Consider the following 70353-nt stretch of genomic DNA (forward strand, 5'->3'; position numbering starts at 1 on the left):
CCCTCTTTCTTCTTTCTTGCTTCACCTGCATCCTCGCGGCACTCCGCTTGTTCGGGGCGGGCTTCATGCGTCAGTCACGGATGGGCCGAGAGCCCCGTGGGAAGGGGAGCCCCGGGCGGGTGCCCAGCGCACGTGCGCGGGCTAAGGTTGGGCGGTTGGCCCCACAGGAGGATCCATGCCTGCCCCACCGTTAACTATTTTCCTTCATCCCATAACCCTGAAATGATCATTTCTGGTCTGAAAGGCTCAAACCCAAACAACAACGCCGTGATTGAACGCGGACATCATATAATGACGGTCCACTCGCTGGCTACACCCGACACAACGCTATGCAAGATCTCTCTTGATGCAGAGCAGGACACTCGTTTTGTGGGACCTTTGCGCCCAAGTTGTCTTGTCCTCTTCCTGCTGCCCGCTATGGGCGAGCGTGATAAGTGCAGGAAGGACGACACCGAAAGGATTCGAACTCGGCCTCCCACATTGAAACGCCTTTGATCACAGGCGACGGAAGTGCCGCCGGCCCCTCTTTGGCCGCCGCTTCACCTGATGACCCTCGGGCGCCCCAGGCCCTTACCATTGGTACGCACACTTCCGCCACGGTGGCTGGACAGCAACCGTCTTTCTGAGATGAATATTTAGATGCAATGAGATAAATATTATGTGTAATGTTATATCATATTTATAAATGGGCAATGATTGCCCATTTATCTTCGTACTGCGTTACCGATTTGGACTGCAATGTGAAAATAACGTAATGTGAGGAGGGCAGGTGCCAAGAATTTCGCTGTTGCTGTGGTACGATCTTCCCAGGCGTTGATTAACTTGCCAATTCAAAATGTCCGATGGGTTAGGTGGAAAAGGCTCGCAGGGGACAAAACCCTACTACCCTAATGTATCCCAGGACTATTCCGAACTGAGATATGAGCCACGGCTCTTTGACTGGCAAAAACTACAAAACTTGCCAGAAATCGTCGTATTCTTACAGGGAAATCTACTATCTTGAAATGAAATGGCGCGCGCTGCATTTACGCCTTCCGGGGCTAGCCAATCACTATCCCCATTAGGGCAGGCCAACCCTGCATTCACCCTGGCAACGCTCCTCCTAAGGCTACAGGATGTGCATTCTAACTTCTCAATGCGTGTCCCAGGATGCTGCAAGCCCGTCTGGCCCGCCGCTTCTCATTCCCACCCCGGCTTGTTGTTGTTATATGTTGTACTCTTTTACCCAACTTCTCAATGCGTGTCCCAGGATGCTGCAGGCCCGTCTGGCCCGCCGCTTTTCATTCCCACCCCGGCTTGTTGTTGTTATATGTTGTACTCTTTTACCCAGACTGTTTCCAAGCACTTCCGGCTAGAGTTCTTCGGAAAAGTTACTGCTGAATGGGTTGTCCTATCTCTCTGTCAACGGTAAGTTGGAAGCACATTCCAGCAATAATTTTGTAGCTCTGGTGCAAACCAACGCCATTTCCCAGCTGAAAATGCTTGTATGAATGTGCTTGGTCGAAAACAAAATCTGGCTTATGGAAATAGTTATGATTAAACTAGCCCTCGAAGAACAGCGTTTTCACGCCGCCGTAGCGTTTGTGACATATGATATAGCCCCACGATGACGTCACAGCATCGCCCGTCCGGAATGCAGTCATGCGGGACTTAGCCCGCCACGAGACTGACGCGCACCATCTCGACCTTCAGGGCTACTTCCGGTTGCCTGCCATGATAGCCTCCGCGCAGCCGACCTCGAGAGCTCCTCCCAGCTGCCTGTCATGGTCTCAACGCAGCTCACACCGCTGGACAATCAGACTGGCGACGCTCACACACCGACTGGCATATCTGCAAGCATCAGATATGATGAAATAAGCAGACTTTTAACCATTGGTTTGCTTTTCAGTGTTAAATACTGCCCTAGACAACTCAACTCGCTATTCAGCAAACACCTCTATCTTCATCACTTTGGGAACGCCACGGGGTAACGCATTGACCCCATCCCCTATTTACGTCCACGCCATGAAAAAATAGCGAATCGGGGCAAGGCAACCCTCAACGCTGCGTCAAGAGGTGACCCCGCCCTGATGGTCAAGTGGTCAAATACGCGTACCATATTTATGGTCACTCCTTAAGCGCGCGTAAATCACGCTGTTGGTCAGCTGACGCGCAGGCCGTGTGGGCTCCTCAACTTGCGTGGAAGGCGCTGGCTAACTTGTTCGCTAGACGTGAGGCCTCCGCTATTTTAAGAAACACGCAGGACTGATGCGCTGGCTTTGCTTTACGCAACAAACCATCGATTGGATCCTCAAGCCGCGGTCACGAACAGTATCCGTGAAGCGTACCTCTGCATGGTGCATATGTTAATGCCGGGCGGAAGATAAACGAGACTTGAAGGTGATATGTTTTAGTGTTATGAAATGCTCGTAGTAAATGAATAGCAGATACAGCCTCATCACATAGCATCCATGGGTCAGCAGTGTCCGGAATGCAAAGAATGCACGCCTCTTACCGATATGCAAGTGTTGGTTTAACCAAAGGTTTGGTACATCGAAGCTTGGATGATTGAACGGGCGGTAACTGGTCTTGTGTTGCGCCAGCTCGCTCGATCCTCTGCCATATAACTTATAAGCAGCAGCATCTGGCACCCAGGACGGTTTAAATGAGAGGATATCGTGCTGTGTTCAATGCCAGAGATTGGCCACTATCGGTCTGCAATCCAATCCAGTTCACAATGCTGTTCACTCTGTTCATCAGGAGTGGTAAAACGGCCCGCTGGCGCAGTAACCGGTGTACTTAACCGGTAACCGGTAAGGTGGCTCAATAACCGGCGCGGGATTATATCTCCATGACCACATGCTCATGGCAATGTTATTGGGTATTCTCATGCTCAGCGTATTGGCCAACGTGGAGCCCGTCTGACTGGTCAAGTACCCGTTTGACGCTTTCGTGGAGAAGGCACGTGTTCACAATAAGGCTTTGCATGCATCATTATGTTGACTTCTGCATGATGTTGCATGCATGATTATGTTGGCTTTTGTTGACGTCGAGCTTGACGAGAAATATATATATATATATATATATATATATATATATATATATATATATATATATATGTTATATGTTAGCTTGGTACTTGGTACTTGGTACATGCAGAGGTACTTCATATGTTAACGTGCTATCACCTTTTGGCAAGTGGCAAGTGGTAGCATCATTAGACGCTATGCGCCTCATGCTGGCATTAGATACCACAATGCATTTCATTGCATTTTCATTCAATTCATTTACATGGTCATGCGAATGAACACAATGTGTACTGTCATCGACGCCGTAAGTCGCACCGATGCAAATTTCTGACGTCCATCTTTGAGCTGAGGTAACGCCCACGTGGCCATTCTCTGTCCTTCGCCGGTTATTAAGGAAGTATTCCACATTTGTGCGGGGTATTAAACTGAAAAAGTCCTCTTGAAAATTATTCGGCGCAGCTCACAGCCCTGCCCTTGTTAAAGGGAGTGTTCCATATTTATGTGGGACTTTTGAACTGAAAAACAATCTTGAAGACCTTTTGGTGCTGTTCTCGACCCTGCCTTTTTTAAGACCTAAGCCTGTCTAGCTTCTGAGGTGCATGCCCGCGAAAACGAGTAAATGTATATCAAGGAGGGTATTTCAAAGCCACCCAGGTATCCACGGCGTCATAATTCGTCATTCAGACCCTGTCATTCCGTTTGTCATGCCGCTATCAAGGTCCCCAAAATATAACTGTCGAGCCGTTCATATCTGGTGTTCGTAAGCACCAGCTCCAGATATAACAGCTGTCAATTGGCTCTCGGTCAAGTTTGTACAAGGTACAATGACTACCAAATAATGACGTAATGTAGAGGGTATGTGCTTAACAGAGAAAGTGTGTTGGCTAGAACAATCTTTTTCACTTGAAGGAATGCTAATAGTTATAACTGCGTTTATTTCGATGCTTAATTCAATATCATCAAACATGGAACATTCCCTTTGAGCCGCCGTTCTGCAAGCCTTCTGCACGTCACTGTCAGCAGCAAGTGGTCGCCCTTACGGACCGCCGAAGGCCCAGAGTCCACCTCTGATCCACAGATGATCCGTCACCACCCCACCAAGAACAGCGGCAGTCCTCCGCGTCACCACCCCATCAAGAACAGCGGCAGTCCTCCGCGTCACCACCCCATCAAGAACGGCGGCAGTCCTCCACGTCACCACCCCATCAACAGCAGCTGTCCTCCCCGTCACCGCCCCGTCAAGAACAGCATCTGTCCTCCCCGTCACCGCCCCATCAAGAACAGCATCTGTCCTCCCCGTCACCGCCCCATCAAGAACAGCATTTTCCTCCCCGTCACCGCCCCATCAAGAACAGCATCTGTCCTCTCCGTCACTGGCCCATCCGGGTACGGTTCGACGATGCAGGACCCGTCTCGGTCCGTCCGTCAGCGGCAGCGGACCGCGCGCCTCGCCGGGTCCAGCTCCGCTCGGGGGCCTTGGATGCACCATACGCCATACCATTTCCCATAACGAGCCCCATGCAGGTGGCAAACGTCGCCGGCGGCACGCTCCGGCGGCGGCGGTCCGCGCGCCTCTCACGGCCGCCGCACTCTGGGGTCAAGGCGTAACAGAGTGTGGCCGCCAGCGGCCGTTTGGCCGCCGGCGCACGGGCCGTGTGACCCGCGGCAGGCGGCGGCACGTCTTCGTACGCCGCTGCACGTGACGGACGGCCGCGACCGGCTCCGCCTCGGCGCGGCGGCGTAGAAGGGCGGTGCGGGCCGTGGGCACGCGGCTACGCTGGTGAGAGCGGCTGCTGCCAGGCTGCGGCTGTGGCGCAGGATTCAGGCAGGGGCTGCTTGTTGGGATTGTTTAGGCAAATACTATACCGATCTAGACAAAATGTTCAGTAATGAAATGGTGGGTGTTTTGAAACACACTGAAGAATGTCACGAGCTGCCCATATAAAGGAAAACAATAAATTAACAATAAATCTGTAACATTACTAAGAATTGATTGCCAAAGCATTGCTATGCTGTGGTAAATGCGGTAAGATTACCAAAAACGTTTTTCTTGCTCAAGATTATCTATGCAATCACTAGTATAAATTCAGGAGGCAGTGGGCAGTTGTTTTTCAATATTGGCTGGAAGCCTGTTAACATTTATCAGAGACCGGGATGTACGCAAGATTGTACCACTCGTTTTTCACCTAAAGCCCAGTTGAGCGTGTGAAATTCGTTCCTCGAAATCATAAATGTGTCTAGGTATGCCACATTTGATCTTTTATGTTAAACAGTGCCGGAATATAATGAATTATTACCGGTGGCGATAAAATGCGCTTTCCTTCGTTAGATCGCACCAGATCAGTTTTGGGTCTTTTGAGGGCGTGAACTGGTCGGTAGACTGAAATTAAAGCCAATGGACTACATTGGATTGCATTTTGAAATGGGCCTGCGTGAAGAGCAGCATCACGCGGCGGGGGAAGCTAATGAGACAACATGTTCGTCTCACTTGGAGTGTGGAGAGATCACCCAGGCTCATACGCCCTGTCTTCAGTTACCTGTCACATGGCAGCCTTGCTGAGGAGCGGCCACCCGATGCGGTGATCGGGTGGTCTTCGGACCACGTGCCGCCGCTGAGGTCGTGTCGTTACCTCACAGGTCGTCTGCAGACCGCCTGCTGACGTGGTGATCGGGTGGTCTTCGGACCACCTGCCGCCGCTGAGGTCGTGTCGTTACCTCACAGGCCGTCTGCAGACCGCCTGCTGACGTGGTGATCGGAGGGTCTTCGGACCACCTGCCGCCGCTGAGGTCGTGTCGTTACCTCACAGGCCGTCTGCAGACCGCCTGCTGACGTGGTGATCGGATGGTCTTCGGACCACCTGCCGCCGCTGAGGTCGTGTCGTTACCTCACAGGCCGTCTGCAGACCGCCTGCTGATGTCCCTAGCAGCCATGGACCGCCCATGACTGCTAGTGCTGTCTAGATGTCTCACTGACAAGTGAGGTACCTTGATCATTTTCGAAGTCATTGCTGTCTGAACGTAGCCAGCCCACAAGAAAACAACATGTAAGCCCGCTGGAGCACAATGTTAATTTAACAGCTTCAGGTAAGTTTGTTTCTGCTAGCCCTCAGCCCTGCTTACGGCCAAGGGTGTCCGGCCGGTCTTCTGGTCGGGGCAACCAGACTGCTCCACACAGGTGCTTCAACCGCCACGACTGCTCCCTCACAGGCCCAGCAGAGCTACAGTGAGCGCCACGTCACAGGCTCAGCAGAGCTACAGTGAGCGCCGCGTCGCAGATCCAGCAGAGCTACAGTGAGCGCCGCGTCACAGACCCAGTAGAGCTACAGTGAGCGCCATGCCACAGATCTGGCAGAGCTACAGTGAGCGCCACAGCGGGACGTCACAGAACCACCAGAGCTATAGTGAGCGCCACGTCACAGGTCCGGCAGAGCTACAGTGAGCGCCACAGCGGGACGTCACAGAACCACCAGAGCTACAGTGAGCGCCACGTCACAGACCCAGCAGAGCTACAGTGAGCGCCACGTCACAGACCCAGCAGAGCTACAGTGAGCTCACGGGCTGACATGATGTTGGAAAAGTACATCATCCCACTCAATCAAAGTCTTTGAGGTGGTTGGGACTCACGACCCAGGCGGGCAACACGTCCGGCTGGCCTATGCAACTGCACTGGACGTACGCTGCGCTATCGTCGCCGCCACCGCGCTGAAGACCATCAGCATCTCGAGAGGTCAGAGGTGGTGGTCCCGCTCGACGGCGCCCACTCCCGCCGCATGGGTACACGGACGATGTCAGCGCACAGAAGACGGGAAAGGCCAGTCAAGACAAACTGGCTGCCAGCCATCATGTTGTGAAGGATGCCATATACACCAAAGCAAGTTATAAACGACATTAGATGAGAGGCGAGACCATGCTAGCCAATGAAGCTCCCTGCCCATTCACTCAAGAACGACTACGACCTCGTTTACCAAAAGCTTGATTAGCCAGCTCTGACTAACTCAACATCAAGCCTAATTAATGCCTTAGGGTTCCAGCAATAGGCCGCTGAACACCTTTATCAGAGCCATCAAGCCCATTCCTGATCGGGCTTCCCTCGCGTTGGTTCATACGCAGACATTTAATCCTGGTGAGTGCTAACGGCGCCATGTCGAGCCCCTTCTGATTGACTTTGCTGCACAGAGCATCACTGGGATGGCCAAATGTGACCGATTGACCGTGGATTAGGATAACCAAGACGTACTGACCACGCCCCTGATGAAATCTCACCTGCCCGGGGCCCACTGACCGCGCCCCGGGTCAAATTTCACCTGCCCGGGCTCATGCGCGCGCGCGCCCGCAGATCACGCGCCAGCGGTCGTGATGGTCTGCCCGACGAAACTCTACCGGGTTCAATTCCAAGGTTATGGTACGCACGCACGCTCAAGGACCTCATCGAAATGGCTGACGCGCTCCGGCAATTGATTTCGCCACGTTATCGTGATCGTCTTGTAAAGTTGCAATAATGTCGAATTGTCAGACAGGCACTATTGCAAGCTCAATATGTTGTAGGACAGTTCGGGTGGCATCTAGATGTCAGTTGAGTGCGCACAAGAACTCTCGGACGCATGCGACATTTCATTTACCTACTGACGTAAAAACAGTCCGGTATGCCGAGGCCCCTCCGCAGCATGGTGATGGTAAGTTGCATGGTACGGATCCCCAGGAAAAATTGTCTGCTGGGGTCTTCCATTCGGGCCCCGGAAATCTTTTTCACTTCCATGTTGCCCAGAAACTGAGTGATTTTGCCTTCCTGTACTGCTGTTTTTGTTACCTCGGTGTGATAAGAGACCGTCCGTAAATTGCGTAACGCGTGGGGCAGGCGAGGGGTCGTTAAAAGGAGAGAAACGGAAACGTGATAAGCGATGGGGGAGGATGCTGACAACGCAACTTTACGTTTAGGCGTTGCTGCAAGTCATGCAATATATTTTATGTAGGTCTTAAGGCATTGATCCCATACTCTGCTGTATTCCTGTCATGGCAATGTACCCATCCGTAATTTGTTTCGCATCTCTAGCTCAGTGAAGATTCAAATGGATGTCACGTTTTGGGAACTTTTAACTTACTTACATACTCACTTTAAACACCGCGTCACCATGGAAGGGGGAGTTTCATCTAGTGTAACCTTTGCGTAACCAGGAGGAGGGCGAGTGGACAAATTGCAAAAAAAAACTTGACGTTATTCATGGATGCCTTTACTGCTCTACCAGACTTGTGCTCTGACTGGTTAATCTTTCGTCTCCTACCATTGATGATGGTATAACTTTAGTTACGTATTCCCTTCCATTCTGAACTGAGAAAACAAGATGCAGATTTTTGGTGGGGCCCGTACCAATTAGCGATGGATTATGCAATTAATAACTTTACTGGCCGTTTGTGTATTCGTTTCAGCTATATCACCGTTTCAACTTTACCAACCATAGCAAAGTTTCAACTGTATTGGCTATACTGATGTTTCAACAACATCAATTGCATCAGTCTCAACTATATGAACTTCGTGAACTATATCAACGTTTCTCTTTCCTAGCTTCTATGATAGGCTCGGTGGCTTATTTCATCACTGTCTGGGCTTAAAGGCACGGCAGGAGTTCCTAGCGCCAAGCACCAGTGATGCACCTGCGCAACACTGGCTTCAGCGCTCCACAGCTGAACAGGTTTATTGTCAATGATAACTGTTCACTTGTATTCCTCGAAACCAGACATGCCTATGAGAAGAGGGTAGACTATTCAGTTACAGTAACACATTTTGTTCGGAACAGGCCATACCAACTCCCTGCGCAGCCATAGTTTATGCTTCATAAGTGTGATGTAAAAACTCGCTGTGAAATTAGACAACCTTCCAAATATGTTTCACATGAACTAACATTTCAGTTCGCTGCATCATATACAGGCCACCTAAGAGCGATTTTGGGTGGAGTGTTGTGACAAATGTTGTGATAGGGCCTTGGGAGAAATCGTAGGCTGTTCGGAGCGGATGGATCTTCCAGCGGTTCTTTGGCTGCCCCGGGGACATTGGACTGGAGCGTGTTATGGCGACGCAGTCTTCTGAATGAGGGCTGGCGACATTTCGGTAATGTGTCATGCATATGAGCCATGACCGCCTGATGCACCAAGAATAGTGGAGCGAATCTTCAACACATTACTTTCCAAGCGAACTAGGCTAGACGACTTGTTGAACCATTATTATATGGCCAGTTGAAGTTGTTAGAAGCCACCAACAACAAAGTGCATGCAAGTAATACATATAGCGCACACATATGGGCAAATCGGACGCAAAGAGCGACGCAAACAGCTAGAGTAATGTTTTGAGATGAGTCACTGAGCAATGTTTTTTTCATTATTTGGTTCCCTTCTGAGAAAGCAGATAAAAATATCAACCTCTACACGATGTCACGATGACTACAGAAACACTTAATTCTAGACGTATTTTGCCAGCTTTTACTACTAGATCGGTGTAAACTCTGCTAATGAGGTCATGCCATTCCTTCGGCCCTATGGTTTCTGGAAAGTCATTTTACATCCTTCAAAAAAAAAAACTTAACGAATCGCTTCATGACGACCCAAGAACCCTCATAAAGCAGCCCTATGATGCCGCTGAAGGGTGACAATGGAGTCATTTAGCATGACACTGTCAAGACTCCTGGTTACTTCCTGACATGGAGTTTGAAGGGTCACGCCAAAAGCCTCTGAAACCCCCATGAACGTGCCTTACATTCTATTATTAGCATCGATAAGGAACCGAAAGAGGATTTTTACGGGCTGACCACTACACTGACTGACACGAGGCTGCCCGCTAAGCGGGATTCAGAGGGTTGAGTCACTGCACTGGCTCTAGCCACTAGCCAGGCCGGCCGCTGTCCACGGACTCCAGCAGCAAGCAACACCACGGAGCTTTACGTGGGGTGTGCGATTACGCTGGTTCGAGTGAGGTGGTGAACTGCACAGGTGCTGATGGCATCGGTCGCTGCGTCGATATAGTAAGGCGGCCGCAACGAGGTCTGGAAGCACTTCGAGTAGAGATCTGAAGTTTGACCTTGTTCAACCTTATTGTAGATGAGTGGCATAACCTTGATACCTAAAATATCAATTTTCTGATCTCTTACTTACACTGGCCACGACTATCCATGCTGCTACAAATTTGCCAAGGACGACACCTCTGACCCTAGCCGGTCACGGCTGGGGGTTAATGGCACCAAGTGCTGCTGGGTTAATAGCGCTATGCGCCGTACATTCAGATCTACATTAAGGCATTCGGTGGCGTTCGTTGACTCAAAAAAGACTGTTATGACAACTTTCCCATCAGTTTCGGGAGACAACTGACACATCTGCGTACTGCGCTCGACAGCACATGGGCAACTGAGCACAGGAATGGATGTATGCGGCCGAACAATGGCGCGCTGGTGCCTCAGTCGAATGAGGCTGCCGAGTGCCCACTCACACGTCCGTACACGAGGATCAGCTACGCGGAGGACCGCAGGCGACATACGACTACAGCTGATCCATAGTGGTTTTGCGTGGGTTCTTACGCCGACGAAATCGTGGAATTTGAAACAGTTCACATTTGAAGCTGTTGTGACTTAGTACTGCAAAACACGCAAATTTCCCCGTACGTAACAATCGCCGTGAGCTCTTTCATATCTTCAACTTTATATTGGATTGGGTTCCAATTTATTGTTCTCGCATAACCAATATCAGAATAACCGATATTATAATCCACTTCCACGATTCTGGTATTTAACGCATATCTCGTTTGCATGTCTCTGTGCCTTTGCATACTGTGTTCCCGCAGAAGGAAAAAACGGGAGACATTTGACGGCAGCGTTATACTGGGCATAGCTGTCATAAAAGATCGAACAGGACTTCCGCACTTCACGTCGCGACGTAAAACATGAAACTGATGCCCCTTCCATTTGGGCTTAAGGTGTCTTTAATGTTGACATTCATCTTATGGTCATTTGTCGCGTCGTCATGTTCCCATGTCAGTATTTATTCAAACATGATCATTAAACAGGTCATAATTTAGCTGTTCGCCGATTTGGTATGTCCGCCTTGTTACATATCGCCATTTTTGCAGTAATTTAGCCGCTCGCCATTTCGGCACGTCGACTATTTTGTGTGTCGGCTTTTTGCAATTCGCCATTTAGCAGTTAGTCATGTTGGCATGTCGTCATTCTTCCATGTGTCCGTTTTGGAGTTCGCCCTTCAGCTGATTCGACTCATTAGCACGTCATTTTTAAATTTCCCCCTTATGAAAGCCATCATACAGCAGTAGACAGAAAGCATTCGTTTTGCGAGTGCTCTTGCGGGTAACTGCGAGTCAACTTTTCGTCCGGACACCCCTCGCATTATCTCAAATAAGACCCAATGGACAGCACACTGGCATCGATATCTGGGCAGCATACTGGTATCAATATCTGGGCAGCACACTGGTATCAATATCTGGGCAGCACGCTGGTATCAATGTCTAGGCAACACACTGGTCGGGTGGCCAAGGGTCACTGTTATACTTAAGTCTAATACTTGTACTTAGTAAGTTATACTTAAGTCTCTGGCTAACGATTCAAAACAAATGATGATGCTTCTGAAAAAACTGCCTTTGATCACTTCACCCAATTAGTGATGCACATTCTTCAAAAGATTCTACAAAAGAATGTGAGTTCTCAGGCCAACATGGACGGCCTTGCTCGTTTTTAACTCATTTTAACCCAGTCTATTCAACAATAAGGAGGTTCCTTGTTTCCTTCCGGGCAAGGGGCCACTTGAGTAATACACTAGGGGCACATTATTGCTCCCGGTCAAGAGCTGAAGGGTCATTCCGTCCCATCGCAAGGTGTCTTCCGGCTGCCATTCTGGCGACGTGGGACGGGATCCCCTGATCGATCGGGAGGCCTTTAGAGGAACACATCAAGCCACCTTATTCTCCTCCCTGACGTGAGAAGTCTTCCGATCTGCGCAGTTGATCTGGAGGCCTTTAGAGGGATGCATCAAACCACCTTATTCTCCTCCCTGACGTGAGAGGCCTTCTGATATGCGCAGTTGGCCCCGGATTAACGTAGGAGAACCTTGCTTGACGCAAGAACTTCCCTGATCGCCGCAGAGGTCCAATAATTGGCACGTAGCCATATCTTCTCTGTTCTTTAGAGATATGGGGAGCTCCTGAGCGTAGATGGTGGATCAAAATGGGATCCCAAACTTGTACTGACCTGACTGACCCATGTTCGTCTTAAGATGTTTTGCATTCAGTCAGGACTAATTACTGAGAAAAGTCATGTAACATGAGTCTGAACATGCGCGCTCGCAAATTTCCACAACAGCCTCGACACCCGGCGTTGCAGTCTCTATAGACCGCGCGGCGTTGGTCCCGCGGCTGTGACACCAAGTGATGGCCAATGGACAAACGAAGAAATGCCTCATCTTTAGGAAGATAGCTGGTGAACTAGGTAAATCGACATGCATATTTATGACAGTGCAAAAGTAAGCTAAGCGCAACTTAAACCTTAAAAAGTGACAGGGCAGTTAACATTGCTGCCCCCCCCCCCCCACCTTGAAAAGTAGGAGCGGGCCACTGTCCCCTGACCCATCCCTTCCTACACCCATGAGACAAAGAACTCTTCCAGTGCATTTTTATATTTCCTTTTTCCTTGCAGATGGCACCGCTGTCAAGTTGACAAAATGAGCAACGTCGAAAAACAGTCATTCCAATCCAAACTTAGCATTATTAAGTTAGTACTCTTTTTAAGATATTACCTGAATGGGAGCGGTCCCGCATTTGCACAAATTATCCCACATTTAGTTAGATACATCCCAAACTCATAGCTGTTCCAGCCCGGCTTAGGCTCGATTTAGGCCCGTCATACAATGCACTTGCATACTGCAGCTAATTCACTGCATGCTTTTGCCATTTTTATCTGAATGCAAAACTTAGATTAGTTAAATCTGAGGAAAATTGAAAATTTTGTTGTTAGTTTCATGAATCTATATTTGGATCGGTCATATCGTTGGGATTTCCTTCACACACCCGCTTGTACTTTAAAATGAGCATAACTCGAGCTCTGAAGTAGTGAGATCTTTGCAGCAGATTGAGATATCAGAGGAAAATGGGCTCCCTGAACATAGCAATACAATTGAGGAATTTCACCACACGAAAATGAGGCGTGCGGAACTGCTGCCACCTATTGGTGAAAGAGTGCAATACCCGCATAGAATGCATAGATGCCACTAGCTGCAACGAGCAGAAGAGACGGCACCACGGTCGCCAGAGAGCCTCTTGCCTTGGCTTGGGCCCTCAGATAGTGAAAGGAAGCATGAGAAATTATGACGAGTGTTCACGTTGAGACAATGGTTTGTCCATTGGCTAAGCTGGTTAGAGTGCCTGTCTTTCGATCCATCCGTCTGTGGCCGTGGGGAGGTGGGTTCGATCCGCTTAAGGCGCTCACTTGTTTAGTATTTGCCTTTGACAGATATGGTCTGTGGCAGGTGGCAGCGGCCGCGCTTCAGGTCAGGTGACGTCAAAGGGCAGGGCAGATCGAACCGAGCAATAGACGGCATGTTAAGCTTTCACCACCAAATTCTGCCGTTAGACTGAAATTGTGCGATCGCATAGTAGGGGCCAGTGCTCACATAATAAGCACTGCTAAGCGTGAGTTCTGAGTCATGAAATCCATCCATTCAAAATATCGGGATAAAATCCTTGAAAAAGAGAGGATTCGTGTGCTAGCCAGGTTCCGAGTACAGAACGATGGGATCTCCAACCAAACTCCATCATGGACCCATTAAGCCGAACTGGTGTCCACGTGACAATTTTTGAACCATATTCGGCAAGCAGGGATCCTGTTGCGTCGATGACGGTTCTTGTGTCGATCCGGGGCCAACTGTGCGGATCATGAGGCCTTCCACTTCAGAGAGGGAACTAACTTGACATAAGGTATCCCTCTAGAGGCCTCCAAATATACCAGGGGATCCCGTCCCGTGTCGCCAGAATGACAGTCGGAAGACTTGGGACGGAATGATCAAGAATAGTGATGCTCTTGATCAAGAACAGATATGTGTTCTCTAGTGGTCTAATCAAAGGGGCTCTTTCCCGTAACGGGTAGGGGCGGTGTAAAGGAAATCACTAGTGTTAAATAGAGTTGGTCAAGATGAGTTCAAAATTGATCGAGGTCATCCCATGCTTGTCTGAGATGCTCATCCTTTTGCATGATCGACTAGCTGAACAAATTGTTTCAAAAAGCTTTGGCCTGCGCGCCCGCAATCTTGGGAGCAAAGACAGCGATAACCAAGGTTGCAGTTTCCGTAGAACTAAGTGGCGTTGGCCACTGCAAGTAACATCAGGTGGCGGGCGCTGTGCACGCGAGGACGACCGCTGTGAAATAATGCTTTCGAATGCTTGCGAATGCGAAATGCTTCGCGTTGCTGTGGAGGTCAACCCATTCTCATCATCAATCTTAAAATCGCACAGGTGTAATATATGCTCGGACTACGTTCTAGATAAACGTTTTGGATGTCCTTAAGCTTTCATAAGTACTTCTTTCAGATGCAGCATTATTTTGGCCAACCCGTTGGCCACGGCCCGAAGATGTCCAATTTTGCTGCGTTTTGTGTTAAGAAACTGCGTCTGTTCGGCCAACTACGGCCCCTTCAGAGTCTTTGAATCCCTTGGGAGCATATGGCCCCTTCGGGCTCCAAGGGGAAGCATAGCCTGATACCCCCCCCCCCCCCCTCCTTCTCTGGACCTGCCCCTGCTGTTGGTACCCGCTTGCGTGGAAATGCAAACAGATGCATGTTTGCGTAAATTGTGTATTTACCTTGCCCATCTCTATCACAGCTGACTAATGCAACAATGCCGAGGCAGGTGTATGGGGAAGCTGATGTCGTTCCATGCAAGGCTACTATTCCATGCAGGTGGATGATTCCATGCAAAACCTCACGTGTTGCGCAATTCGCCCAAACATTATTGGAGATTCAGCGCTGGGAAACCACTCATGCCACAATACTTTCTGACGTCGAGTCCATCGGCTTCGCCCTTGGTACGCTGATAGTTCCAATATGCTTGAGCAAGTGTGTCAACTGTGCTGTGAGCAAATGCGTCATTGCAATGTATGTATGAAATCCCACATAAGTGTTATGTTGGGAGAGAGGAATATAACTATTGAGCGCTGAGGAGAAAATCTGGAACAATTGCGTTACTTCGTTTATTTTCCCAAACTGTTCTGCAGGAAAGCGGCAGCGATTCATGTACTACCACATACTGAACTGTGGCTTAATATAATGCCGTTTTTTGAGAGGTAGGCATATTTATCGTTCATGAATGTTTTTCGCATCCACAAATGGCTGATTTAACCAAGTGCGCTAAGGTATTAGCAAAGCATCGTGCCAGAAGAGTCTCGGGTAGTTGGGCTCGAATCCTACAGCTCTACACTGTGCTCAAGCGACGATCGATCCGCGTCTAATCGCACCCAATCGCTGCAGGGCGCTGTGTTGCGGTCGTGCATTCGCGATTGTTGACGTTTGTGTTGGTTGCGCGGGGGTGGTGATTGGAATACAATTACTCCCTTTACTTGCATCACATGACGACGTTCAGCGCGTTCTCAAGAGAGAGTACTCGCCACCTATCGTTTCCTTCACGTTTGCCGCGGGGCGTTCCCGTACGCGAACGAAAATGAAAGTGGTTCACTTGCGCTCAGTCTAGCTGCGAGTCTGTACGGGGGAGGACCCGTCTCGTTAGGTTAGGCAGGAAGGTGAGTGCCTGCTGGGCTGGGATTCCAGACATGTTGAAGTGACAGGGGTTTCGCTAGGGTGGTCTTGAACGCATACACCCTTGCTGTTCTCAAATTCCCTAGATTTTTGTCCGCATACTCACGTCCGTACGGTCGTGGACGCGCTTTGATGGCAGGTTTGTGGCTTGATCGGCAGGTGCTTACTAACATGCTTCTTTATTTGACATCAGTGTTGGGGTAGCAAAAAGGCAGGTAGCTGTTAGGTTGAAGGGTCTGTTGTTAGGTCCTGAGGTGCTGAGTTTCTGGTGATATATTTTCAGTTTACACTCTTGTTTAACAGAAGACTTGATCTTTTTCACTAGCAAGTCTGATGATTACTTCATTTCAAATCATGGAGGCAAGTGTGGGTGTAAAATGACATATGTTGTTTGTGCACCTTAGCATGTCAGTAGGTACAGAATGAATGGTGTAATTGAACTGGGGACAAATGTTTAGGAGCACTGCCTAGATTTGGGTCCATTTGGAAAAATAACCATTTTTATAAGAAGTGGAATATATTTTTGATAGATCTGTACAAGAAACATTTTATTTTTCTGTCTTTTCAGTACACCTTTATTTATGAGCCAGCTATGATGAGAAGAAGTTGATTACAGTGCAGTGGCATTACCACTTATGTTCTATCAAAACCATCAGTGTCTGTAGAGAGTTTGTCATAATTTGACATTCTGTTGCTGACCATGGGCTCTGTGTGCATTTTTCTGCCTGGTCATGCCAACTTCTAGTGCAGAAAATGACTGCTGTTCAGGATGTTCTTGTCTTTTGTTGCAGGGAGCAGTTGAGTGAGAGAGATATCCCTTTGGAAACTGATGTGATAGAGGTCATCTCAGACTTCCACTGTGAAAATTGTGATTATTGTGAACGCAAGCCACATTGACAATCATGCCTGCTGCAGATGCTGATTACCAGTGAGTCTTTATTTCTGCTGATTGTATTTCAAGAATTGTTGTCTCCTTACTGCATCATGTTGGAACCCTACTGGAAGGAACATGTCGAGGATAAACCACTTTATGTTAGATTCAGGTTTTTCATGCAGCTCTTTTCAGCCCTATGGCCATATATCAAATCCACATTTATGCTGTATCAGCGGCATCCTGCACCCCGCCCTGGCATCATGGCTTCATCTGACCAGCCTCCTGATCCACAGGACATTCTCTGTGGTGGACTCATCTCGTGTCTCCACCTTTGTCATCTCCATCCTGCTCATCGTATATGGCTCATTCAGGTAAGCAAACTACACACAAGTGCATGGGTTGCAGCAAGTTGGTGTTCCCAAACATCTTTGCTGGAAGGCATGGGAAGCCCTGTAAGGCATGGAAGCCAGCAGGGCCCCACACAGATACCGACTGGGCTAGGAATGTTGATTCCTGTGAACGAGTGGTTTATTTCTAGTCTCATTATGACTAATTTTAGAGGGGTTGCACAGTTTGTTGATCATGTGGCTTCAACTGCCTACCTTGACCTACATCACTGACCTAAAATGACCCAGGTCAACATTTTGTTTGAGGAACATGCTGCCTAGCTTAATCCTTGATGTTTAGTCAAATGCCAAAATGGAAGCAATCTGCTAGCAATTTTGTCACCATGACATTAAGGCCAACAAATAGGTCCTGAATTTAAGTGAAAACTGGTGAATTTTGGCTTAGAACAGGTTTCCAGGCTCAGTGTGGTTACATGAGATCTGACTGCACTTTGGACACAAATATAAATTTTGACTTTGTTTGACCAGAAGCCCATGACCTAGGAATCTCAAATTTTTACACCAGTTATCTCACATACAGTTCAACCCGCCCTGTAAAATTGGTATTTCTAGCTCTCTTGGTTTTCAAGATCTCAGGGTGTTCAATTGACTACCCACCCAAGTGAAGGGTATTCAACCGGCCACCCGGGCGCGTGGTAAACAGAGCAGCATTTTACACGGTAGACTCCGGGACCTGAATCCGAGGAAACATATATGATTGGAGCAGATTGTGCAATTTGACCAAACGGCTTGATCCCGAAACCCCGTAACCGGATCTGTAGGTGTAGCCGGATGTTTACCGCCCCATACAAACAAAACAGATGTGTTTACCGTGTAGGGCAGTGCACATACGAACATTACTGCACCCCGTTACCTCGTCACGTAAAGTTGTGTTGGCTCACCCCGCTAGCTAACACATAACAACTGAGTACACAGTCGATGCAGTCAACTTAACATAGCTAGGGCCATAAGAGACGCAAAGGTCTGAGGGGTTAAGCTGAAAAGCTCAGGAGTACGGGAATGACAGATGGCCTTCATACCTAACCCTCTCTCCGCCCCGCAACTTAAAATACGCGCCGTCGCCCATGGCCGCCGTGGAAGTGTGCGTTCGACGCCCTAAGGCGGTCTCCAGGGGGCCGTCTTTATTTTTCATATCAGAAGGGGCACGTGCCGCCAGTGCCCCCTCACCCTCGGGTCCATCCCTGCAGGACTGCCATCTGCTTAAACCAAATACTTTTTTAGATGCCACAAAAATGTACAATGTAACTTGCCTTTCGCCAAAACAAAGTGCCACGCGGGTATACATCCGTCGATAAAAAATTGGGGGGAGGGGGAGAGGCTTAAGTCGTCGGATCTTCGGCTCACTCTTTCCCCAGTCATTTTTAAAAAAATGGCGACCCTGGATATTGTGCTGTAGATGCTCGGTCTTCGGGGTACTGCCTGTTTCCGGCGCGCTGCTTCTAAAGATGGATGGTGTCAGCGCAGGTTCCAATGCCGCGTGAACTCGACCAGCGTTCCGGGCCTTCCCTAGCTTCTGCACCTGCGGTTAATAAAATCCCCAACAACTTCAGTCACGAATCAGTAGCCCACTTGAAGAGAACACCACTTATGTTCAGCTCCACGCGCACAAAGCGGACAGCGTCCTCTGTTCATGCTGATGTGAGACGGTAAAGTGAGAAGCACGTCTGTGATTGACCATGCGCACACGGTTTTATGCTATTCCGCTCCGATGCGTAACGCTTATTCATCAATGCGTTCGCGGGGCTACTTTTTGTAGTATTAATGTAATTATGGTTTTTAAGTAGCTCGCCGACTAACACATTGGCTCGACGACACGATAGACACACCTTGACCCTCTGGCCGTTAAGGTGCACGGCCTCGCCTACCGTGCGCTCAACAGATGTCCGTTACGCGACAGATCGTGTTGCCAGGCACAGCGCCCTCCGATGTTTGCGACCCCGGCGGTTAGCCCATTGTTTTGCGTCAGTGGTCACATCCATGAAGCGTGACCCACGCGCGAAGACTGGGCGCGCAGCGCGTGCCAGCTGGGGCGGCGGCGCGGCGCCCGGTCACTCGCGTGTTGCAGAGAGCACACCAGCGCGGCTGGCAACGGGGTGGTGGCGCCGGGCGTGCGCGCGGACCGACCCCTCCGTGGGCCCCGGCTGGCGGCCGTCGCGCGTCAGGGCGGCTGGTGCTGTTGACGGCTGGCTCCACTCGGGCTTCGCGCCTCAGCTCAGCCCCGCCCCGCCCCGACCCGCCCTCGCCGTCATCTCGGCTGTTTTGCTTGGCCGGCAGTGACCACGAGCCCGTCGATGACCTCTGGTTTCGCCGCGGACCGGCCAGGTCACGCTCCGCACTGCGTCGGGTCGGCGGGGAGAAGGGTGTGATGCTCGTGACGCGTGGTCGCGCGCTGTTTGGCCGTCCTGGGGGAGGGGGAGGGGCCGCCGTTGCGGGCCGGGCGGCACCGCCTCACCTTGAACTCGCCATCTTGGACACGCCATGCTGGCCCCGACCGGCCGCACGACACAGGCCATCGAGCAGTGATGGCAGCAGGCGGGCTGGCCGGCTGACGGCCGCTGGCCCGACGGGCTGGGTGGCGGCGATGTTGGGAGCCGACGGACGATCGCTGGCCCGCGGGCTGGATGGCTGGCGATGGTGGGGGCTGACAGACGATCGCTGGCCCCGCGGGCTGGATGGCTGGCGACGGTGGGGGCTGACGGATGATCGCTGGCCCCGCGGGCTGGATGGCTGGCGATGGTGGGGGCTGACGGACGATCGCTGGCCCCGCGGGCTGGATGGCTGGCGATGGTGTGGGCTGACGGACGGCTGCTGGTCCGACACCGTGGGTGGCGGCGATGGTGTGAAACCTACCTGGTAATTGCGATTTCTGTCTCCCCGGGTCGGTCCTGGCGGTCACGAACCTTGCTTCTGCTCATGTAAAGCTAAATCGCTTATGCGGCGAGATAGAACCGGGACCAATGCGCAAGTCTACATGGCATTAGCAGATTTGTAAAGCAACACTTCGGAGCTAGTGGACATTTAAGTCTTCCTGAACTCTTCGGTACGGCTGATATCTGTAGATTTCAATAAAGAATTAGAAAGATTTTGTGAATTAGCTGTCGCCGACGTGGTGACCGCCAGCTATGGCGTTAAAAATTTAGCGAATGGCAGGAAAACCTGTTCCGGTGATGGGGTGCCCTTGGTCACGTTTGTATGGAAACAGACGCGGCTGTATGTCCACAAACACACCAGTCGAGTATCCGCGTGATGGCAAAAGCCCGAGCTGGTTGACGATGTCTTTTTAATCCCTGGTCGTTAGTTAAGTGTTCCCCGTGGTGGCGTTGCAAAATGCTCACGTTCACGGCTGGGAAATGGATAGGTGGGCCAGTTAGCAAATGACTGGCATAACTTGTAGCGTAAGTAATGCTCGTCGGCTGGGGACGACTTGCCCTATCACATTATGACATGCAGTGCATCTGTCTGTTTGTTGTTGCCGTCATGACAGATGGCTAGCCCTCGTCAGCGACAGGACGGGGGTGCAGACCCTGCCCTGTCCCGTCCTCCGGGTTGCCTGGTGTGTCCCCAGGGACGTTCGATGAATCATGATGGCTTTTGGCCATCGGGATGAGGAAGCTTTCTTCGCGTCACATAAGACTTTCAGCCACCACCTGCTATGTTGTCACCAAATTATCAAGTCCGGCCTGTAGCTTCATCGGTTGGGGCGCCTGACTCGCAGCACATGTGCGGCGGGGTGAGGAGCTTGGTCGCTGCACGCGCTCGCTAGCCCCTGACTAGGATGGCCTGCGGTCGGTGGCGACGGCCGCTCAGGGTCAAATAACGTGTCGTAACGTTCGGTACCGCTAGAGCGCCGGGCGCGCGGCGCCGAGCGCTCAACTTTCGCCGCAAAATTGTGTCGTTGAAATGAAATTTCACGATCGGATCGTGGAGTCAGGGTTCAAGTAATCACTGATTAACGTCAGCTCTGATCGCAGAAATATATCCAAGCAAGGACTGAATGTATTAAGAAGTATCAGTAAATCACCACTATACATAAAGTTCTGAGTGCAGGGTCAAGAAAGGTCGGTCTTGGAAAATCATGTCGTGGCCTGGGGTGACCTCACATTTTCCAATTGGAGTTAGAAGTGTTCCGACTTAGCCAGCGTCAAGGCACGGTGGCCCCCTTTCGTTGCGTAGCGTCACACTGAGGTGCGAAGGGCAGCGGAGCTCTTGTGTAGCACAACAACCAAAATCACGCGCACCTTGATATCAACAAATCACTGGCGATAAACCTCATCCAGCCACGATACCAGACAATGGTGTGTTCCGCAGTAATCCCCCGCGATGAGCGGATATAGATGATTGACGTTCCATTTTGCATCTGCGGAAAGGCAGCGTTCCGCTCCGTCTCACACAAAGGTGGCGGTGTGGAGCGCGTTGCGAGATCCTATTGGTCGCGACGTTATCGTAATTGTGAGTTCTGTTCCGCCTCTCGCCACGTGACAACGCGACGCTGCGCAGCGAAGAGTGGCCGGCGCGGGGCATCCTGCACCCAGTGGACATGCGAAAAGCTACGCTACGGATAACACAACACAAACTGAACTGGTTTGCCCCTTTCTGACATAAGTCATACAATAAAACTTGAAAGGACGTTGGCAGAAGTGGTTTGTAATGTGCGGACAACGGCCCAATTTTGCTCCTAAAGTAAATCTTCCATATTTGAAGATATTGAAGCAAACATCAAATACGATGAGATAACCTCATTGTAACCATTGGTTACCTTTTAAGGGGAGAAATCTGCTTTAAACAGTACAATTTTTCTGTTACGTAAACATTCTTCTCAATATGTCATTGTTCGATTGCGTCATCATGCCATGCAAACATGGAATGAGAACCAAGTAACTGCCGTTGTATCCGAAAGTTATCTTACGAACGCCGGCTTTGAACGGCCTATGACGTTAATTTGACATAGATGCTTGGACGACCTTGTAATAATCTCCCCGTAAAAGTCTGCGCATCTTTGCTGGCATGTGGCTTAAAAACTAGAAGGGTCTTGAAAGGGAAGGGGAAAACATAGGTCTTGAGAAGGGCAGTGCTGTGAACTGCACCGAATGATCTTCGAGATGTCTATTTCAGTTCGAAGCCCCATACAAATGTGGAGCATTTCTTTTAATTCGGTCTAGCACATCGCAAATGGGGTGAGCAATCGGCAGAGGTCGTACCGACATCATCCCTACTCGACAGAAGGTGGTGTAATATGCACAGCTGGCCCTAGTTACAGCTGTGTGGTTTATTCGCATTGGGTGGCTCATCGCAGGGCCACGCTGTTCTCAAGGGCGATTGGTGTCGTGTTTCCCAGATCGTCAACTCCACAGTGAGGGAGGAATCGGTGACGCGCTTCATGTCGATAGCACTGCGCGCTCCGTGCAAGCCTGTCTGGAGGGCGGTCGGGATTACCGCCGCCTGCTGTGTTGTTCCGTCCCGGTCTGGTGCTCTCGTATGGTCTAGTAGCGGTGGCCGGTCCCGCTCGTGGAGACGGGTCGGGTGTCTCTATCGCCGGAGGTAGGTCCTCACACACGCGGTCCGTCTCTGACCGAGTCAGGTCAGGTTAGGTCAGGTCAGGTGGGGTGGGGTGGTGTGGCCGGTCAGCGGCGGGAGCTGTCGCCGGGGCCGCGGACGGCGCCGAGTGTCCGTCTCTGACCGTCTCAGGTCAGGTCAGGTGGGTTGGGGTGGGGTGAGGTGGCCGGTAAGCGGCGGGAGCTGTCGCCGGGGCCGCGGACGGCGCCGAGTGTCCGTCTCTGACCGTCTCAGGTCAGGTCAGGTTGGTTGGGGTGGGGTGGGGTGGCCGGTCAGCGACGGGAGCTGTCGCCGGGGCCGCGGACGGCGCCGGGTGTCCGCCTCTGACCTCTCAGGTCAGGTCAGGTCAGGTCGGGTGGGGTGGGGTGGCCGGTCAGCGACGGGAGCTGTCGCCGGGGCCGCGGACGGCGCCGAGTGTCCGTCTCTGACCTCTCAGGTCAGGTCAGGTGGGGTAGTGTGGTGTGGCCGGTCAGCGGCGGGAGCTGTCACCGGGGCCGCGGACGGCGCCGGGTGTCCGTCTCTGACAGTTTCAGGTCAGGTCAGATCAGGTGGGGTGGGGTGGCCGGTCAGCGGCGGGGCTGTCGCCGGGGCCGTGGACGGCGCCGGGTCAGGCCATTGATCGGGCTCGCTCGCGGTGAGCCGGGCCGTGCGCAGGAGGCGCCTGGCACGCCCCGCCCCGACCACCGGCTGACGACCGGCCGAGCCGGGCCGACCCGGGCCGACCCGACACGCTGGGGCGCCGGGTCGGCGCGTGGTGCGCCCCGCCCCGACCACCGGCTGACGACCGGCCGAGCCGGGCCGACCCGACACGCTGGGGCGCCGGGTCGGCGCGTGGTGCGCTCCGCTCCGCCTGAGGCTGGGCACGGGGTTGATGTGGGCCGCGGCGACCGGCGCCGCCGGTCGGGCCATTGGACCTCAGCAGCGAGCACCGAGCGCATTTGACAGTCTTCCCGCGGCGGAAGCTGATGTGGTGTCGACTGGCGAGCGTGGGTTCTTCTGCTGAAATCTGCGCGCACTAAATGCATTTAGCTGGATGTCTTGTCTGTCTGCATTTGCACATCTGGGGGCATTTCGTGTCCCAGAAGTTTACACGATGTGTGATTTTTTAAATTTAGTCTGGTCCGCCATTTAGATCTATGTTGGTCGGCGATGGTCGAAGCCCGAAGACATATGTTTTTTGTTGTTTTGGATTGAACACAAAGGGTATGGCGCTGTTGGGGCCTTCGCCGCCATGCTGCTAACTACTCACACGACACCGTCCATGGGTGGTGAGATCCGGACACGAAACATCCCTCATATCTGTCTTTTCATCCCTCATATCTGTCTGTCTCATCCCTCATGTCTTATCTTTATCTGTCCCTCATATCTGTCTCAGTCTGTTTTGACTGCCTTTCATGCGGCCCCAAAATAATCGCTGATTGGTTGATTGATGCCGCACTGCTGATTGACTGGCTGGTGCCCCAGCCCGGCGCTGTGCATCTGACACTGCACGCCTGTCCTGAGCCGATGGCTGCTGAACTGGTGTTCGTCGACTCGCTTGTGTTGTTGACGGTTCGACCAACAGGCTGCCGTGTATTACAATATCTAGGCCGGCCTCGTGGAGCGGATACAAACGACGGCTGTGCCTGGCATGATCGCTGGCTTAATTAACTGTTGACCCGGCGGGTGGGCAGTTCATGCCTGGCGAAGCTAACGCGGCGGGTCTCGAGCGTGTCAGTCACAGTGACGACGCCAGAGCTTGATCCAATACACTCTGTGCCAGGTGGGGGTATTAGGGGGTGCGTCGATGTGAAGTTCATTCGGCGTTGCACCGTGTACTTGGCATGAGGATTGGTGTTGCGCCCGGTGCCTTGTGTGAAGCGGCAGGGCCTAGCGCTTACGTGGACGTGAGGCGCATTGTTAATGGCGACTATTGCATCGCGCTGATGCTTATATGACTCCTCCGAGACTCCCCCTTCAGGTGGCGGTAGTACTGGAGCTGTAGCCCCTTTCACAACCATCGTGCTGCGAGTTATTTGCATCTGTGTCTGGTCGACCATCCGTACTCCTATCAACTATATGAGCTTTTCTGCTTATTGAACTCAGGTAACGCAGCGTTGCCAGGCCCGGTAGCTGCAGGTGTGGTGTCGACTCGGCGCCGTGCTGGCCTCAGGTAACGCAGCGTTGCCAGGCCTGGTAGCTGCAGGTGTAGTGTCGACCCGGCGCCGTGACGGCCTCAGGTAACGCAGCGTTGCCAGGCCTGGTAGCTGCAGGTGTAGTGTCGACTCGGCGCCGTGATGGCCTCGGGTAACGCAGCGTTGCCAGGCCCGGTAACTGCAGGTGTAGTGTCGACTGGGCGCCGTGATGGCCTCAGGTAACGCAGCGTTGCCAGGCCCGGTAGCTCCAGGTGTAGCGTCGACTCGGCGCCGCGATGGCCTCAGCACGCCGTGCCGGCTATGGGCCCGATGCGTCAACCGGCGGCGCACCATGCTGTGGGGCCCGCGGAACAGTGCGGTGACTCGAGCTGGTGGCGTCCCGCTTCAGCTGCTGGGGACCGCCGGCGGACCGTACTGTCTGGCCCACGGAGCAGTGCCGTAACCCGGGCTGGTGGCGTCCCGCCTCAGCTGCTGGGGACCGCCGGCGGACCGTACTGTCTGGCCCACGGAACAGTGCCGTAACCCGGGCTGGTGGCGTCCCGCCTCAGCTGCTGGGGACCGCTGGCGGACCGTACTGTCTGGCCCACGGAACAGTGCCGTAACCCGGGCTGGTGGCGTCCCGCCTCAGCTGCTGGGGACCGCTGGCGGACCGTACTGTCTGGCCCACGGAGCAGTGCCGTAAGTCTGGCGGCGTCCCGCCTCAGCTGCTGGGGACCGGTGGACGGTGGTCGGGTGGTCGCGTCACTCCGCGGGATAGCTGGCGCCGGAACAGCTTCTCAATAACAGAGAGACGCAGTGTGTCGTTACGATAGCCCTGGCAGCCGGCGGTGCGTCAGTATCGGCCGGACCGGAGCGGTGCCTCAGCCGGATAGGTGGGCGCTGCCCCCGTGCCAGGCCAGGCTGCTCTGTCAGTATCGGCCGGACCGGAGCGGTGCCTTAGCCGGATAGGTCGGCACTGACCCCATGCCAGGCCAGGCTGCTCTGTCAGTATCGGCCGGACCGGAGCGGTGCCTCAGCCGGATAGGTCGGCACTGACCCCATGCCAGGCCAGGCTGCTCTGTCAGTATCGGTCGGACCGGAGCGGTGCCTCAGCCGGATAGGTGGGCGCTGCCCCCGTGCCAGGCCAGGCTGCTCTGTCAGTATCGGCCGGACCGGAGCAGTGCCTCAGCCGGATAGGTCGGCACTGACCCCATGCCAGGCCAGGCTGCTCTGTCAGTATCGGCCGGACCGGAGCGGTGCCTCAGCCGGATAGGTCGGCCTGACCCCATGCCAGGCCAGGCTGCTCTGTCAGTATCGGCCGGACCGGAGCGGTGCCTCAGCCGGATAGGTCGGCACTGACCCCGTGCCAGGCTGCTCTGTGATGAATGTGTCTCAAGCTGCACCAGCGCCGAGGCCGGCCCAAATGTCCTCGCCACACTGGGACTCATGTGTCTGCAGTGACACGAGCACCGCCGGGTGTGTAGCAGGACATCTGGCGTCTGTTCCGTACCCGAAGTGCGACCAGCTTCAGCTGCATCCAATCGCGAACCCGACGACCAACTACGTCGTGTTGGCCGCCTGCCTTCTGTACTTGCAGACAGCTTTTCCATTTTCTTTTTTTATTGACACTTGTTGCTCTTTTCTTGCGGCACACCAGGGACGTGTGGTGCGTCAGTTCTCCAAGAAAGTTAACGAGGATTACATCGAGCGCTGGCGGCCGGGGCCCGTGATAAGAATGATAGAACAGTGTGCTTCGGCACACTCGAAGCGGTGGGGCGTTTTTGTAATAGGGGCGGGGTCTGGAGGGTATTTGGGCGTCTGCAAGGCCGCGAGTCGGCTGTTTGCCCGGCTGACGTACCCAGCCCACTGCTGTGTTTACCGTATCACGGAGGGCGTGCGTGTTTAATGTGCCGGTGATACGGACCTCGCACTGTCCCGACATCTGTTTCCCTTTGAAGACGGATGGGAGCTGGCTTGCGCCGTGGCGTTAGTTAAAATCTGTCTTGCGGCTTTATCTGCAGGCCGCTGTGTCTCGAACGTGGCCGTGTGAGGCCCGCGGCCGCTGCTGTCCGTGCTGCTGCCAGGTCTGGCGGGCGGCCGCTCGTGCCGGCGCCTGCGCTCTCCGCCTGTTTACGGCGGCGACCGGGGATCAGACGTGCCGCGGAGAGCGGCTCGGCCCGGCGAACCGCGGCCATGGCCGCGCCGCACAGAGACCGCAACAGGGGCCGGCCGGCCGCCGAGCCGGTTGTGACAGCACGAAACTTTGTACGGCTCTTCTACTCTAACGTCGATGTTCGATGCCATGATTGTGCCCCTGTGATAAACAGGGCGAACATTTTGTCCATGGATGCTGGCGGTGGAGTCTGGCTTTTTGCTCCTGGGAGTCATAGCTGCAGAGCGCAGTGCAGGAAAGAGGTTATATGCATGCAGCGGCCGTCCGGCGTCGGTGTCGCCGGCGCACATCGCCGCCGACGCCGACGCACCCGTCTGGGACTGGACGGGCGGAAGCTTCTGCATTCACGGCGCGTATGACTGCCTCGGAGCGGGAGACCCTGATAGCGGCTGTTGGCCGCCAGCCGTCCCGGGACTCATTGGCATCGATGTTTTGCTACCGTTGTTATGAGACTACGTGCATGTCTGGCGCCTGTAGTAACAAGGGTCATGCACTGCGCTGTATCAGTGGCCGCGCACCATAGCAAATCCAGGTAGGCTCACAAGCGGCGCTGCTCCCGGGTGACGGGACCGATGCGTGAGCCAGTGTCTTTGGCGGCCGGCCCGAGCGGAGGACCGAGCTGTGCGCTGATGTGCGGCGGCCTGTCTGACGGCGCCGCAGCTGGCCTCAGCCCCGGCCGCTGGGCGCCGGGCGCCAGCCGGCCGGCGGCGTCCGCTCCTGGGCGGCGCGTCGCGGACCCAGCCACCGCCCTCCTGCCAACCCCCAACCGGGTGGGGCTAATGCTACCACCTCTCTCTGCAGGTCGCTCAACATGGAGAAGGAGGCACAGGAGCAGGAGGTGAAGGACAAGGAGAAGGCCAAGAGCCTCGGTGCGGAGTACAACTGCACCGGCACCCAGGAGCAAAGTGAGTGTCTGTCTGTCTCGACTTGTGCATGGAAAGGGTTGCTGCCTCATGGCCAAATATAACGGCGGTTAGCGAGGCTGGAAGTATTTTTCGCCCTGCACTGGGTCAGCGTGGCTGGCATAGGAAGCGTGGGTAGCCCTGTACCCGCTCAGCGTAGCTGGCATGGGAAGTGTTCGTTGCCCTGTACTGGGTCAGTGTGGCTGGCATAGGAAGTGTTCGTAGCCCTTAACTGGGTCGTCACGGCAGCGAGCCTTCAGGGAAAGACGTGCTTTATGACATGCGATATGATAGCGCGAGGGGAAACTTGCTCAGCCGGCGCCAACTCCGTTAGCGCCGTGCCTGGCGATGCGCTTCTTTTAGATAAAACGAAGGGACACTCTTGTGGGGAAGCATGAACCCTTACGAAGGTGAACGGGGCGGCCACGCGCTCGTGCACTGTACGTGGATTGTCCCTGTTCTGAGAAGCAGCAGTCAGTTTAAGGAAAAATACCTGCTGCATTGCATAAGATGGCTTCCACTGCACAAACCAGCGCGGTGACCGTGCATTTTGAAATCACGCCAACGCGGTGCCGCGCTGCAGCAGCTGGCGCGATCGCAACGCTCCGACTCCAGCTGGGCCGTACTCAGGCACGCGAGCGTGCGTCACCCCGCGGGGCCGTCGGCGGCGGCTGGGAGCCGGGCGAGGGCAGCGGGCGGCGCTCTGCTGACTGCAGAGCCCCTGGGAGGGATGGGGGCCGGACAGTGGGGCCGTCCTGCCCCAGCCCTGGGCGCGTGCCGGGCTTGGGAGGAGGAGCTGCGGCGGCGGACGCCAGACCGCCAGCGTCCGGTGCCGACCGGTCGGCCCCCGCGGTGGGCGGCGGACACGGCCTGGTCACGGTCGGCCCCCTTGGGGCGGCGTCAGTGGCGGTCCTTTGTCAGATGTGACCGTTGTGTCTGATGGGTGGTGTTGCGCTGATAAGGCAGGGGATTGTGGTCGTATAATTGGATGTGTCATTAGGCGGGAGGCGACTATGATGGGCAGTGTGGGCGGGGGGGGGGGGGAGAGGGGGCTATTAAATGTGCGTAAATCAGCGTTCGTCGACTGCCAACGTCCGCTGGTGCCAACTATTAGCCCCTACAATGGCTGCTCGTGATAGCAGAGTGGCCATGCATTTTGACGGCCAGTGTGGTGGTAAGTGACGAGGTCTGACCTCACTGACATCAAGCGTCACATGTAGCGGAACGTGATGCCAGCCGGTGTGAGGACGCCAGAGCATCGCTGACCGACACCTGCCGTTTCAAACCTCCTCCGCTCTGTGAAAAAGGAAACAAAGACGTTTAGTAAATAGTAAAAAAAAAACTCCTGCTTAAGGATGCACGTTCGTTGCTGCTATACACAAGCGTGTACAGCTGACATAATTCAATTACTTAAAATTGAAGTGAAACGACGTTAGTGAACTTAGTGTAACATATTTACAGGTTTTAACTAGCAAAAGTGCGTTCGGTTGAGATCTGCGGGCTGTGCCCGGGTTGAGATCGGTGCACCGGTTGAGGTCGGGTGCGCGGGTGTGGTCTCAGAAATTAAAGTGCATGGGTTGAAATGCACAGGCGGAGATCGGCGTGTCGTCCCTGCACCAAACAGGCCAGCGTTGGCGCCGTCCGACCCCCTTTGCTGCAGTGCTCCCGGGTTACCAGGGCTGATGTGGCCGCACCGCCGACGCGCCGGCCGCTCCCGCTCCCGGGCCGCCTCAGCTCTCGGTGGGGAGCACTGGAGCCAGTGCCTGCAGGCAAGAGGCTGTCTGGAGCCAGTGCCTGCAGGCAAGAGGCTGTCTGGAGCCAGTGCCTGCAGGCAAGAGGCTGTCTGGAGCCAGTGCCTGCAGGTAAGAGGCTGTCTGGAGCCAGTGCCTGCAGGCAAGAGGCTGTCTGGAGCCAGTGCCTGCAGGCTGGAGGCTGTCGAGCCAGTGCCTGCAGGCAGGAGGCTGTCTGGAGCCAGTGCCTGCAGGCTGGAGGCCGTCGAGCCAGTGCCTGCAGGCTGGAGGCTGTCTGGGGCCAGTGCCTGCAGGCTGGAGGCTGTCTGGAGCCGGTGCTCGCAGGCTGGGGGCTGTCTGGAGCCAGTGCCTGCAGGCTGGAGGCTGTCTGGAGGCAGTGTCTGGAGGCTGGAGTCTGTCTGGAAGCAGTTCCTGCAGACTGGAGGGTGCACTGCCTCGAGTCTCGATAGGAAGGCCTGTAGCCAGTGCCTACATGCTGGAGGCTGTGTGGACTCTACGAGGGAAAAGGATTGCTTGCTAAATGGGTCACGAACTATAGCATGTCGGGCGCAGGCATTGTCGGTGCGTGTGGGTACGTGGTTATGTGAACTTTACATTCGTTATTTCAACGGATCGTTTGACGAGATAATTGCATATAGTCTGTCATCCGTATCCGGCGACTGAGTCATTTGTCACAGTGACAGAGAGGAGGGTGGAACAAGACGACATGCTTCCACCCCATTATTTGGTTGTTTACATTCATTAAAAGACACGTGATAAAAAGCAGCAATTGAAAAATGCAGTTGGACCCGCCATGATAAGTAGCTTGAAAACATGCCATATGGTGATACGCCATGCAGGGTGCTTGGCATTGTTGCTCCGCGCTGTTTTTATCATTTTTTTTTCTAGTTAGGCCCCCTCTTGTGAGATTCTGCAAACGCACCCGATTTTTCGAGACATCGCGGTTCAGTAGCGCATTTCATTTGAATTTACATGACATATTTGTGTGTTGAATTACATTGATGGCGTTGCAATGATTTCACCTCGATATTAATCAACCTGACTGCTACTAGAGTAGGTGCAGTGGCTGGTTTTTGTCCATGATTGTAAAGATGCCACTCCTCACGTCTCTCTCTCTCGTCGTCGTGTCATCCATTGTCATGTTATGAAAATGTTGACCTATCTTCTGCATCCGGGGATCAGTCGGTCACCGGCCATGACCGGTCCTGGTGGGTTTGTCGCATCCCTTCCTGTCAGAGTGCCGCCTACCCGTGGCCTCCATAATAAGCGGCTATCGGCCGGCATAATCGGTTGAGCCGCGGGCGTGGTGGCGTTTAGATCCGGGGCGTGCTAACGAGCCAACACCGACCTCATTGCCACAGCTTCCTCTTCCCCGACGTCGGCCAGGCCGCACTTTCTGTCCTGTGAGGGGCGATGGCGAACAGACGCGGCAGAGATCTACCGTGGCATCGACCTTGCGGCTAGCTGTCCTTGGGCGCCACCCCGGCGGCGGCGAGCGTTGCCCTGGCTTTCACCGACGGCCGGCGGCGGTGGCGCGAGTGGCGGCACCAGCGGTGCGTGACGCTGCTCGTGACGGCCGCGGCACGCTCGGCACGAGAGCGGGCTCGGCCGCCGCCGGACGGGGCCTGGGCTCGCGCCTGCCGCTGCTCCGCCGCCGTCGCCCGAGGGCGGCGTCAGCCAGGCCGCGCCGGGCCCGGCCGGTTGGGGTCGCAGCGCGTCGCCCGGTGAAAGGAGCGCCGGCATCACCGAAATCGAAAGGCGCACCAGGAGAAAGAGAAAGTGCTCAGGCTGAACCTGTCCCGCATCCGCGGCGGACGTGACCCGAATGCGAGGCAGTGGTCACGCGCGCGCCGCCGCCGCCGCCGCCGCCGGCCAGCCGGCTCTGGAGACGGCCCTGACCCCGTCTCCGATGCATAGCCGTTTTATGATTAGAATGTTTCTTATTGTTGCATATCACGCTGCAATTCTTAACTTCTTATTTCGTTTGTGGGCCGGCGAAATGCCCAAAGTTCGGAAATCGGACTGCACGATCACAAGCATCGTGAGCTGCCCCCGGCGTCACCCACGCATGAGTGACGGGAGGGCTGCTGACTTCCACAGTGCTCATGCGGTCTTCGACCGCCAACCAGCACGTTTCGATTCATCCCGTTGCAATTAAGGCGCATGGGTCGGCGCCCTGCGGAACGACAACAAACCCTTTTGCCTCTTGCGTGCTTGCCAAACATCAACGTCAGCATTGCTATCGGAGATTTCTCATTGTGCCTAAGCGTCTCCTTCACGCACAAGGTGCACACGTTAAGTGCCATTCCAGTTGATCTGAGCTGCGGGTAGGGCTCGGACGCTGGCGATCTGTGACACTGTGAGGGGCGGCGTCGGACGCCCGAGCTGAACTCTGCACAGGGCTTAGCTGCTGACGCTCGGCGGCTGGGGTGGCGCTGGCGCTCAATCTCTGTGGCGTGGGTCATGAGTCTCGGATGCAGCCATGCATGGTGCGGCCCTCTTGTGGTCCGCAGAACCCCGTTACGATGGACGCGTAATTCTCGTCCACGTGGCGCTCCCCCCCCCCCTTTTTGCCTGGCCAAAAGCAGTGTGATTGAATGTAACGTGATAGGAAGGGTGCGATAGAAGGCAATATCAGCTGTGCTGGCGACTGGAACACCGAGAATAACAAGGACTTGTCACTGCGATACGACGCTGTGGGCGTACCGCACCAACCCTCAAATCGCCAGTTTGACTGAGTGCCAGGGAAAGGCTGTGTCGGCGAGATTGCCTCAAAATGTTAAGTGGTCTAAATAAAACGACTGCCCGCCAGCCCTCAGAGCCCCCTTCGTTAGACGTTCTGAGATGTTCCAGAGGGGAAACGAGGGTGAACGGCATCTGGAGAGATGTCGCTTGGTAGCAACAAGGATCAATCTCCTATAGACCGCGCGTGCGGGGCACCATTCCCTCCTGACTGCGATCACCGAGGCGCGGAGTGGCGGAACGTTCCTCGTACCACGGGGCGGTCAACAGAAATGACAATGGCATGTCCGTGCTGTTTTTGCATGTATCGCCACCATCACGCTGTTATTGCCATTGTGTGAATGGTTGTCGCTTTTACCCACAAATGGGCGACATATGACCAGGGTAGTCGGCGTGCCCTGAACTCCAAATAATCATCACTTTTGCCTTCAGTGTGCACCTGACTAGATTAATGATACCCACCATGGGGAAGAGTCATAAATAAACAAATATGCCCGTGCTGCTGGCGGATGACAACGGCGCAAACATTCGCCATGGTCGAGTTGGTTTCAGCGTCATTCCCAGGTATTGTAGGACGGTCAGAGAGCTTAAGGACACGGTAATAGTGACACGACATTCGCCGGTTGTACGAGAATGCTCTGGAATGTAGTTAAACAGGATGTTCCACATTTGAAGATGTTGGAGCAAGCATCAGATATGACCAAATGAGCTCATTCATTACTTCTGCTATACCTTTAAAACACATTTTTTTGTTCAATAAACATGCTCCTCAGTACGTCAGTGTTTGATGACGTTATCATACCTCGTACAACATTGATCTGGAGTCAGTTGACGGCCATTATATTTACAAATCGTGCTCACGAACGCCAAATATGAAGTGCTCGACGATTATATTTTTATCTGCCTTGATCGGCACATGACTACTGGAATGGCGGGATTTCCCGAAATGGTGTGCGCATCTTCGCGGGCGTACAGTCCAGAAACCAGAAGTTTTAAGTCTTGAGAAAGACAGGGCTGTGAACGGCAACGAATGATTTTCGAGATGGCCTTTTCAGTTCCATACAAATGTAGAGCACTCCCTTTAAAGGCCGCGTTTGTTTATGTAGTATACAACCAGAACATTTCATGCGGCCACACGGTCTCCTTTAATTCAAGTCGCAATATGTGCAGAACCAAATCGGAATTATGCGGTCCGCCTTGTGTGCGGTGGGCTAGCTGTGTTGGTAGGCAAAATGATAACAAAGCGCCTTATTTTTACTTCCTGACCGCGAACCGCGACAATGCGGACCTCCCATTTTTTGCTGTTCACAGACATTTGGGGAAACCCACTAGTCAGATCCGGTGGAGCACAACTCATAGTGACTGATAGAAAGCGCAGCTGTGTGATAACCTTGCTCCGTTGAAACTAGTCTGAGAGTTGCTTCACGCCGCTTGCACTTGTCATTCAGCATTTTTTATTCCCCTTTGTGGGAGAAAATGACCATCCGGTTTTTCCAATGGCTGTTCTGTTTTGCCGGGGTCGTGGACCAGCGTAACCGGTGCTGAATGTGGTGTTTTGCCTGGGCCGTGGGTCAGTGCAACTCCCGCTTGGTGTGGTGTTTTGCCTGGGTCATGGGTCAGTGTAACTCCCGCTTGGTGTGGTGTTTTGCCTGGGCCGTGGGTCAGTGTAACTCCCGCTTGGTGTGGTGTTTTGCCTGGGCCGTGGGTCAGTGTAACTCCCGCTTGGTGTGGTGTTTTGCCTGGGTCATGGGCCACTGTAACCACTGCTGGATGTGGCGTTTTACTTGAGTCTTGGACCAGTGTAACCACTGCTGGGAACGGTTGTTTACTACTCAACACTCACAATAACATGTTGGAAATGCTGGAGATTTGTTTCATAGCCATTCTCCGCAGCTCCAACGTTTTCGCGTGCGCTGCGAACAGGTTTAGTGGATGTGAACGGATGTTTGGCATGGCCTTGCGGCTGGAGTCATGTCTGAACTGGTGAGCTGGTGCAGCTGCACGATGTAGAGTAGCACGGTAGGCGACGAAACGGCTGCTGCTTCTAGGAGAGGACAGTGAACGGGGCCTCGATAAGGTCGCCGTCAGTGGCCTCATTCGTTTCCACGTAGTTAAGCAGTCGCGACGCTTTGGCGGATGGCGAAATCCCCACCCAACCAGCGTTCATCTGGGACCAAGTTTTTATGCTGGCTGGTGGATGCTATGTGGCGGCATGTGGCGTCTGCTGTCAGCCGTGCACATGCATGCAAGATCATGTCTCCCGACCGTATGGAGGCCACCGGGCCTGGACATGGGGGCAGGTGCCATGCCTGGCGTGCCGCCCAGCAGGCCCGGCTGGGCGGCCCTGCTCGCCGCGCGGCCGGCGGAGGGGCGTGGCCGTGGTCTGGAGGTCAGCATCTGACCGAGAGCCGGCGCTGAGGTGCCTGCCGAGGCCTGCAGCCATGGTCAGGGCGGGGGCAGCAGCGCCGCCGTCCTCTGCTGACCAGCCGGCCACAGCAGCTCGCCGGCGGCGATCAGCTCAGGCTGAGTCACCGCTGCATCTCAGCGCGCTGACTGGATTCTCCTGTTAGGCGGCTCTTGCATGCGGTGTACGTGTGCACCGGGATACAGAGTACCCAACACGTTTGCCTGCTTATCTTCCTGAGGGTGGGTACGAGCCCGGCCGAGAGGCGTCTCTTCTGAACTGCGCAGTGCCGCCTGACCGGGCCACTCCACTCGCCACTGGCCACCTCCACGGCGGCGTGTCCAGCCCGGCCGGCCTCGGCGCCTGCCGCGGCGGCGCTCGCTCGCCGCCGGCCTCCGCTCCGCCGCTCCAGCCGGCGCCGGACCGTGACGTGGGCGGCGGCCGACGCCGGCCACAGACGCGTCCAGGGCCGGCGGCCGGGGACAGCGCTCCGCCGGCGCCGGTTTCAACATCTCACGCTCCGCGGCATCAACTACAGAGCACGGCGGGGCCCGGGACCGGCGGCGGAGGGCGCGCGCTGCTGGCCATCTGGCGGTCAGACTGAGAAAGGCTTGGGGCTGCTTCACGTTTGTTTCTGTTTTTAGTTTGTCCCAGGTGGCTGGGTACGGCACGAGAAACAGCACGACAGCTGCACGGAAACAGCACGTCCCCCACTGATAAATCACGCAGGCCATACCTGCCATACCTGCGTAGGCAATACCTGCCAAGGGCAGGTATGACCTGCGGCCGGTGGCAGCGGTCGCGCTAAAGGTCAGTTGACGTCAGGACAGGACGGACCGTGCCGAGCGTCGCGGCACGTTAAGCTTTCGTCACTAAATTCTGCTGTTGCCTGAAATTGCGCGATCGGATGGTGAGGGTCAGGGCTCGTACAGCAAACGCTGCTTAGCGTGAGCGCAGATCCCAGAAATCCATCCATTCAAAGGGCTCAGATCAAATTTATTTTAAAAAAGCAGGCTGTCGGCGTGTGTGATTTGACATGACGGCACCCGCAGGGTGCTGCAAAATGTGTCCGGACGTTACTTGTTCGTAATTAGGCCTGACCAGGCTGTCGTTTATACGGAGCGGACCTATGAGCAAACGGATTACAGGGAATTCCAGCTGTTGCATATGCGGGGAGGAAGCTCTTGCATCGTACCCATTTCCGTTTTTGTTTTTGCCAATCCATGCAAATGGTGATGTGTAACAGCCGTGTCTGCTTTGTCTTGTGGTTACTTTTGTTCTATGCACGCAAGCGTTAGCCTTTACTACAGGCCGACCTGTAGTCGGTGATATGTTTTTTTTTCGGATATACATCATTGATGATTGGCCTATGAGAACAATGCACCAACGGCACAGCCCCTTCTGTCTGTAACCAGGTATGGGGAACGTTGTTCATGCGATAGCTTATCAGTTTTGCTATTAATTTTGCGTCCCGTATGGCGTGTAAGGAGACTGTTCCATATCTAAAGATGTTGAAGCAATCATCGTGCGTGATAGAAGCACACCAGCGATATTTGCACGCTTTATAAGCACAAGTGATTACTTTAAATATCAAAGTTTTTCCATCTAGTAGACGTGCTTATCATTACGTTGTTGTTTGGTTACGTCACGGAACGTTTTTATGAGGTCAGAGACGCTTCCAGAATTGCCGCGTAAGAGTTGCTGCTGTAGAAGACGGTGTGATTCACTTTTGGTACTTCGATATGTCGCGAGGTGGCGCTGATTTACGTGCGTAAAAATGAACGAGCGCATGCTCACGTTTTCTTTTTGGTCTTTTATCGTGGTGTGCTGAGATAGTATTCGTAACGGCATCTTCCTTACTTGCAGTTGTATTTTTGGCCACCGTGCCATTCTTAAGTTATGAGATTTGTAGCCCCATGTCCGTTGTATCTATTAGTTGCCCAAATGCCTGCGCCATTCATGCGAAACGCAGTTCGTGATAGAGACACGCAATCGGCAAAGAAATCTGGACATTATCCAATGAATTGCCATCTGTCGTGGGAAGACTTCGTGCTGCATCATCGTAAACACGAATGTTTGATGATGGTGATGATGACACGAAGTGGCCATACTTTTTTTGACCATGAGCCCAACGCAGCCCGTTGGCTGGGATGCTCGCGTGACGTTTCGATGACGTGCATGTCTGTGTGATTTGACAGTAGGCGGCGCGTCACAGACAACTGCACAACCTCACGCGTATCAAGGTAAAAAAGGGGATTTTAGGTATTAAAAAGGACATAGCTGTGAACTGCGGGGCATTGTCGTGAAAATGGCCATTTCAGTTCAAAACCGTATACAAATGTGGACAGTCCTTTGAAGAATACTTGGATATGAATTTGCGTCCCAAACGAGAGCTGGCAGGCTTGTATTCCAATCTACGATGTTTTTTTTTCTTTTCTCAGCGCCACCGTTCCATCGTGAGCCATATCGTCTCTGACCCTAACCCCATACTCCCCTAGCCAACACCTCGACCAGAGACACAGAACCACGTGACCTGCCAGCTCAGAGCCTCCCTCCGCCGTACGTATTAGCGTTCATTGGCCGCCGGATGTTCTGATCAGGCCAGACGAGGACGCCCGGCGCCAACGGTCGGGCATCGGGCCGGGCCGGGCCGCTGCTGCGAGGGTCATCGGGCCATGCCCTCCGGTGTGAAAGTTGTTGGCCGACGGCGGTCACTGAATCGCAGCGGGCAGCAGCCCTCCGGGCAGCGGCCCAGGCGTGCAGCGACCGCAGTGAAAGGGAATCCGCCCGGAACGAGACAAACACCCCATTGGCATGCAGGCGGCGAGAGACGGGGGCTGGGTGCAGACGCGGGCCCGGCTGTCCTTTGGCGGCCTTGCCTCCGCGGGCGCGTCGTCTCGGACGTGTTGCTGGACGCGGCGTGCTCCGAGCGGCCGGCCGGCCTGGAGCCTGCGGTGCGACAGCGCTGCCGGCGAGAGACGGGGACGGGATGCAGGCGTTGACCCGGCTGTCCTCTCGCGGCCTTGCCTCTGCGGGCCGTCGTCTGAGACGTGCTGCTGGGCGCGGCGTGTTCCGAGCGGTCTGAGCGGCCCGTGCGCAAGTGGCCGCCGGCGCCATCAGGATGTTGTGTCGCGTCCGGGCCAGAAATAGTCGGGGCGTCGAGAACGACGCCCGATCGAAGCCTCATATCCTGCTCCGGGTGGAAAGCCCGGAATAGGCTGGCCGACTGTCGGCTTCATTAGGGGCGGCGGCGCGCGGCGTCTGGCGCCGACGTCCGCCCCGGCCAGCCGAGTGACCGGGTGTAGCCCGGACCGGCCGGCGCCCGGGCGACGCGGGCGCCGGCCGGTCCGGCCCAACCAGGCCATACTTTGGACTGCCACGTCCGGGCCCGGCTCTGGCCAGCTTGGAGATGGGCTCGGGAGTTGTGATGCGAAAAAGATCGACCTTTGATATGCCAGGTTATGGTTGATATACCAGGGATATAGGAAACGTTGGGTTTATGTAAAAACTTCGACGTTTCCCAGTCGCGCTCATGGGTCACGAGCTAGCACGGTCACGGATTTGACGTAAGCGCAGATATCGAGCCTATACTGCCGTGATATGCTTCCTTCCGCCGCGTGCCCAGTCCGCGCGAACGGCGCGCTCTTCACGGCTGTCTCGCAGCCGGGCTCCGTCTGTCGGCCAGGTACGGCCCGCGGGGCGTGGGAGAGGCCAGCTGAAGCGGCGGGCCGCCGCGCCGGCTCCATGTGGGGACGGCCGTCCGGAGCGCTCCGTATCGGGCTGCCCAGCGCTCCCGACCACTCTCCGATCACATCCCGCGCCGATGAAGATGCTCGGCATCGATATAGATAGGTCTCCCGATTGTAAGTCATCCGGCGTTGATGGTGCAGGCGTGCGTGCAGCAACAGGTACAGCAGTGCGTGAAGGCGGCGCTGCAGCCCTTTTTGTGCTTGTGAACCGCCAGTGCGTTCTGTTCTCGGAGAGAGAACGAGAGAGGCGTGAGCGTGAGGACAGTCAGCCAGTGTAGGAGTACCTCTTGGACAGCCAGTCCTTTACCTCTACCGTGCATGGACGTCGACTGGGCGAGGCCGGCGCTGGCTGGCCCCGGGGCAACTGCGAGCAGCCGGGGCCCGCTCGCCCTCTCCCCTGTTCCCTCCCCGCCAGGCCGGCGCTGGCTGGCCCCGGGGCAACTGCGAGCAGCCGGGGCCCGCTCGCCCTCTCCCCTGTTCCCTCCCCGCCAGGCCGGCGCTGGCTGGCCCCGGGGCAACTGCGAGCAGCCGGGGCCCGCTCGCCCTCTCCCCTGTTCCCTCCCCGCCAGGCCGGCGCTGGCTGGCCCCGGGGCAACTGCGAGCAGCCGGGGCCCGCTCGCCCTCGCCCCTGTTCCCTCCCCGCCAGGCCGGCGCTGGCTGACCCCGGGGCAACTGCGAGCAGCCGGGGCCCGCTCGCCCTCTCCCCTGTTCCCTCCCCGCCGCCCGCCAGGCACTCCGTTCGGTGTAGGTCACAGCTGCACGGAAGCGGAGGCAACAGGTCACTCGCGTCAATCGTCCGCCGGCGGCCGTATGTCACGTCCCGTCCTCAGCCGGATCGACCGTCACAGCCCGCACACAACATCCCGCCGCCGATACAGGCAGGCCGTCGGTCAGGGAGGCCGGAGTACAGACCGTCCGCCGTGCAGTCTGGCGGACTTTCTGTTGGAGCTAGAGCTGCAGGATTGCCACGGCCCGAAGTCGTCATGCATTCGGGGTCGAGAGGGGATGACCTCTTGGCCACCTTCTGTGCCTGCTGGTTTGGGTGGCGACTTGCTGCTCTGATCGGCGCTGTCACTTGCCGACTGAGTACAGCGGTCCGTTGAACAGCCTTGTGAGAAGGTCATATAACGGCGGTCGAGTGTCGCGTTTATCTGACCCTAGCACAATGAAGGGGTGACGTCACCGCTCCGCCAGCCCTACGGTACGCATCGGTCGGTAGCGCTTTCTTTGCGTTGGCAGGCGCTAACCGGTAATAACCGATAACTTGTATCACGCATCACAGCTGCTGGCAAGTGCACCCTTAGCAGTGGAAGTGTTACTTGTTGGGTTGTGGTATAGGGTAGTTGCCGTTTTCGCACGGTCCGTCCTGTGTTGAATGCTTGCCCATTGGGAGGACTTTTTAGCATCATAAGGCGCGAAAGCATCTCTAGGATTGTTAAACATGTGACCTGCGTGACTTGGCGTAAGTAACCCCGTGACGCCGCTGTTTGTGTTCGTCTCAGATGCCCGCGCGCACTTTGCGCCACACTTTTAACGACGTGTGCGTGTGCGTGCGTGCGTGCGTGCGTGCGTGCGTGCGTGCGTGCGTGCGTGCGTGCGTGCGTGCGTGCGTGCGGGCGGGCGGGCGGGCGGGCGGGCGGGCGGGCGGGCGGCGTGCAGACGTGTGGGCGTGCGCGTTGGTCTGGGGTTAGCTCGCCCCGTGTCTGACGTGACTGACGCTGTGCCTACCTGGGCCTGTTTCAGATGTGCACACGCTGGACACAATGCACGCGCTCTGTCTTCCTCTGGGCGCGTCCGCCTCGTTGCTTGTCATGTTTTTCTTCTTCGACTCGATGCAGCTGCTGTTCGCCATCTGCACCGCAGGTGAGATGTCTGCTCCGGCGCCTGGTTGGGGGGGGGGGGGGGGGGGGGCGGCGGGCGGGCGGGGAAGACGGGGCGTGGGCGGATGACTGTGATGTCCCCGTCACCTCGGCGCCGGCGCCCATCTCACAGTCACTGTTTGTGTAGAAACACTCAACGGCAAGGCTATTGGCGGCGTCCCGTCCACGCTGGTGCTGAAGAAGCCGTCTGCTTTTGATATTAGTTGAATCACAAGTCCCCATATTGCAACCTTCGCTGCTATCAACGGGTCATATGTGGCTCCGAACAGAATCATGTCCAGAAACTAGTGGGTGCGACCTCGCAATCGTACATGCCAAACGGGGCACAGCTGGTGCCTTCCAAGCCGCTTCGGCATATCCCCACAGGGCGGTCGAGACCGGGCCTGTAATACCGGCAGGGAAGCCGCACAGCGCGCTGGCTGCGTCGGAGCCGAGCCGCCGGCGGCCGCGGGGCTCCCGCCGACCGAGCGGCCACCTTTGTGTGGGCGTGTGCTGGCGTGGGAGCGGCCCTGCCTGCACCTGGCCCAGCCGTCCCGTGCCGTCTGCCCTGGCAGTGTGGGGCGCCAACCCGCTCCCTGACGCGCCGGCGGCGGCGAAGGCTCGCGCCGCTGCAGGGCGGGTAGCACCGCCGCCGGGCACTGGGCCGTGACGCGGGGTCGGTGCCCGCCGTGATGGACTGGCGTTGAGCGACCGACGCTTCCCGTCTGGCCGCGGCTCCTGAGCCGTGATGCGCGGCTCGTGGGCCGCAATGCGCGGTTCGTGACCGGTGATGCGCGGCTCGTGATCTGTGATGCGCGGCTCGTGACTCGTGATGCGCGGCTCGTGATCCGTGACGCGCGGCCCGTGACCGGCGCGGCCGGCGGCTTCTGACAGGCGGCTGACGGGTACGTTCTCTGCGGCTGGCGCTGCCGCGGCCGGCGCCGGCTGACAAGCGCTCGGCCGGCGGCGGCCTGCGGGCCGGACGTCGGCGAGCGGCGCCGGATGCCCCGCCTGTGGCGTGTCGGCCGGAGCGGGGGTAGGCCGACACGCCACGCGCGCCGGCCGGCTCCCACGCGCACCGGCCGCCCCACACGACCGCCGACGCTCGGTCGGAAGGGTGCCGCCGGTGGCCGACACGTGCACCGGGTCGCAGGCCTGCGTCTCATCGGTAGAGGCTTTCCGGTGTGTGGTACTGCTGTCGAGGGCGCGGAATTGTTTGCCGCCAGACGGACGCCAGAGAGGGACGGCGTTGCTCGGTGGTTCAGGCTGGTAATATGCCATTATGACCTCTGTGTTCAGCCGCCAGCTCTTGAAAACGTCTGATGTTATCAGGATAGTTGGCCCTATTGCGAACCCGCGGTGTATTTTATTCGGCCTGCGTTTCCGCTGGCTGTCGACACACCTGCTGCGGGAGATGTTTGACTGATAACGGGTGGAGCCGTGACGGACAATGCACCCGGGTTGGGCGCGTGGTCCGGACAGGGCAGCACGCAGACCGTCAACTCCCCCATCTATACGACGGCGAGTCGTTGACCACTGCAGTTTGCAGGAGAATGGAACGCGCGCGCTGACGTGGGCGGGGCATCCCGTGCACGTCAGTGTCGTGCTCTTTGTTCTAGTCCGACATGTCTGATTGAGTGCAGAGTGGTGATGTGTTTTCCGTCGACACAGAGTGAGTCGCTCCTTCGGCTGGGGTTGACACAGAGTGAGTCGCTCCTTCGGTTGGGTTTGACACAGAATGAGACGCTCCTTTGGCTGGGGTTTACTTTTGGCTGGCGATGATGCCACTTGGGCTGAATTGTCTCTGGCGCTTCAGCTCTGTGTTTTGGTGGTAGCCCGAAGCCTGCCAATGCGTGGTGAGACGGCAGCTGGCCAAGGCCCGGGATGTGACTGGACTGGAGAGCTGGACGGCCGCGCCTCGCTCTGTTGTGCGCCGGGGCAGCGGCGGCGGCGCTGCAGTCGTCAGCTGATTGCGCCCCCGCCCTCTCCCTTCACTGCTGCCCAGCCCGGCCATGGTGGTATCGGCCCGGCTTGCTTATCTGGCCGATAAGCAAGCCGGGCATGATAGTGCGATCTTGCTTATCGGTCAGAGATACCGGCTAGATGTTTGTATGGTGGCGAGAGCTGTCGACGGGCAGCTCTGGACGCCATACACTTGCCCTGCTGATGTCAGGCTGAGCGAGGCAGATGTATAATTTGTGAGCCAGTCTCAGTGACGTGTCCTGCTGATGTCAGGCTGAGCGAGGCAGGTGTGTAGTGTGCAAGCTAGTCTCAGTGACGCATCCTACTGATGTCAGGCTGAGGAAGGCAGGTGTATAGTGTGTGAGTTAGTCTCAGTGACGCATCCTACTGATGTCAGGCTGAGGAAGGCAGGTGTATAGTGTGTGAGTTAGTCTCAGTGACGCATCCTACTGATGTCAGGCTGAGGAAGGCAGGTGTATAGTGTGTGAGTTAGTCTCAGTGACGCATCCTACTGATGTCAGGCTGAGGAAGGCAGGTGTATAGTGTGTGAGTTAGTCTCAGTGACGCATCCTACTGATGTCAGGCTGAGGAAGGCAGGTGTATAGTGTGTGAGTTAGTCTCAGTGACGCATCCTACTGATGTCAGGCTGAGGAAGGCAGGTGTGTAGTGTGCAAGCCAGTCTCAGTGACGCATCCTATTGATGTCAGGCTGAGGAAGGCAGGTGTGTAGTGGGCGAGCCAGTTTCAGAGACGGGCTCCGCCGGTAAACAACTCAAGGCAGTTGTTTACCGTGATGTCGCAGTCGCCCCGCTGTTGTGCCGGCCCACGTCTTCTGGCCACTCCGTTTTTATTTTGGCGGGCTTCTGAGGAGAAGCCGCTAATGTCATGGACGCGTGTGTATAGTGGGGTGCTGTTTGCACAACAAGTGCTGTTTGATGGTGCACGCTCGGCTGGCGCCGCTGTTTGATATCGTTTGCTTGGTTGGTTGTTTGTCCGCACGTATATTGATTGGGGCGTGTAGCATCTGTCCAAATATCATCAAAGCCTTTTAATGCTGAGGAGGCCGCCTTAAACATTGTTAAAGCTCGTGTGTAAGGAGATCAGCTCGCTTTGTTTACATCGGCGCTGGCGAGTGAAGCAAGGATCCGTATTGCTTTCACTCGTTGTTTTGCACGCGGAAGCACAGGCTGTTGCGGGCGGCGGCGGCGCGTCGACTGGCGATCTAGGTCACGGTGCCGGCGTCTGCCGCCTCCCTCCCACTGCACCGTACCCTAGCACCTGCGGAGCACCTCTCATGGATACCGCGTCTACTGATACCGCGTGCCGGCGCCTGCCGCCTCCCTCCCGCTGCACCGTACCCTAGCACCTGCGGAGAACCTCTCATGAACACCGCGTCTGCTGATACCGCGTGCCGGCGCCTGCCGCCTCCCTCCCGCTGCACCGTACCCTAGCACCTGCGGAGCACCTCTCATGGATACCGCGTCTACTGATGCCGCGTGCCGGCGCCTGCCGCCTCCCTCCCGCTGCACCGTACCCTAGCACCTGCGGAGCACCTCTCATGGATACCGCGTCTACTGATGGCGCGTGCCGGCGCCTGCCGCCTCCCTCCCGCTGCACCGTACCCTACCCTAGCACCTGCGGAGAACCTCTCATGAACACCGCGTCTGCTGATACCGCGTGCCGGCGCCTGCCGCCTCCCTCCCGCTGCACCGTACCCTAGCACCTGCGGAGAACCTCTCATGAACACCGCGTCTGCTGATACCGCGTGCCGGCGCCTGCCGCCTCCCTCCCGCCGCACCGTACCCTAGCACCTGCGGAGCACCTCTCATGGATACCGCGTCCACTGATGTCGCGTGCCGGCAAGGCTGGCCGCCGCGGCATTGGACCGCGTCTGTTCTCCTGTGTTAGCAGGCTGTAATCGGTCCACCATCACCTGTTAAAGAGCGCTGTGTTGGCGACGTTTGCGGACTGGGCAACGCGCGTGGGTCGGGGGAGGCTGCCCGGGACGCTGGTCAGGTGCGGGCCGTATCTATCGCGCAGCATGAGAACAGATGGCTGTGTGTCACTACGGCCTTACGGCGCACTCAGCTGCTGAGCCTACATGGCGTCGCCTGCCCTCACTCTGGCAGGAAGGGCGGGCGCCGCGGGGAATCGAACCCCGTACCTCCGGTTTCCCAGATGCGCAGTCGTTACTGCAGACGCGTTAACCACTACTCTACCGGCGCCATCATAACAGGTGGCTTAACGCCAGCGATGCACGCGAGCGAGCAGGTGCACGGCCACCACCATACGCCATCAGCACACGTGAGCAGCGGGCCGCTCTGCGCTGTGACGTGTGGCGGACAGCGTCGCCGCGTTGCCAGTCGCCAGACACGGGGACAGGACGCGGCGAGCGCGCCCATACCGGCCTCCGCGGCAGGAGCCGCCTCAGGAGCCGGGCCCGGCCTACACGGCCCGCGCTGCCAGGAAGAGCGCATCTGTTGGCGGTGTGCACCGTCGCTATGGATTCTGTAGGGAAGCATGCATGCACGTTGGCCGGTAGGGAACTGTCAGATCGCCGATCCCATGCATATTGGATAGCTTACTGGTTACCGAACGCGTTCCCGAATAGTTGAAAAAGCCACCAGATGGCTCTTAGCTCCTACGCCACCCGTCGAGCCACGAACGGATGCCAGTTGTGCACCGCCGAAGCTGTCCGGGTGGTGATCTCGTGTTTACCTCGGGATATAGGCTGTGAGGCGCTCGACTAGCGAGTGGCCGGTGACGGAGCGTGCCGCCAGCCGCCCCTGCAGCGGTGGCCCGTCCGACCCCACCCGGGACTCGGATGTCGCAACAGACACTGGGCGGTGTGTACCGGCGGCCGCATCAGGAAGTGAAAGGTGCCGACCATCAGCTGGCCCGGGGCTGTTGGAACCGTCTTCCGGCGTCTGCTGCCAGCTGAAGGGGGCGGCCGCTGGTGAGAGGGCCTGCCCCGGACGTGTGCAGGTACGGGGCGAGAGTCCTCCTGCCGTCTGGTCCGGGGCTCTGCTGGAGCGGCGAGGAGGTCCCCCTCGCCGCTGCCCGGTGAGCGGACGCCAGGACATTATGGGAAGTTGTGCAGCTCGTGCCGTGCCCTGGGGGCCCTCTTCAAACAGCAATCTGGCGTGATGTCGGCGGAGAAGTCCCCGAACCCTGCGGCGGCGCAGTGCGGAGGCCTCGCGGAGCGGCTCGACTTTCAGGTGTCGACCGATATCTGACTGGCAGCGGGGCTCAAATGAATGAGAAGCGATCCACACTGGTTGAGCCAAATCTGGGTACACCACCGCCAGTCTGGAATAATGAGCAGTCGCCATGGCGACGCTCCGACGGGGCCGACGCGGCTGCGGCAGCGTGGCCGCCCTGGTGGTGCCACGGGCGGGCCCAGGGTCTCCGACTAGGGGTTTGTGTCTACGGCTGGCATGGGTGCAAACTGCGTCCGAAGCAAGTGGGTGTTAGCCGCCTCCAAGTCTGACACCAGGCAAGGCAGACATGGCCCGAGAAGCAAAGCGAAGGCTGTTGCTGAGGCAGATCTCTGCCGTCGCTGCGGCCGCGGCTGCAGGGTCGGGCTAGATTGTCTTCCTGTTCAGGAGAAGCCGTGCAATGCTTCGAGCGATGGCAAGGGTGGGGGCCGGTGACAGGTGGGACCGGCGCGCCGGCCGGCAGCTCCGACCGACACCGTCGCCGGGTGGCATCGATCGAGCGGCTGCCGGCGCCCCGCCGCCGCCGCCGCCGCCGGCGTCTCGGACCACGTCTCGAGGCCGGCCACAGCACAGGTGGTCTCGAAGGCTCCCTCAGCGCAGCTGACGGGCTGCGCCGCCGCGGTGGGAACTCGGCGCGGCTGGGTCCGGCTCATCTTGTATCGTGGGGCTGTCGGATTGGCTGCAGTATCGATGCCTGCTAGATGAGTGTGCCATATGACGCGTGCAGCTATGTTATGAGCGTTGCAGCTTCTCCTGTCATTGGCTTTGTGGTATGGAGGCTCGGCTGTTGGCAAGCCGCGGCCGGCGGGCCGGATGCGCCGGTCGGGCGGCGCCAGCGCTGGCTACGCTCTCCAGTTGACAAACCAGGCGCGTTACTCATGATGGCAGACGCGGCGCATGTCTTAGCGCGTGGCTGGTATGATGATAGGGGCTTCTGAACGCTGAGACTGCCTGGTTGGTACTGTGACTGCCTGGTTGGTACTGTGACTGCCTGGTTGGTACTGTGACTGCCTGGTTGGTACTGTGACTGCCTGGTTGGTACTGTGACTGCCTGGTTGGTACTGTGACTGCCTGGTTGGTACTGTGACTGCCTGGTTGGTACTGTGCCGTTCATATTTGGCAGTATATTTTGGGCAGCACTGCGTGCTGTTCATGATACATTCGGCTGACAGATGATTGCAGTTAGTCCACACGGTCCTGTTGATGCGTTGTATTTTTGTGCCGTTCCAGTGATGATGACAGTTGATCCACGCGGTCGTGCTGATGCCTTGTATTTTCGTGTCGTTTCAGTGATCGCCACCGTGGCGCTGGCCTTTCTACTGCTGCCCATGTGCCAGTACATGATCGGCTCGTGCTCCGACGGCACCAAGTGAGTATCCGCTGACCGAACCGGACCGGACCGGACTGGCGGCCGGGGCCGGCTGCCGCCTGCCTGCAGCCTGGCCGGAGCTGCCCCAGCCGGTCTGACGGGGTGGCACAGTCTGTCACCTTCTGTAACCTGGTGCGACTACACGTGACTTGGGGTGACCTGATGTGCCACGGCCTGTTGCAGCTTGAACTGACCTCACTCGGTCGTACTGGACGGAGACGTGGTTATGACCCGGCCAGACTGGACCCGATCTGACTGGATATCGTGTGACCTGACCTCATCGTGTGTGACTCGATCAGTCTCAAACGTGATCTGACCTGACCTGATGTTACCAGGTCAGCCTGGGGCCGTATCCAGCCGCTTCTGACTTGACAGATACGTCGCTCTCTTCTGGAGCCCCGTTCGCAACCCATCCTCCCCTCCCCCCCCCCCTCCCCTCCCTCGGTCTCCAGCTACATCTGTCGAGCTCCTCGCATTGGTGCGCCGGGTGGCTCTTGACGCCCGTGCGCGCGGCCGGTCGGCGGTTGCGTTTCTCCCAGACGGCGGCCGGTTACGACACTGCCGGCGGCGCCGCTCTGTACACGATCTCGACGCTCTCCCGGACGTGGCGGGCCCTTCCCCACCGCCGCCCTTCCGACGAGATACGGGCCGTGGCTGGTCAGCGGGCCGGCGGGGATGCCCGGCTGGACGCCGTCAAGTGGTGCGGGACCCCGTGACCATCTGGTGTCGTAATCTCACGAGGGTCGACCTTGAAACCTTTCGGTTCACGCCGGCCACCGACGGTCGGTTACTGAGGGTTCGCGGTGCAAGAACCGGCTCACCTTCGGCCGAGGCGTCGGCAAAACATCGGTGTGGTCGCTCCGCCATTGGCTCTGGCCCCCGACCGGTTTTCGTGGTTGGCCGGTATGGTAATCGGCCGGCAAAGACTCTGAAGATCACAGACGTGCCTGCGCTTGAGCTTTGTCGCAGTTTCTGTTAAGAGACGCCGGCCCATTCCTGTGCTTGAAAATACCCAGACGTGAATATCAGCGACCTTTCTGTTTTTAGTTCCTCATCTGAACTTGGCGGGCGGCATATGGGAGCTCGGGATTCGCCGTCGTTTCTTTTACGCAGTGCAGTTTATCGCCGGTCTTGCATCCGTCGGTTCGGAAACTCCGAACTCTTTTCGTTCAAGGCATCGCCAACATTTAAAGAACCCGCTTCCAGCTTACGGTACGTTGCGTGCGGGCAGAGCGTGATGCATGACATGGCATGAGCCCAGCATATACTGTGCAGTATATGCCCATGATGTCCAGCATGATGCCCAGCATATGCCCAGGTGGGCGTGGGAGGAGACCAAATGGATCTGTGTCCTGGCTCCATCCAGGCTATGATATATCCGCCCTGGAGTGGATAGACTCTCCGTTGTGCGTCGGTTCTTGCGCCACCTCTCCGGCGCGGCGGTGTGGGGCGGTGACGCCTGGTGCAGAGCCGTGACGTGTGGGAGCCGCCTCCTGCCGCCGCCCCTGCAGTGCGGCGGTGTTGGGCGGTGACACCTGGTGCAGAGCCGTGACGTGTGGGAGCCGTCTCCTGCCGCCGCCTCTCCGGCGCGGCGGTGTTGGGCGGTGACGCCTGGTGCAGAGCCGTGACGTGTGGGGGCCGCGGAGTCGCCTCCTGCCGCCGCCTCTGCAGTGCGGCGGTGTTGGGCGGTGACGCCTGGCACAGGGCCGTGAAGTGTGGGGGCCTCGGAGCCGCCTCCTGCCGCCGCCTCTGCAGTGCGGCGGTGTTGGGCGGTGACGCCTGGCACAGAGCCGTGAAGTGTGGGGGCCGCGGAGCCGCCTCCTGCCGCCGCCCCTGTCCTCGGACCGGGCGCCGCTTCCACTGCCCGGTCGCTGCCGAGTAGTGAAGGTTTTTATGCCGCTGTGGCGGTGGGGAGCAGGTGTCAGATCTACTGGTGGGGACCGGACCGGCAGGCCGCCGGACCGAGCCGGTTGGGGCGTAGGACTGGCGGCATTAGGTGCAAACCTGTTCGGTTTTCGTCGCCCTTGCCCAGGTGAAGTCTGTGAGTTCGTGGAATCCAGGCACGAGATTAGTGGTGTGGTGCACCTGGGCCGGTTTGTGTCTACCCACACAGTCACGTGTAGCCACATTTCAAAGCAGTCGTCGACGCGAACGCCAAGGGGTTAGTTCGTCTGGATGCTGACAGACTCTTGCCGCGCGCCCTGTCGGTCCCCGTGAGGGACTGGGGCCGCGGCGGGCCGCCGCAGGCCGGCACGGCCACCAGTGCGCCGCGCCTTTCCCGCCGCCGTCACACTGCCGCCTCACATTGCGCCGTCACATGTGCCGCCACACTGGGCCGCGCCTCTCCCGCCGCCGTCGCACTGTGCCGCCGCAGTGAACAGAGCGTGAGGAGGGCGGGCGGGCCGGCTGGACCAGTCGAGCCAGCCCGGCCTGTTTCTGCGCTGCGAGCGGCCGGACAGTGGCCGCTGTCCGGCGCCTCGTGCGCGCCCCGCTGCCTCGGCGACCGCACAGGGCCGCGCTGGCTGTCAGGACCGGTCTCCGCGTAGACCCGGTGTGATGTGGCGCGGCCAGGACCGGTCTCCGCGTAGACCCGGTGTGATGTGGCGCGGTCAGGACCGCACTCCGCGGAGACCCGGTGTGGTGCGATGCGGCCACGAGTGGAGCCGGTCACTGTTCTTTGCAGCCTCTCGGCGCCGGCCGAGAATCCCTCAGAACCGGTCGCCAGCAGTCGGCGCGCGCCGGCTCGTCGATTTAGCTTGGCCGTGCGTGCAAGCGCGCTGGACGGAACAGATTTCTTCTCGATAGGGAATCATCAACCATGGTCAACAGCTGGAGTCGAGGAGCGCTCCTGAAGCGGGTCTCGAGCAGAGCTATGGCTGCAGTGGTGCCAACAGTGGTTGCAGTGTGGCGGTGGCCGCCGGGATAATCCAGCTCAACGGGAGCCTGGGGCCGCCGGCCGGCTGGAAGCCCGGCACGTCCGGCCGCCTGGCGGTCGTCAACTGCGTCACGGCCGTCACCGTCACCGGCGGCGGCCAGCGTCACGGCCGTCACCGTCACCGGCGGTGACCAGCGTCACGGCCGTCACCGTCACCGGCGGCGGCCAGCGTCACGGCTGTCACCGTCACTGGCGGCGGCTGGCGTCACGGCCTTCACCGTCACCGGCGGCCAGCGTCACGGCCGTCACCGTCGCTGGCGGCGGCTCGCGTCACGGCCGTCACCGTCACCGGCGGCCAGCGTCACGGCCCCGAAGGCCTGCATTCAGCAGGCAATCTCGGGTGGCCATTTCTGCCAGGTCTTCCGTTGCAACGCGCTGGTGATTCGGGTAGGCGGGCGGCAGTCGCGGCTCGGTAACCCGCCCGGCAGCCGGGGCTCGGTAACCTGCCCGGCAGCCGGGGCTCGGTAACCTGCCCGGCAGCCGGGGCTCGGTGACCCGCCCGGCAGCCGGGGCTCGGTAACCCGCCCGGCAGCCGGGGCTTCGCCTCGCCAGCTGATAGTGACCCGTGACCCGTGACCCGCGAGCGGGCGCCTCTGTCGAGGGCGACAGGCGAGCTTGTCGTTCCGTGCGGCCTAGGCAGCGGACGATCGCACTCCGTACCCATTCAGCGGGGTGAGCTTAGTGTCACCACGGAGCCGCAGTGTCCGAGGCCTGCGGATCGACTGATTGGCCTTCGGCGTGAAGGCTTACTAATTTACTTTAGACAGTGGATTTCTTCCTAGCTTTGGGAATGCTGGTCTTAGCATATTAGTGATTTGCACGAAAGTGAAAACAATTTTAGGAACAAGTCATTATTTTGCTGCCAAGGTAAACGTTTTGTGGTTGGTTTGACATTTACGGGGGATGACATTTTTTGGCGGCTGTTGCAGCTGGTGAACTGCAGCTGCGCTTGGATTAGGCTGTCCAGCCAGGCCGCACCGTCACTCTTATAAGCGCGTATTGCATGTTACGGTAACCTAACTGATACATCTAGTACACCAGAGGCGTGGCACAGCATCGCCGCCAAGGCGTGGCTGAAAGGCCTTTTCCGAAGCGGTGCAGGTGAAGTCTGGGTTCGACGTTTTGCGTCCACTGTCTTAACAACGTCTCTCCTGGAAGCAATGCGTCGGCGTCGGCGGCGTCCGTTTGGTCTTCCATTCAGGCCGGCCACTCTGTCTGAGATGGGTAGAGTTGCTGAGGGAGAAGCTGGATGTGGGGGCGCGCCCCGCCGCCGCGTGGGCCCCTGTGGGCGGGCTGACGTGCGGTGCCGCGCCGCCTGACGCTGTTTCAGGCCGACCTGACTGACCCCTGACACTAACACGCACCGCCGGAGGCCGGTGGGTCGGCTGACGCGCCGTCGCCGCCGCCGGCGGCCGCCTCCGGTACGTACGGACGACGGGACGGACCGTGGGCGCCATGCGGGCACGACCGGGCGGTACGTGGTGACGGCCGAGACCCGGAGCACAGACTGCCGGGTCGGCCGGGCCGGTGTCTGTTGAAGTCGCAGTCACAGAGTGTGGTGAGACGACCCTAACTTGGTGCGGGATGACATGCTATTCAGCTCCTCAGGGAAAATATCGGAAATAGGAACTCGGCCGCGCCAGCCGAACAACTACGTTAAGCCCTCTTTATTAGCCATATTTGACTTTAGAAGACAATTTTAATGCTTCATTGAAGCTTGTCTTTGGGTATTGAGAGCCTTGAATTTCACTGGGCTCCGATCTGTTGGTTGACCGGCGACGTGGTGGCGATGTGCACCCAGCCGGGGTACGTGCCCGTAAGGAGTACCACTTGCTCTGATACTCCTTACAAAGGGGTCCCGGCTGAATGGGTCTCGGGCGAGCAGACGTGACTGCCGGACTGGCCGTCTGGCACGCGGCCCTGACGCCGACGCCACTGCGGCCATCGGGCGCTAACTGGCCTCCCACCGACAGAATCCGAACCGAATACTGGCTAAGGTCTGAGCTCCCCGCCTCCGGGCTGGCTGTGCGGCCTCGTCCCGGCCAGCGGCTGACCGACCCTCCGTGCTGGCAGGATCTCGTTCGGCATCTGCGGACGCTACACCAGCGCTGAGATCGTCTCGCTGGGCATCTCGGTCACCATCGTCTGCGTGTGGATCCTCACCGGCCACTGGCTGCTCATGGATGGTGAGGAGCTGTCCGCCCGATGTGGTGTGGTGTGGGGCGGGGCGGGGGGTGGTCCTGTGCAATCTCGGGCGGGTCAGGCTCGCTGAGGATCCGATAGACTAACGGAGCAGTGGACGGCCGCTGGCTGCTCATGGATGGAGAGGAGCTGTCCACCCGATGTGGTGTGGTGTGGGGCGGGGCGGGGCGGGGGGCGGTCCTGTGCAATCTCGGGCGGGTCAGGCTCGCTGAGGATCCGATAGACTAACAGAACAGCGGACGCGGCTGTGACGTAGGGGTCCTCAGCGGCCTCTGTTGGCGTGTGACGCAGGGGTCCTCAGCGGCCTCTGTTGGCGTGTGACGCAGGGGTCCTCAGCGACCTCTGTTGGTCGGTGACGCTTAGGCGTTGGCCCGAGAGGCTAGTGATCCTCACCGATGCCGGTTGGCCCGGGCTGGTGACCTGCCCTCCTGGGTGGCGTCGGGCTCAGGCGGGAGAGAGGAGCTCTGGGCGTGCTGCACGATTTCCCGGGGCTCGTATTTTGTCTGTAAGAATAATGGGGCTTCGTAGGAAAGAGTAACTCAGCGGCGTAGACTTCGACGAATATTCCACCGCGGTTGACGCCACAAGACGAGCTGGGGCTTATCATGCGCCTGATATCCTGGGCTGTATTGTGGAAGCCGGCCAGGGCAGGAAGCTGTCACGATCACCAACCATTTCTGGCTGCTGTGGCATGCAGAAAACCAGTCTGGGGACTTATCCAGCCCGGCAGGTATTGGTGGGCGGGGTTGAGCCACGGTCGGCCTGGGACGGGCTGCCGGCCTGCTCAGTATTCAGACCTCCATCACTGCCGGAGCGCGGCCGACGGCTGAGAACCGACCGTCGGCCGCGCTCGGCCCGTGTCCACCTGCCGGTCAGCCGGAGCCGGCTGCTGGGGCGCTGCTGTGACCGTCCTCAGCGGGGATCGCTCGGAGCCGGGCCGACTGGCACCCACCGCAGACGCCGCGCGGTCGCTGAGGGGGGGGGGGCACGTCACGTCACTTCGGTCACGAGTCGTTACCTCAGGCTGTCGGAAAGTAGCCCTGTGCTTGAGGCGCCTGCCCAAGTGAACGCCGGGTGGTGAAGCCGCGTCAGTTGAGGCGCAACACGCAACAGCCGGTCCGCGCCAGTCTAGCCGTCGGTCGTGTTCTTGAGTCGTTGGCCGGCTGAAATCCAGTTTGGGACAGCGAACATGGCTTCCAGGAGCTGGGTCTCTGTTGTTCTTGTGCGGCTGGCAGGCCTATGACGGGCGTACGTACTATGGCGTCTGAAGCGTCACGTCGGCTTCCTGGCTCGGCCGTGACCCAGCGGCGTCCGTTGCAGCCATGGGTATGGGCCTGTGTGTGGCCTTCATCGCCTTCGTGCGGCTGCCGTCGCTCAAGGTGTCCACACTGCTGCTGATGGGCCTGCTCATCTACGATGTCTTCTGGGTCTTCTTCTCGCCGTACATCTTCAGCGCTAATGTCATGGTCAAGGTCGGTATGCTTGATCGGTCGACTGGTAACTTGTGGATGGTGTGGCGGCGCGTGCGACGTATGAGGTCCTCAACGTCGGCAGTGATGCACGCTAGTTAGAGTTTGGCCTAGACGATAACGGACTGCGGGATATTGTGCTAAAGCTCATGATCGGGGCTGTTAGTTGGTGTTCAAATTGCGTCTGAAGCCAACGAGGCCCGGGTCGCGACATCTTGTGTTGTAGGCGATGGGTTGTCGGCAGTGCGTTATCAATCGCGCCAGGTCCGGTGCGTTCCACCGATCAGCTCCGGTCACTGGCTGAATAGTTGATGGACGCTCCTGACGGCTGCGAAGCACGCGTGTGGCGGCGCGTGGGACTCGATCGATCTGGTGCGCTGCACTCGCCTCCAGCACCGGTCTGCACCGGCGGCGTACCCGTGTCATCTGGCGGTGCTTACGACAAGTGAACTTGGCGCTCTGCCGACAGGTGGCCACCCGGTCGGCCGACAATCCGGTCGGCATCATGGCCAAGAAGCTGCACCTGAACAGCATGATGCGTGAGGCGCCGAAGCTGTCGCTGCCGGGGAAGCTGGTGTTCCCGAGCATGCGGAGCACCGGTCACTTCTCCATGCTGGGCCTCGGAGACATCGTGAGTGAACTGGACGTCGGGAGCGGCACTGTAGCCGCTTCGAACGGACGCCTTTCGCGTTAAGGCGGTGCAAGCCCGTCACGACCCTCGTCCGTGATGAACAGCGCGCTGGGCACTGGAGGGCTGGGGCGCGCGGTTACCTGGTGATGCGGCATTCGCGGGCAGTGTCCCTGTTACGGCATAACCTGTAGTAAGGTGGAGCGCCGTGTGCTGCCCTGCGCGTGGTGAGATCGCGGGCAGTGTCCCTATTGCGGCATAACCTGTAGTAAGGTGGAGCGCCGTGTGCTGCCCTGCGCGTGGTGAGATCGCGGGCAGTGTCCCTATTGCGGCATGACCTGTAGTAAGGTGGAGCGCCGTGTGCTGCCCTGCGCGTGGTGAGATCGCGGGCAGTGTCCCTATTGCGGCATAACCTGTAGTAAGGTGGAGCGCCGTGTGCTGCCCTGCGCGTGGTGAGACCGCGGGCAGTGTCCCTGTTACGGCATAACCTGTAGTAAGGTGGAGCGCCGTGTGCTGCCCTGCGCGTGGTGAGACCGCGGACAGTGTCCCTATTGCGGCATGATCTGTAGTAAGGTGGAGCGCCGCATGCTACCCTGCGCGTGGTGAGACACGCCCCTGTCCGGCAGGTAATGCCCGGCCTGCTGCTCTGTTTCGTAATGCGTTACGACGCCTACAAGAAGGCGCAGGTGCTGCTCTCTGCGGACACGGGCATCCCGGCCAACGGTCACCTGCAGAAGATCACGTGAGTGACGCCACGCCGCCGTCAGGTGGACTGGCAAGCACCGGGCGCGTCTCCTCGTCAGCACCCTGCTCATGACAGTGACGGTCTGAATCCGGTGTTGTTGCACCGGCTGTTAGCGTGGGCCGCGGCTGTTGCATGGCAGCCCGTCATCAGCTGCGGCTTGCTGCGTCTGGGTGGAACAGCGCAACAGTACATAATGGTTCCTGTGGGCTGCGACGGAGCTGTGTACGCGACCAGTCCACCTCTCGCCGGCGTCCAGCGAGCGTGCGGCGAGGAGCGCTGTCACGGTGGGCGGCCGCGCGCGCACCACGCCCGTCTGACGTGTGATGTGGGCCCGCCTGTTCGGCAGGTACTTTCACTGTTCGCTGATCGGCTACTTCCTGGGCCTGGTGACGGCCACCGTGTCGTCAGAGGTGTTCCGGGCCGCCCAGCCGGCGCTGCTCTACCTGGTGCCGTTCACGCTGCTGCCGCTGCTCACCATGGCCTATCTCAAGGTGTGACGCCGGCCGCTCCACCCTTCTCTTCGTCACCTCCACCCCGCTGCCGCCGCTCTCAGTACCTCAGATACGACACCGTCGTCTCCACTGCGTCCTGACCAGCAGTTGTGCCTCTCATTTGAATTCTGCTTTACGTTTGTATTTATGTTCCTATGCATTACCTCCGTAGGGCCATCCACAATGTAGCGTGGCTATTACAGAAAAAGTACGGGATGAGAACATGCAGGTGCAAAGCATGTAACGCTCACCCACTTTTCACCGGTCGCTAATAGCATGAGCGTTCAACAGGTGCTTTCACCGCGCGTATGAAACGCTGCGGTGTTAGTTGTGTGATGTTGGCTGGCAGTGCCATTATGCGATAGTCGCGCACGGTAGCTAAAACGTCTACCGACCACGGGGTCTCGGCCAAGGAAGATCAGGGGTCTGTCCCCTGCCGAGTGGACCATAGCGTGAGTTATATCGAGGATTTGTTTGCTCCACTCTTGTGGTCATGCAGCTGCCTCCGCTCTTCAAGTTAGTGATTACCTGCATGCTGACGGACGTAAAGGCCTGACGACATCATGACAGTCTGGGCTGTGCTGTTAGACACGTTGAGCGACATCTGGCAGAATGATATACCGAACGGGGCTGCCTCCAGCTATGGTCGAAGAGTAGCTGATGCTCACGGAAGATAGTGATCATCGCGTTTCCGCCTTCAGGGTGACCTGCGGCGAATGTGGAGCGAGCCGTTCATGACGTACACCCCGCCCAAGCAGCTGGACGTGTGACGCTGCAGCCATCTGTCGGCATGAATCAGAACCACAAGTCCTCCAGCGGCGGCGCTGCCGTCGGCCCGCCACCCGGCCGCCAGGACTGTCTAGTCTCCCCCGTGCGCCGCACGTGTGACGCCACACATGGGGGCGACGTGTCGCCACAGGTCTGCGAGGGACTGGAGGTGCGCGGCGCCGTGTTGGAGGGCGCCGGCACCACCGGCGTCACCACCACTCATCCGCACGTACCGCTCATCCATCCGTGTTGTCCGCTGTCCGTCTGCCGGGTCCGTGTCCCTTCATTTGGTGTCGAACGGCCGGCCGCAGCCGCCAGCGAACAAACCTAGTCTTTCTCCGTAGATTTATTGTTCCCTTCACTTGCATGTGTTGCAATATGGGCTGCCGCGGCGCGCCGGCCATCACGGGAAGCCTGTTGCGGGCAGGCGGCCGGTGGCCCAGTGCTCCGCTGTACGGAAGCCGCGCGACGAGATTGTATTTTATAGTGTGCCATGGACATGCATGAAATGTTCACGACTGGCCTGTGTTGATGGACGCGTGAATGCTGCATACGGGAAGTCAGATCTGTGGTCGAAGCTGTTTTTGTAATCAGTACATGTTTTTTAAATGCTGGTCGTGTTATTTGGGCTGTCTGCGTTCAGCAGGGGACCGAGAGGCGCATTGGCCTGGGCTCTGGACGGAGTATGTCCCGACGCACGATGGCGAGGGCTTGGGACGGAGCCGTCTTCGCGTACGATGGCGAGGGCTCTGGACGGGGCACATCACTGTGTACAATAACGAGGGCTCTGGACGGGGCACATCTCCGTGTACAATAACGAGGGCTTTGGACGGGGCACATCTCCGTGTACAATAACGAGGGCTCTGGACGGGGCACATCTCCGTGTACAATAACGAGAGCTCTGGACGGGGCACATCTCCGTGTACAATAACGAGGGCTCTGGACGGGGCACATTACTGTGTACAATAACGAGAGCTCTGGACGGGGCACATCACTGTGCACAATAACGAGAGCTCTGGACGGGGCACATCTCCGTGTACAATAACGAGGGCTCTGGACGGGGCACATCTCCGTGTACAATAACGAGAGCTCTGGACGGGGCACGTCCCCGTGTACAATAACGAGGGCTCTGGACGGGGCACATCTCCGTGTACAATAACGAGGGCTCTGGACGGGGCACATCTCCGTGTACAATAATGAGAGCTCTGCACGGGGCACATCTCCGTGTACAATAACGAGGGCTCTGGACGGGGCACATCTCCGTGTACAATGGCGAGGGGTCTGGACGAAGCACGTATTCTTGTACGATTGCGAGGACTCTGGACGAAGTACGTCTCCGTGTGCGGTGGCGAGGGCTCCGGACTGGGCACATCTTCGTGTACAATGGCGAGGGCTCTGGACGAAGCACGTCTCCGTGTACGATGGCGAGGGCTCAGGACGGGGCACATCTCCGTGTACAATGGCGAGGGGTCTGGGCGAAGCACGTATTCTTGTACGATTGCGAGGACTCTGGACGAAGTACGTCTCCGTGTGCGGTGGCGAGGGCTCCGGACTGGGCACATTTTCGTGTACAATGGCGAGGGCTCTGGACGAAGCACGTCTCCGTGTACGATGGCGAGGGCTCTGGACGGGACACGCCATCATCCGCGAAGACTGAAGAGTGTAACACAAGTTAGAAACGAAGACAAAAGTGCACAGAAAAGCGGACTGCTGGCGGCGGCACGCCGGGCCGCATCCGGAAGCCCTAGGGAGTGGGCGTGGTGTGGAAGGTACCGGGCCGCCCCGCCGCTAGGGGCGCGCGCGTCGGCTGCTTCGACAGGCGTTCGTTCGAGTCGTCGGCGGTCCCGACATCCTGGGCGCGGGGATGGCGTGGGCGTGGAGCGCTCCCACTGCGCGTGGGGTGCGGCGAGTGCTCACACCGGCCCCGCCAGCGATGGTGATATTTGGGTGTAGGGGCGCTTGTATTGTACTGAACCTTTAACCCACCCATGTAGTATGGCTTGTCAGGATTAGTATCATCAGGTGCAAAAGGTGACAGAGGGATGGTATCAGAAAGTCAGGATAAAAAGTGTCAGGTCAGGATAGAATGAACCAAGGATAAAAGACAACATCCGTGGTGGCAATCGACAGGCGCATGTACACAGAGTGTCAAAATCGTTGGCGGGTTTCCCAAAAATTCAGTACAGTCAAGAACAGAGCGCTTCAGCCGCAGCGGACATTTTGTGCCCGAAACTATCTAACTGATAATCATATGTACAACCCATATGTGGCTTACGCGTTCGGCGCGCCGTTTTGGAGGTAGGTGCCACATAATGCAAATTACGCAGTCAAGGACTATCAAACAGGTGAGGATATGAATAACTCCGATATCGTTCGTAAGCCTTTCAAAAAAGGTAAGGGAGTAGTAATAGCCTTATTCCTCGGGGAAAAGCAGGATAATGGAGATGTAGATTCATTGATATTTCATCAACATGCCTTCATCAAAACGGATAGCAGAAGATTGAAACGTACTTTTGCTACTTGTTTCAATAAAGACATGCTGCTGAAGTATCAACTCATCTATATCCCCATTCCCCTGGTCTTTCTCCGAGGAACAAAGCTATTTATGTGCATAATGTTCCTCGCGAATGCACTAATGACTTACGTAACCCTTCAAAGATCTTGACGTTAAAAATAGGGTTCTCACCAATGAGGGAACGTAGGGTCAACCGGCGCCGTGTGCTGCAGCCAAGGCGGCGCTGACGCTCAGCGGCACACTGGCTACACTGAACGGGCGCGTGAACAGCTGACAGCGGGTGGTCACAACGCGCACACGTGGATGCTTGGCCTGATAAAAGAAAACTGTGTGTTCCATAAGTGTGCCCAATACGGAGACGACAAAGAATGACCTCTTTTCTTCTGCTGCCCCGGTGGGAAGTCGCCCATTCGCTAGTCTTCTCCTTTATGGCACGCAGTTTTTTCTCGCATTGCCAGGGTCATTGCTCATTATATCTCATTTCTCGCATAACAGAGTCCATTCTTACTTCGTCCCAAGCCTCCTGCCAATTTTCCCTCAACCGGGCTGGCAGCAGTTGACTGAAATCGCGGAAAGGCGTGTGCTCTTACCCGCCCCGCCAGTGTGGGACGCCCTCGCTGAGGATGGGGTGTTGCGAGCGCTCTTACCCGCCCCGCCAGTGTGGGACGCTCCCGCTGAGGATGGGGTGTGGCCAGCGCTCTTACCCGCCCCGCCAGCGTGGGACGCTACCGCTGAGGATGGGGTGTTGCGAGCGCTCTCACCCGCCCCGCCAGCGTGGGACGCTACCGCTGAAGATGGGGTGGGGCGAGCGCTCTAACGCGGCCCGCAAATACCTGGGTGAAATTGAGGGCGACTTCGCGCGCGCTGGTCCGTGAGGTCCGCCGCCGCCCGTCGGCAGCGATCTGTCGTGACTTAGCTGGGCCCCACGGAGTGCAGTGGAGGGCCTCGCATACTGTTGCCCATTGACGTTTGGCGGCTCGTTGTGCAGATCAATATTGCTGGATACCATAGCAGCAATAATTTATTATGCTGTGTTTAAAACTTAGCTATACATAATGCGTGAGCTTCTGAGTCATCCATGGCATCAATGTAACTAGACAATACTTATTATTATTTATTATACGATATATTAATTCAGCAAATTTTATTGAGGCTCATTCAGTAGGGGTCACCGTAGTAGCCGATACACGCTTTGATCCTGCACCCATGCGGCTTCATCGGACGAGCTGGTATATCGACCCCCTCCTTTGCTTTGTGGATAGCTGACAGCTGGGTGTTGGCCCCGGCTTCCGCAGCGCTGAGCCACGTCCTGTGAGGTGCACCCACGCGCGATACTCCCCCAGTGGGAGCCAGAGACCTGGCCGCCTCGTCCTCCACGAGGGCCGACCGCTTCTGGCGTCAGATAGACACTCAAGGGTGACATTTGTGGATACAACGGTGCCGAACCCGCTGGTCATCATGACGAGGGGCTTAAACAATGGCAGACGCTTCAGGTTAAACAGAGGCTAGCGACTCAGCGGGTGTTTCCGACAGGCGCAGTTTGAGAGTGGCCTCTGACCTGCTCTCCGTTGGATGCATCAGAGATCGCGGGGAGAGCTGAGTGACCGACTTTTGGTTACCGCTGCATGGGTGGCTACTTGTGCGTCTGTAGCTCCGAGAGCATCCCTTGTGTTAAAATGCGAACACACTGCTAGTCGACGCCCGCGCGCCAGGGCCGACTACCGGCCGCCGAAGCCGCGAACATGATCGCAAACGCCTATCTGCTCGCCTCACTGAGACCGATAATGTATTGTGAGTTATGAAACAGGTGATGCTGTCACGTCCAGTTTCACAAGCAGCGTCCCCCCCCCCCTCCCCTCTCCCACGCACGTGTCCGGTTGTTGGTCCGGTCAACAGCAGTGGCACGCCGCAGCCAACAGGCAGGGCCGCCGCCGACCCACGCGGCGGCACGATGGCGGCCCACGGTCCAGCGGTGGCCCGGTGGCAGCCCACGGTCCAGCGGTGGCCCGGTGGCAGCCCACGGTCCAGCGGTGGCCCGGTGGCAGCCCACGGTCCAGCGGTGGCCCGGTGGCAGCCCACGGTCCAGCGGTGGCCCGGTGGCAGCCCACGGTCCAGCGGTGGCACGGTGGCAGCCCACGGTCCAGCGGTGGCCCGGTGGCAGCCCACGGTCCAGCGGTGGCCCGGTGGCAGCCCACGGTCCAGCGGTGGCCCGGTGGCAGCCCCGGTCCAGCGGTGGCCCGGTGGCAGCCCACGGTCAGCGGTGGCCCGGTGCGCAGCCCAACGGTCCAGCGGGGGCCCGGGTGCAAGCCCACGGTCCAGCGGTGGCCCGGTGGGCAGCCCACGGTCCAGCGGTGGCCCGGTGGCAGCCCACGGTCCAGCGGTGGCCCGGTGGCAGCCCACGGTCCAGCGGTGGCCCGGTGGCAGCCCACGGTCCAGCGGTGGCCCGGTGGCAGCCCACGGTCCAGTGGCGGCTCGGTGGCAGCCCACGGTCCAGCGGTGGCCCGGTGGCAGCCCACGGTCCAGCGGTGGCCCGGTGGCAGCCCACGGTCCAGTGGCGGCTCGGTGGCAGCCCACGGTCCAGCGGTGGCCCGGTGGCAGCCCACGGTCCAGTGGCGGCTCGGTGGCAGCCCACGGTCCAGCGGTGGCCCGGTGGCAGCCCACGGTCCAGCGATGGCCCGGTGGCAGCCCACGGTCCAGCGGTGGCCCGGTGGCAGCCCACGGTCCAGTGGCGGCTCGGTGGCAGCCCACGGTCCAGCGGTGGCCCGGTGGCAGCCCACGGTCCAGTGGCGGCTCGGTGGCAGCCCACGGTCCAGCGGCGACATGGTCGCGGCCCACGGTCCAGCGGCGGCTCGGCGGCGGCCGCGGTCCAGCGGCGGCTCGCGACGAACACACTCACCCCGCACGGCGCGTCTTTTTAAGCTTCGAAGCACCCAACAACACAGCGCTGCAAAACACGAGTCACGCGCACGCCATAAAAAGCCCGATTCTGTGTTGCACTAGGTAAGCGTTAGCAGCGGCGAGGCATGGGCGTGGCGACCGGGCCCAACCCGGCGGGCGGGGCGGCGGCGCAGGGACCGACTCACGAGTCCCGACGCCCGAGAGGGCGAGGGTGCCGCCGCCGGCGCGTGCACAAGCACGCACACACACACATACACACCTTTCTAAAACAACTCTGTCACGCACAAAGGCGAGCGTCGTCTTGACTGCCGCCTACAGCAGCTTCCAGCACGCGGCCACGGGGCGGACGCGCCCACCGGCCTCACCACGTCATACAGATACGATATTCCGATATAAATACGCGTTCGACTCGTTGGCGCAATCTGGCCGCCGCGGCCGGCAAGGAAATGTACAGACACGGCGACCGGCGTGCGAGGACCGGCGCCACCGAGGCTCGCTGGCGGCCGCCGGCGTCGGCGTGCCCCGGCGCCGCACTCCACGGCGACCGGCGTGCGAGGACCGGCGCCACCGAGGCTCGCTGGCGGCCGCCGGCGTCGGCGTGCCCCGGCGCCGCACTCCACGGCGACCGGCGTGCGAGGACCGGCGCCACCGAGGCTCGCTGGCGGCCGCCGGCGTCGGCGTGCCCCGGCGTCCACTCCACGGCGTCCGGCGGCCTCAGCCGAACAACTTGTCGAAGCACTGGTGGCAGTAGGGCTTGTCGGCCTGCTCCTTGAATGTGCCCTTGTTCAGCTGCTTCAGGCAGAACGAGCAGACGAAGTGTTCCGGGTGGAACTTGCGGAACATGGCGGTGATGCAGCGGCCTGAGGCAGGGCGCGGCCCGTCAGACGCCAGACACGCAAACCACGCGCCCACCAACGACTGGTGGTAGGTCAGCAGGTGAACACGGCTACATCGTGAGGCACGCGACAGGAGCACTTCCATGTACTTGAATATAAGTGTCCCAATGACAGCAAAGCTGTGACCGTGGGTGACGGCCACAGTGGTCCGCGAGATTGGTTCTGCTATCAGAACGAGGGTGAAGACGACCTTATAGCCAGCTAGAACACCATTCTCAGGCGGCTCAGATGGTGGGGTTAAGCACAGTTCCGAGGGTGCGTCCACACAACGCTCTGCTCAGTTCGATCCCTGCTCCACCTGTAGTCTGCAACATTCCAGACGGACGCTGCGCCTGAGCGTGGTCAGACTTGCTCAGCGGCCTCTGATTGGCGCAGCCGCCCACGGCCGGCGCGTACTCGCCTGTGATTGGCTTGTTGCAGCCGGCGCAGAGTGAGCCGCGCTTGGCGTGGTAGTGCGTTTCACAGTACGGCTGGCCCTCGTAGTCGAAGAACGAGCCGCCCTGGAACGACCGCTGGCAGTCCTGCGGGCACGGGAGACGCGTCAGCGGACAGACTGCACCCTTCTGGCGGCCGCCTGCGGGCCCGGGAGACGCGTCAGCGGACAGACTGCACCCTTCTGGCGGCCGCCTGCGGGCACGGGAGACGCGTCAGCGGACAGACCTTCCACCCTTCTGGCGGCCGCCTGCGGGCACGGGAGACGCGTCAGCGGACAGACCTTCCACCCTTCTGGCGGCCGCCTGCGGGCCCGGGAGACGCGTCAGCGGACAGACTGCACCCTTCTGGCGGCCGCCTGCGGGCACGGGAGACGCGTCAGCGGACAGACCTTCCACCCTTCTGGCGGCCGCCTGCGGGCACGGGAGACGCGTCAGCGGACAGACTGCACCCTTCTGGCGGCCGCCTGCGGGCACGGGAGACGCGTCAGCGGACAGACCTTCCACCCTTCTGGCGGCCGCCTGCGGGCACGGGAGACGCGTCAGCGGACAGACTGCACCCTTCTGGCGGCCGCCTGCGGGCACGGGAGACGCGTCAGCGGACAGACGGCACCCTTCTGGCGGCCGCACACGTCGAACGCCACCGGCGCCGCCGCACGCAGACCCGGGGACTTTGGCGCCGCTGACAACGCCGAAGGCCGAACAACTCCCAGTAATACGGGGGCTTCAGCAGCCAGCTCAGCACGCCCAGACACCAGACATAATGTCCGCTATATTTTCTCAGCGTTTCAGGGCCACAGCCGTCGTGTTTTCTCAGCGTTTTAGGGCCGCAGCCGTCGTGTTCTCTCATCGTTTTAGGGCCGCAGCCGCCGTATTTTCTCAGCGTTTTAGGGCCGCAGCCGCCGTGTTTTCTCAGCGTTTTAGGGCTGCCGCCGCCGTGTTTCCTCCGCGCTTCAGGGCCGCCCAGGGCCGTGTTTTCTCGGCGCGTCAGCCGGCCTTGAGCGCGGATCGAACCCGTCCAGGCCGAAGCGGACCCGATCGGCCGCTGGCGGACGGCCAGCGGAGCGGACGCGCGCGCCGCCGCCGCCCGCGTGCTGTTTGCTCAGCCGGAGCCGGGGTCGGGCCGACAGAGCTGCCCGAACCGCGCGGCGCCGGCCCGCGCCCGGTCACAGGCAGGCGGCGGCCGGCACACCAACGGCCGCATATCAGACAGGGTCCGCGCCAATGAGCGCACACAGGTACGGCCGTGATGCGAGCAGCGGGTGGGAAGGTGGCTCGGCTGCCGGCTGGCATGTCTCGTCAGCTAGAGGTGAGGTGATAGGATGGCAGTAAGACAACGCAACACTCGGTGACCGATTGGTCATCGGCGGCAGCACGGAGACCGCACAATCAGCCACTATTGTGCCCAAAATACACATCACTTTTGTCTGCCAATCCTAACACGACAGGCGGCGCGCGGGCCAATGAAAACAGGGGACATCGCGTTATTAGCGTCAGCCGGCCACGGCGTCGTAAATATCAGTGGCGTGGCGTCTCGCAGCCGTCGGCTCTGTCAGAGGGCGCCAGAGGGTGCTGACAGCGTCACCCCGTCCAGGCGCAGAAGGGTGAGGACAGCCCACCGAGAGATGACGCTGAAGTCAATAAATCCAGAAAGAAAGTGCCGATGGCAGCCAGTCCGTTTGTTAAGGGTGGGGGTGGTTTTTGCACAGAAAACGACGATGAATATCCAGGGGCTAAAAGAACGATCAAATTTAAGCGAAAAGACGGGTTAAGACGGGCAAATCGACACACAAACGAGAGCCAACACACTTCCCGGCATACACACCGCATAGGTATAACACCAAAACAGAACGGCTGGACGGGCCGGCCCACCATCAGCCCGTGATGTCACCTTCGGCCCATCATCGACCCGTGACGTCACCCCCGACCCATCACCAGCCCGTGACGTCCTCCTCGGTCCACCATCGACCCATGATGTCACCTTCACCCCACCATCGGCCCGTGACGTCACCCTCGGCCCATCATCGGCCTGTGATGTCACATTCGGCCCACCATCGGCCCGTGACGTCAGCCTGTGCGGAGCCCTGACCGGTCGAGAGCCTCTCCCCCTCAGTGACGTCACGGTTACATTTTCCGCCGAGCGTCCCACCTGCGCGGCTTTCAGGTCCATACATCCAGGTGGCAGTAATCTGGGCAACACATTGCCCTCCCCCTGGCCGTACGAGCTGCCAGACCTCCCAAACACCGCCAGCGCCAGCTCCCCCACCCCTCCACCCTCTAGCGCGCGCCGCGACGGTCGAATGACGTCACTGGAGCCCAGGCCTAGCCGCGGTGGGTCCGCCGGCAGAGTCAGTCGGTGCCCGGCCGCCTAGCCGGCCGGCCGGCCGCTCTGATCACCATCAGCTCTGACAATCGGCCAAACACGCTCTGTTGATGCAGCGTCGACCCCTATTTTCTGGCACTGTCACCCCCCAAACGGAACGTCTGACGAAAACGCTGGCAAACCGACAACGAAAACGGACGGCGCCGAGCCCCGCCTGTGGCGGCGGACGGCGGTGGCGGCGGCCCACCGCCGCAGCCGCCGCCCACAGCGGCTCTCATCGGTTTTTGTTGTTGTTTTTTTTGTCGTTCCTTTTATTAAACGGTCTACATGTACAGTGTAAGCCACAGAGCGGTCGGTTGGTTTGAGCACCGGCGATAGCAGCGCGTGTCAGTTATGGCTCTCCTCCGATTAGGCCTCCCCGTCGCCCACCCCTTTAGTTTATTCATCATCGTCTTCATCATCGTCCTCGTCGCTGTCGTCGTTGACGCCGGCGCAGTCGGGGCACATAGGCAGGTTGTCCACCTTATAGAAGCTCTTGCCCTTCATCGGCGCTTTGCAGTCCTTCAACAGAGACGCGGCCGTCAGCGCACCTGGAAAGGCTGAGGACACCACGGGTTAACCGGTCTTGGCAGCCGACTCTCTCCCTCTCTCTCCCCTCTCACCTTGCAGACGAAGCACTCGGGGTGCCACTGGGCGTTGAGCGCCGAGATGTAGTTCTCCATGATGGCGCGAGTGCATCCGCCGCACTTCGGCGCGAACATCTCCAGGTAGTCGGTGCGGCAATACGGCTTGCCCTCCTTCTCGTGGAAGCCGTCGGCGCCGAACGGCTGGCCGCAGTGCGTGCAAAAGAAGTGCTCCGGGTGCCAAGTCTGCTCCAGCGCCGTTACGCATTTCTGGAATGGACAGCGGCGGTCAGCGGCGGGGCGGCGCCGGTCGGCCGGGGTCGGCCAGAGCCGGCGCCGGTCAGTCGAGGTCAGTCAAATCGGGCAACTCCAGTCATCGGGTCAAGCGAGGGCGGAGTGTGACGAGGTCAGTGCCAGGTTCGGCGACATCTCGAGCGGACGAGAGCATCTGCGGCCGGCTAAACACGGTCATACAGCGACAGCGCGCCGGTCCGGGCGTGCCGCTTGAGCTGCGCCGGCAGGCCGGTGCCGGAGCCGGAGCCGGTGCCGCCACTCCGCGCCGGTGACCCTCCGGCGGCGGACGTCACTCACGTCCAGGATCGGGCCGTTGCAGTAGGCGCAGCGCGGCGAGAACAGGCTGTGGTAGTCGGGCTCGCAGTACGGCCGCCCGTCGCGCTCGAAGAAGTTCTTGTTGCCCAGCTCCGAGTTGCAGTGCGCGCAGGTGAAGTGCTCTTTGTGCCACGTCTTGCCGAGCGCCGTGATCACCTGCCGACACAGAGCGGCGTCAGGTCGGTCCCCGCCGCCGGCGCCGTGTCACGGTCGCCGTGCGCCGCAGATCGTCGCCGTCAGATGACCCCGCGGCCGGCGGCGGCTCAGTACCTGGCCCACGATCGGCTTGTCGCAGGCGCCGCACATGCCCTTCTGCGTGGTGGTGATGCCCTGCTTGTTCATGTCCTCCTGCAGGTTGCCGAGCATCGAGTCGAGCTGCTTCGACTTGACCGGCTTGGCGTACGGCGCGTCGTGTGTCTCCTCCACGACCGTCCGCTGCAGAGAGCTGGCCTGGATCTGCAACAGAGGAGCGGCCGTCAGACAGCGGCGGCGCTCACAAGGTCCCGGGCGGTAAGAAAAAAAAAACGGCGGCGGCGACAGCGCAAAACTGTTGTGCTTACATGTGGTTAGTGCGAGGCCTTGCCGCCTGCGGCTGAAGGAGGTCGGCCAGTGGCCACGGCATGAGTGGTCGGGGCGGGGCAGGGCGGGGAACAGCGGATGTTAGCGGTTAGCAGCCGGCAGGGGGAGGGGGACTCGAGTGGTTCGAACCGGGAGCTCCGCCGGCTGCCGCCTTCTCTGGACAAATGCAGCCAGTCGGCGCCGCGCTGCCCGGCCAGGCCACGGCCCTCTCGCTTGCGCGCGCGCACTGCCGCCTCCAGTCGGTCACGTGACCTGGCTATAAATACGCCCTCTGGATCGGAACAAAAACATCGCCTTATTAATAAGCGGCGGTTAATCAGCGTGCCCTGTCCAGTGTGACGGGCACAATGACCACCCCAGATGACCCAGCGCGGGTGACCCAGGGCGGTCGTGGGGACCGCCTCGGCGTAAGTCTCCCACCTGGCGGCTGGAACGGGCCCGGTCCGGGTCAGGGCCCCAACTCCCCCTCCCCCCACTCCACAGCCACTGACTCATCCGACGCCCGGCGGGCGATGAGGTAATAAGTCCCCATCCGCCGTCCCGGTGGCGGCAAAAACAACAGGTGGGCCACACCCTCGAGCGGTACGGCACGCGGCAGCAATGAACTGTACCACAGGCGGTGAGCGGTGGTACAGTTCGCTGGAAGGTGCCGACAAATTGAACCTAACCTTTCCATTCTGCATCAAATATGAAAAACTCAACCGAGCAGTTAAGCACCTAATACAATGCAAATATATTCCAATACATTTATGAAACAATCCTTCCAATTGATCGTTGACGGGAGCGCGTGGTCCGCTCCGTTCAGACCAACACACAAGGTGGCGCAGCCGTCGGCCTCTTGGGTCACGAGAGCATGTGCTCGACGCTTTCTTGCGCGTGGCAGTACTGATCGCTCGCTTCAGTTGATCTGGAGTTCGCCGGCTTTCCGCAAACACAAAACCCTTCAGCAGGGGTGGAGTTTCGTATTCGGTCGGGGGGGGGGGGGGGCTCCATCCCTTTAAACTCAGTTCGCGACACTCCGACGCTCATCTTGAGATACACATTGATAGAGATCCCGAGGAGGTCGAAGGAGTGCGCCGGCTGAGGTATCATGCATAACTGGAAATAGGCGGGTTCGAGACAGCATTTGACAAGCTTGCTTCTCTAGTCCATACATGGCTGCCCCATGTCAGGAACGGACTCGGCCCGATCCGGTTCCCGCCCTCATTCCAACGCTCCACAGTCACTGACTCACCGACGCCCAGCGCCAATTATGAATCATAATGAATGTTTTTTTATGAAATCAGGTTTCGCATAGACAAGACATAAGTATTACCCTCATTCCTCGGAGAAGAACCAGGAGAATGGAGATATCGATGGGTTGATATGTCGGCAACATACCTTTATCGAAACAGATTTCTTCTGCCATTGTTTCGATTAAGGTAAGTTGCCGAAATATTAACCAACTATATCCTCATTCTCCTGGTTTCTCTCCGAGGACTAAGGGTAATAATACTGTCTTATCTATGTGAATAACGCCCCTCGCTAATGCACTGGACAATTTCGTAAATACGGTTTCATATGAACATAACATGAACCAAACCATGTGCTTAATTTGAACTATATCTGAATTTTAAATGTGAACTTCTTGGGACGCTAAACACGGGACGCGCCCCGGGGCGGTCTGCCCAGTTTTTCTGGCTACGGCATCACCAAAAACCTGTACCAAAGCGTTCGGGAACGGTGAAAATGCTCAATCAGAAAATCCAGGCCACATGACGCAAGTTACGTCCTAAATCAGAGCCACTGATACTGTCCACGTATCTCAAACTAATTGCATCACTCACTTTTTTGTTTACCTCTGACGTACAACAGAAACTTTGAGACGCGAAAGAATAATATTACTAATAATTGGACAGCTCCAGTTCTCCGTGATACGATACCAAGTGTCCATCGGAACTATTTACACTGGGATCCCACCCAACGATTCACAATTAATTTTCAACGTTGGACGACGCTGGCATAACAGAGATAAACAACACATAAAAACAAATACGAACAGAGCAGCTCCACAACACAAATTCTGATGAATAAGTACCATAGACATACATAGCATCACAGAATCGGGCCCCATGAAGTATTAGGTTGGGTTGCTGTTCCAATGCAGTGGACGGCGGCTCCAAGCTGACCTAAACCATATCAAAAATGGCCTTACTATGTCGCTCTCACAACCCGAACGCGCCAGCACTTGGCACGGGCTGTCTCTAGCAGCGTGTAAATAACTAGCCGTTCATAGACGCCGTAGCACTCCGACGTTGCCAGCTTCGAATTAGTCCGCAGCACGAGAGGGAGGGGGGGGGGGGGGCTCACATTAACACGTTTTTGCACCGGAAACATAGCGCAGGTACGCCCATCGAGACAATGGTCTCCTTTCAGGCTTCACGTGGCGTTAGCGGAAGAAGCCTCGCTTCTTTGGCTCGACCGAATCTGCTAGACTACTCTGCCGATATCCTGCGGCGCGGGTGAACTGAAGCACGAGTCAACAGAACGACCTCAGGTTCACAGATGGCCCGTACTATCCACACAGCTCGACACATATTGTCCAAGCCAACTGGAAACAAACAAAGTTGAAGTGAACAGAACATAGACAAGCTGCGCCGTCATTCTTGGGTTCGTAGTCTTGCAGTCGTTTTAGACTTGACATGTAAAAACCGCGTCTTGACATCTTGAGCCTCGCATGTATTGCTTGTACTGCTGGTAGCTGAGAGTGCTACGGTTAATACTTTTGCGGGGCCTGGACCTCCAAATCACTCTCGATATTTAGCATCACGCCTGAAGTCCTGGATGTATGTCATGTGCTCAACCAGTCCCCGATGACTGTTAGACGCCAAAACTAATTTTTGGCTGGTATCATCACCACTGGCAGTAGTCCGCCAGAACTGATGAAAGGAAACGAGATACTAAAAACGCAATGTAATGCACAGCACAACAGACTTCTGGCCATAAACCAACAAACAGCCCAGCCTATGAAAGGCACGGGGGGTATTTCGAGAAACAATAGAATAACTCATCAATCACCCTGAATTTCCAAAAGCTGTTCACATGCACGTGCCTCGGCTGCAGCGTGCTCATCGTCTATCTCGTTATTTTTGCATGCCTTTATAGGCAGCGTACCTTACTTCGACGTTGGTCTCGTACATCCCTGCAGCCCGCAACGGGAACGCCCTCTTGCGTCGCCCTTTCCCCTGACGTGCGAGGTTGGGTCGGCCCTGCTGCGGCTGTGGCAGAGGCGGCGCGGAGACATCGGATGGTAGCCGCCCGCCGCGGGCGAACCCACGCCACCGTCCACGTCCTTCAGGCGCCCGTCAACGCCACCCCGTCCTTCAGGCACC

The 70353-nt window shown here is 57.8% G+C and overlaps 2 protein-coding genes across 6 annotated transcripts in view; one reads left to right on the forward strand and one right to left on the reverse strand.

The window, feature by feature from the left end:
- The first annotated feature begins 15519 nt into the window (after nucleotides 1-15519).
- On the forward strand, nucleotides 15520-56721 carry SppL (signal peptide peptidase-like protein). Its single transcript, XM_037232840.1, has 12 exons — nucleotides 15520-15778; nucleotides 16586-16722; nucleotides 16962-17039; nucleotides 27717-27820; nucleotides 40207-40326; nucleotides 46792-46870; nucleotides 51879-51991; nucleotides 53328-53479; nucleotides 53946-54107; nucleotides 54731-54846; nucleotides 55196-55340; nucleotides 56042-56721. The coding sequence occupies exons 2-12, from the start codon at nucleotides 16697-16699 to the stop codon at nucleotides 56108-56110; spliced, it is 1164 nt and encodes a 387-aa protein (XP_037088735.1). The 5' UTR covers nucleotides 15520-15778; nucleotides 16586-16696; the 3' UTR covers nucleotides 56111-56721.
- Nucleotides 56722-62160: 5439 nt separating this feature from the next.
- The window catches only part of LOC119110389 (paxillin), a 76186-nt gene continuing 67993 nt past the window's right edge, over nucleotides 62161-70353 (reverse strand). For 3 of the 5 annotated variants that reach the window (XM_037234198.1, XM_037234197.1, XM_037234196.1), the window contains 5 exons: nucleotides 66674-66859; nucleotides 66386-66559; nucleotides 65834-66064; nucleotides 62818-62938; nucleotides 62161-62381 (listed from right to left, as the gene is read on the reverse strand). In XM_037234198.1, coding sequence (XP_037090093.1) covers nucleotides 62236-62381; nucleotides 62818-62938; nucleotides 65834-66064; nucleotides 66386-66559; nucleotides 66674-66859 — 858 coding nt within the window. In that variant the 3' untranslated portion in view covers nucleotides 62161-62235. Of the gene's footprint in view, nucleotides 62382-62817; nucleotides 62939-65147; nucleotides 65733-65833; nucleotides 66065-66385; nucleotides 66560-66673; nucleotides 66860-70353 lie in introns of those variants that run through there. The other 2 variants (XM_037234200.1, XM_037234199.1) reach the window with 2 other exon arrangements.

Source organism: Pollicipes pollicipes, unplaced genomic scaffold (assembly GCF_011947565.3).
Source record: "Pollicipes pollicipes isolate AB1234 unplaced genomic scaffold, Ppol_2.1 Scaffold_7231;HRSCAF=8579_pilon_pilon_pilon, whole genome shotgun sequence".
Lineage (NCBI taxonomy): Eukaryota > Metazoa > Arthropoda > Thecostraca > Pollicipedomorpha > Pollicipedidae > Pollicipes > Pollicipes pollicipes.

Bases quoted from the DNA above. Each gene is read 5' to 3' on its own strand.
- SppL (XM_037232840.1), top strand. From the start codon at position 16,697: ATGCCTGCTGCAGATGCTGATTACCA. The intron at 46,871-51,878 runs GTGAGTATCCGC...CCGTGCTGGCAG, and splicing joins TCGTGCTCCGACGGCACCAA to GATCTCGTTCGGCATCTGCG. The intron at 51,992-53,327 runs GTGAGGAGCTGT...CGTCCGTTGCAG, and splicing joins CCACTGGCTGCTCATGGATG to CCATGGGTATGGGCCTGTGT.